This window comes from Leuciscus leuciscus (assembly GCF_965113295.1).
Source record: "Leuciscus leuciscus genome assembly, chromosome: 23".
NCBI lineage: Eukaryota > Metazoa > Chordata > Actinopteri > Cypriniformes > Leuciscidae > Leuciscus > Leuciscus leuciscus.
Genome location: NC_138747.1, coordinates 23,115,451 through 23,187,539, shown reverse-complemented (window position 1 = coordinate 23,187,539; position 72,089 = coordinate 23,115,451). Strand labels below are relative to the sequence as shown.

Below are 72,089 nucleotides of genomic sequence, written 5' to 3'. Positions count from 1 at the left end.
TTGTCATATCCATACCATGCCAAACACTATGAAAGTTGTCATGACATAAAAATTCTTACTCTTCGCATAGCTACTCTCAAAACCAACATAAGTAACTAAAAAAAAACCCAGGCAACTTGAGCTGAAATCCTTTAAAAATACTCCAGTCCAGCCCAATCCAATAAAACTTAAATCCAAATTCAAATTCACTCCAGCTCTCTCTTTTGCTTTTCTAACATTAAAATAGTAGGCTTCTGATTTGCTTGGTCCATGTGAGTAATCAGTTATGGATAAACAAGGTTTCGTGATGAAACTTGTATCCAACTGCATGATGATTTATGACTAACTGTATTGCCGTATATGATTTCTGCAGGAGTGCTGATGTTTGACCAGTCTAAGGGATTTTGGCTCACACACAGTGTTCCTCATTTTCCTCCATTTCCAGAGAGAAATTACAGTTACCCATCTACAGGAAAATACTACGGCCAGACTCTGCTCTGTATTACATACAACTATACACAGTTCCCTCAAATATGTGAGCACATACTATGCTTATTGTATAAGATTAGTTTGATTTAAATATATATATATATTTTAGTGCACACAATTCTGAAATAAGTATTCCTCTCTCTTAACAGCATGGCAGTTAGCATATCTTAATCCACGTATGTATAACTGCTCTGTCCCTGGGGCATTTCGCCAAGATATTGCTGTAATGGCACAAATTTGTGATGGTAAAACACCGGCCTTAAAAAACAGGAGGAGTCTGCAGAAGCTGAAATCAGATGGAGGACAAACTTTTTTCAGTTTTGCCAAATCACACAACTATGTGGATGGTGAGAGCTCTTAAATTCAAAAACTCTTCTGCATATTTAGACCGGTGGCCCAACATAGCAGTTTATTGACATTACATTATTCCAAAGTGCATCACCGTGCTTAAGCAACTATTTACATTGATTATGTAAGCATGTACAAGACTCAAGTTTAAAAAAAAAAAAATTCTGAAGTTTATTTTCTTTCACATACATTTGTATAGATAGTATATTACTACAACGTTGCATGGCATTTTTTTTTACTACTACTAACAATAATGCTATACACACAGAAATATGTTGAGAGATATTTGCATATAAACAAAGCTGCATATAAACAATATAAACCATATACTGTAGGTCTATCTAATACTTTTATATTTTAACTAAACTTAAACTTAACCTAAGAAAATTCTGAAAAGAGGAAACGCAATAAATCCGAGATAAAGTATAATGCAACACTTTTGTTGTAAAATCAATCTTACTGGTCACAAATAATATGTCATAACATTAGTTTACAGCGAACCATAGAAAAAAAAAAAAAATACTGTACTGTAAAATGAATTATGGTGGTTGTTTAACTGTATATTAAATTATAGTGTGCTTACAGCAGTGTAAAGTTAACCACATAAGCATATTTACATTATTTGCAACTAAATCTGATACAAGTTAATGTGCCCCTATTATGATTTTTCGAATATTCCCTTTCATGCACGATAAATAAAGTTATTGTCTCCTAACAGAAAGAATCGACTCTGAACCGCCTTTACGAGTCGTTTTTCTTTTGAATCTGCTTTAAATTTCTACGTCACTAGAAGATCATTTTGCATAATGCCTGTCTATGTTGTACGCTGTCCGCCCGCGAACAACTTGACCAGCCCACAACAAGTCACTTAACTGACGACTGCTTCTCAAATCTAGCAAGGAGTTCAATGCGGGATTCGTAAAATGCTTGCTCTAGAAAGATGGGTCAGTACCCAGTTTATTTGGACCAACTTGCTCCTCAGAATCACAACCTGTGTGAATAATCATTGATGTATATATTTTCTACCTGGTGTTCAAAATACGCAGTTTTGTGTTTTATATTGTGTATGTTTTGGCTAACCAGCTAACTCACGTTATTACTGTCTTACTGTAATATTTCTGCTAAGCAGCTGTAGGCCACTATTACCTAAAACTGTCTCTTAATGCAGATTGTCTGTCGTTCTTACTACTTTGAGTAAAGATAAAGGATGGAGCAAGATTTGTTTTACCAGTGTTTGTTACATCAGTCATTTACGTTAGTGCTGAGCGAACTAGAGCGTGTCTTGATATAGTTCCCGCATATGCACCGCAACATTTTTTAAATATACACATCGGTTTGTTGATGGATATACACTTGTTAATGCTGATGGTTAGGATTTACAGTTGCAACATCTCATAATGTACTTCAAACTGAGTAGCGTATCACTGAGAAACTTCCTGCTCAAGTCTTCCTTGCGATGGAGATTCGGGTTGAATAACTAGTTCTTCCAATGTTTCATCATCAGACTCGCACTCGAATTGATATGGTAAAATCGACGTCATCGTTACTGTATAGTGTGTACAATAGCTGAGCTTTAGCCTCCAGACAGAGCTGACGTTCAGTTATGGTAATGGAGACTGATTCATCCATCAAGTCATTTGAGAATCATTGAAAAATATGGTGATGTGTAATGCATATTATGAGAAAAATTTTTTTTTTTTTACTTTTGATGCATGTAAACCTGTTGTAGGAGACCTCCAAAACAAAATTAGGAGACATTAAAATATCATAATAGGGGCACTTTAAAAAAATGAAATAAGAGGTCTAATAGTGTCACGTATGGTTGTAATGCGCATGACGAAAGAAGTAGAGTACAAACACAGTCTTTATTAAATCCACAACAGAAAACGGAAAACTCAGGAGATCGCAAGAGAAAATGTAAACACAGCACTTTAAGCTTAGGGTATGCTAACACGACGACGATGAATTCAAAACAGATGACAGCGTTGTCAAATCGATCACCGTTCACACGGATCTGCAAATACGACTAAAAACTCTTTATGCATGCCAGGCCAGTAGTTGGCGATTTCACTTTGTAGAAAGAAACCCCACACCTATAGACTGAGCAAGTATATGCATGCGCATGGTGTCACGTTTTTGTTGTTTACATGGAGACAGTAAAGGTGTCGTTTTCAAAACCTTGAACTTTGAAACATGTTTTCAAAAGCTTACGTTTTCAGGCCCTCAAAACTCTATCGTCGTGTAAATGAACGGCCAAAACACATGAAAAATAGTTTTTAGTTGAAAATGGTGTCGTGTAAGCTCACTTAGATACCCAAGATAAAACAGAACAGGTGTGTAGAACTAATTAACAGCCAAAGAAACCAAGTAGGGAACACAGGCAAACCAGAACAGGGAAAACAGAACCAAAACACAGTGAAACTAAAACAAAACAGAACATACATGTTACAAATCGATAGAGACATTTTTAAACTAATACTAATACTCATGAGGTTATGTTTTTCATTCAATAGCCATGAATGAGAACTGAGACTTTCAAGCTTAAACAGAAGCCTTGATTGCTTTCAAAAATATAAAAATGTCTTAATGATTTTGGTCTGTATCTTAACCAAACTGAACCACTTCAGTAGATTTGAAGAATAGCAAGTAGCATGGACTACTTTTATAATACATTTATGAAGCATGAATGCTTCAGTCCCATTGCAAAGGAAAGAAAAACAGACACATTCTTCAAAGTTTCTCCTTTTATGTTTCACTGAAGCAAGGCTTACAAGGTAACATTTAAATACTTAAAACTTTTATTTGTAATGAATTATAAAGGTATTTATATGTTAAAATGGGATTATATATTTTCATAAATAATTGTAACCAGAGTTAAAATGCATCATAATATTTGCAGATTCCTTGTTGCATTCCTTGATTATCAGGTGTTCAGTAAATAGATAATTATTATAATGTATTGTAACTGTGGTTACAATTATTATACATAGACTATACAACTATATAATGAGACTATACAACTATATAATGAGACTATACATGAGACTATACAATGCATTATAATGTGCATTACAAGGCATAATTAATGCATTAAAGTACCTGTATAATGCATCATATTTAAAGGTTTTAAGTAAAGTGTTACCACTTACATTATGAGGGTATATTAATGACAGAATTTTTGGGTGAACTATTATTTTAGCATAAATAAAAGGTTTTAGGATAATAAGACACTAATTCCATGCTAAATGCTAAACACTCTCTACAGATATTTACACAGGATGGGTGGCTCAAGCATTGGGGACAGATCTGCTGGTGGAATCGTGGCTGCACCAGGCACATCAACTCCCCTCTAACTGCTCACTTCCCCGGCATGTGATGAACATTAACAGAGTTTGTCTCCCTGGACCTCAGATGTTCAGAAGCTATGAGGATCATTCTAAGTGGTGTGTGTCCTATGCTTTCAAAGACCAGTGGATATGTATGGGGGACTTGAACAGAGACAGTGGTCAGGCTGGCAGAGGTGGTGGGCTAATATGTTCTCAAAACTCAATAATTTATAAAGCTTTCCGTCAGGCCATGGCCGGGTATAAACACTGCTGAAAAATACCTTCAGTAGACTGAACCAGCTCTGGACTTTGGAGCATGCATTAATATATGACAGGGGGTTTGACTTGAACCCAGATGTAATTATGAAAGTTGCTAAGAAAATATAATGGTAAATTTGATTAATTGGGGATGGTGGTTTTTGAGGTGGTAGTCTCCAAAAAAAGAAAAGAGAAAAAAAAAAAGGAAATATGTGACTATAAGGGTGTACTCACACTAGCCAGTTTGAACCGTGCCCGAGTGCGTTTGACCACCAAAGCGCGGTTCGTTTGACTAGTGTGAGTGCTCCGAACCGTGCCCGGGCGCGGCTCGATTAGCCGGCCCTGGCCCGCTTGGAAGAGGTGGGCCAGAGCACGGTTCAGTTGGACTCGGGCGCGGTTCGCATGCAGTGTGAGCGCTAACCGTTCTGGACTCCATTGTGTTCAGTGAGAGCGCCGCTCTTCCTGTTTATCCCGAAACCGTCGCACCATAATGAAGTAAGCGTGCTCCGGCACGAATGCTGAAACCCTATGTGAGTGCAGGCCAGAGGGAGAGGGGAGGGGGGACAATCGTACTCGGGCCCGGTTCATGGCAACCGTGCCTAGTGTGAGTACACCCTAAATGTTACAATTCCTGTATTGTGTCCCCTTTTGTGTTTAAAGACTCTTATTTTGAAGTGCATTTTCAATTCTTATTATTCCTGGTGTTCACTTCCTGGTGTAAACTAGGGTTTAGTTTGTTTTCATAGCTGCCTGTTACGTTTCCATAGCAATGCATTACCCTTACCTGTCCCTTGTTAACCCCATATTATCCAGTGCTACTCTTGTTCAGTGTCTGGTGTTGTCCTTAGTGGGTGGGTGGATGGACAGATGGATGGATTGATGGATGGATGAGACATTTATATAGCGCTTTCATATGTACTACTGTACACCCAAAGCGTTTTACGATCATGTCAGGGGTCTCTCCTCAACCACCACCAGTGTGCAGCATCCACTTGAATGATGCAATGGCAGCCACAGTACAACGGCGCCAGTGCGCTCACCACACAACAGCTATAGGTGGAGAGGAGAGAGAGTGACAGAGCCATGGATGGGGATTATTAGGAGGTCATGATTGGTGAGGGCCAATGGGGGTAATTTGGCCAGAACACTGGTGTTACACCCCTACTTTTTTACAAGAAGTGCCATCGGATTTTTAATGATCAGAGAGTCAGGCCACTTTACTGGGTTATCAGGACCTACACAGACCACAGGGTGAGCACCCCCTGCTGGCCTCACTAACACCTCTTCCAGCAGCAACCTAGTTTTCCAAGGAGGTCTCCCATCCAGGTACTAACCAGGCTCAACTCTGCTTAGCTTCAGTGGGCAACCAGTCTTGGGCTACAGGGTGATATGGCTGTGGTAGGAGTGTAATGTTTTAATGTTTAATGTTTCCTTGCTCCATGAATAGATTTACTCTAGTTTCACCCATGTCTGCCTGTGCCTGAATTTACTTTTTTATGTTTGTTAATAAATGTATTTTTGTTGCAACTGGATCCAACTCACGTCTTTCTGAAACACCCTGCGTTAGAACACCGGACCACAATTCATCCTTTGCCAGGAGTTTGATTGGCAGGCGATCTGACCAGTTATAACGCCAAATTCGCCATTTTGTCCGACAAAGCAGACAGTAGAGTTAATAGATTAACGTTGGTGGACTTGAACTTGAAAAATGGTGTGTATTGACGCCTTTCTGCGGTTGAAAAAACATTTTAATGTATTATATTTTCCAAATATTTTCAATGACATTTAAATCTAAAGACTGTACAAGCCACTCAAGAACATTCTACGACTGATCCCTGAACCAAGTTTAAGTAGATTTGGATGTATTCTTTGGGATGGCTGTCCTGCAGGAAAGTCCATTGATCATCAAGTTTCAGTCTCTGCACCCAAGGCATCAACCATCTTTGCCAAAATGGCTTGATACTTCAAAGAATTCACAATGTCCTTCATACAGTCACGATTTCCACTTCCTGCAACAGCAAAGCACCCTCATAACAAGACTAGACCACCTCCATGTTTGACCATGGAAATAGTGTTCTTCTGCTCATAAGCTTTGCCTTTTTTGCATTCTTCAAGAACTTCACATGTCTGTCCAAATGAATTTGGGCATATTCAAGTGAGCCTTTTATGTTCTTCTTGGTCAAGAGTGGCATTCGGCAAGATGTCCCGGCAAGAAAAAAAATGTGTTCTTGTGTTGTTGTTGTTTTTTGCCTCTTTATGATGACTCGCTTAAATTAGTCCTAATTTGTAAGTCGCTTTGGATCAAAGCGTCTGCTAAATGACTAAATGTAAATGTAAATGTCCCAACATAAAGGCCATGCTTTTCTTATACTCTGCATTGAAATGTTTAATCCTCCTTTCATCAGGTCATCTTGCATGTCTTTGGCAGTAAATTGAGGGTTTTTCTCAGTTGCTCTAATCAAACATTTTATTCCCCTAAATGATATTGTGCTTTTTTTTCTTTAAAACCCTCAATGGTTTTCTGGTACAATACAATTTCAACTTGTGAATAAGGCTGCCAGCTGTGTCTCTTTGTAGAGAATTACAGACCTATCTCTCTCCTACCATTCATTGCGAAGACACTTGAAAGAGCTGTTTTCAACCAAGTAACATCCTTCTTGTCTCAAAACAACCAGCTGGATGTCAACCAATCTGGCTTCAAGAAAGGGCATTCAACTGAGACTGCATTACTGTCTGTCACAGAAGCCCTACGGATCGCAAAAGCTGCTTCCAAATCTTCAGTCCTCATTCTCCTGGATCTGTCTGCTGCCTTCGACACTGTGAATCATCAGATCCTTCTGTCCACCCTCTCATCACTGGGCATCACAGGAACTTCACTCCACTGGTTTGAGTCCTATCTCACAGGTAGGTCCTTCAAGGTCGCATGGAGAGGCGAGGTATCCAGGGCACATCAGCTGACCACAGGGGTTCCCCAGGGTTCAGTTCTTGGTCCCCTCCTCTTCTCCATCTACACCACATCACTGGGACACATCATACAGGCACACGGTTTTTCCTACCACTGCTATGCTGATGACACACAGCTCTTCCTCTCATTTCAACCAGATGATCCCACAGTAGCTGCACGGGTCTCAAGCTGTCTGGCGGACATCTCCACATGGATGAAGGAACATCACCTGCAGCTCAACCTGGCAAAGACTGAGCTTCTCGTCCTACCTGCCAATCCGTCTCTACAGCACGACTTCACCATCCAGCTAGAATCATCATTAATCACCCCATCAAGGTCGGTCAGAAATCTTGGAGTAACGTTTGATGACCAGCTGACCTTCACAGACCACATTTCAAAGACAGCTCGATCTTGCAGGTTTGCACTGCACAACATCAGGAAGATCAGGCCTTTCCTAACTGAGCATGCAACACAACTTCTCGTCCAGGCCCTGGTCATCTCTAGGCTTGACTACTGCAATGCCCTTCTGGCTGGACTTCCAGCATGTGCAATCAAACCCCTACAGATGATCCAGAATGCTGCAGCTCGTCTTGTCTTCAACGAGCCCAAAAGGGCCCACGTCACTCCTCTGTTCATCTCTCTACACTGGCTACCTCTCGCTGCTCGCATCAAGTTCAAGGCATTGACGCTTGCTTACAGATCCATCACAGGCTCAGCTCCCTCCTACTTTCACTCACTCCTACGAGTCTACATCCCTACCAGACACCTACGATCGGTCAACGAGCGACGTCTCGTGGTTCCATCACAGAAAGACACAAAATCACTTTCCAGAACATTCTCATTCACAGTTCCATGCTGGTGGAACGCTCTCCCCATCCTCATCCGGAATGCAGAATCCCTGACAACATTCAAAAGACAGCTAAAAACCCATCTCTTCTGTGAGCACTTAACCTCATAAAAAATAAATAAAAAAAAAACACAAAAAAAAACGATGTTTTTCCCTTTGAAACATCACTTATCAGGATTATGCTACTCTGAATAATACCTGAACTTCGTATTTTGAGCACTTCTTGTGTTGTTGTTGTTTTTTGCCTCTTTATGATGACTCGCTTAAATTAGTCCTAATTTGTAAGTCGCTTTGGATCAAAGCGTCTGCTAAATGACTAAATGTAAATGTCCCAACATAAAGGCCATGCTTTTCTTATACTCTGCATTGAAATGTTTATTCCTCCTTTCATCAGGTCATCTTGCATGTCTTTGGCAGTAAATTGAGGGTTTTTCTCAGTTGCTCTAATCAAACATTTTATTCCCCTAAATGATATTGTGCTTTTTTTTCTTTAAAACCCTCAATGGTTTTCTGGTACAATACATTTTCAACTTGTGAATAAGGCTGCCAGCTGTGTCTCTAGAAACATTTAGTGTTTTGGAAATCTTCTTGTAGCCATAGACTTTTCTCATGTACTTTTCTTATGAATTTTCTTGTGACTTTTTAATGTAATAAAACAATTTGTTCTCTATAGCTTATGTGAGAGCTCTTCTGACTTGGCCATGTTTGCTACTCATCTTAAACACATGTATGGGCTACATGTACGTATGTGTAACAAAAGCTAATTCAGTTTTGTTATAGAGTTTTTAAAGGCTTAATTGTGTTTTAACATTCAAATAATTATGACATAGCTGTATTACAAAACAAAAACTCAGCATAACATACTATATTGACAACTTTTAATTTGACTCTAAACTGTTATAAATACCATTTTAAAAACTCAGAATCCTTAGAAAAGCCTACATTTGTAAATTACTACAGTCTCCAGGGGGTTGAATAATTTTAATTGCAACTGTATGTAAGTGCAGTGACCAGTCCCAGTTAGTCTAGCACAGTAGACATAGCAAGTTTTTTAAATAAATAAAAAATAGATATACAGAATAGAATAGTAAGTGTTAGTATAAATGGGTCAAGTGTTGGTGAAAAAGTTGGTGACTCGGGTTGAGTTAGGCAAGTTATTCTTCCAGCATGGAACAGTCAGGGTAAAGGTCTGTGAAAGTGATTTTGTGCCTCTTTAGGATGGCACCACAAGGCACCGTTCACTTGCAGAATGCAAGCTTCTGGAGGGCTTTCTGAAGTAGTGAGTTTAGGCAGAGGTTTGACAGTGCATGCTGAAAGGTCTGTCAAGAGAGCATTACAATAGTCGAGTCTAGATAGAACAAGAGCTTAGACAAGGTGTTGTGTAGCCAAGGAAGGGCCTGATCTTCCTACTGTAGTATAAGGCAAATCTACAGGACTCGGCAGTTCTAACAATGTGGTCTGTGAAGTTTGACTGATAATTAATTACAACTCCAAGGTTCCTGGCTGTCCTGGATGGAGTTGTAGTTAACAAACCTAGCTGAATGGAGAATTTGTGATTAAATGTTGGGTTGGCTGAGACCACAAGCAGTTCTGTCTTTGCAAGGTTGAGTTGAAGGTGGAGGTCCTTCATCCAGCAAGAAATGTCTGTCAGGCAGGCTGAGATGCGAGCAGCTACAGTCGGATCATCTGGCTGAAATGAGAGGTAGAGTTGTGTGTCATCAGCATAGCAGTGATAAGAAAAACCATGTTTCTGAATGACAGATCCTGGTGATGACATGTAAATGGGGAAGAGAAGTGGTCCAAGCACTGAGCCCAGAGGCCTCACTCCTCCATTACATCCTGAAGGACCTACCTGAGAGGTAAGACTTGAACCATTGGAGTGTGATTCCTGAGATGCCCTTCATCATTGATAGTAGGATCTGGTGGTTAACTGTCAACAGCAGCAGACAGATCCAGCCAGATGAGAACTGATGATTTGGAAGTTGTTCTTGCCAGTCTCAGAGGCAGCCTGCAGTGGCGTCTCAGTTGAGTGGCTGGCTTTGAAACCTGACTGGTTGTTGTCCAGAAGGCTGTTCTGTGTAAGAAAGGTAGAGACTTGTTTGAAGAATGGAATACTGATCTGTTGTTTTCTACAAGTGCTAGACAGGATCAAGCGGACAGGTAGTATGGTGATTGGAAAGGATGAGTTTGGAGACTTCTGCCGCTGAGATTGAAGAGAAGGAGGGGAGAATGTGTGTGTTTGCTGTTAGGATGTGTGTATCAGTTTGTGGTGTGGACAATTGGCGGCTGATGGTTGTTTTATTAATGAATATGTGCAATGGAGTAACCAGTGTATGATCAGTGGAACAGTAGCATGTTTAAAAAAGGTCCAATTGGTTACCTGATTTGTGAGTAGCACAGAAGACACTCACTTGAGGTCAAATGGGGCAAGCAGAGTGTGGAAGTCAGCAACCTGAGGTTTTTCTATGTGGATGCTAAAGTAGTCTCCAAGTACTACCAGAGGAGTATCATCCTCAGGCAAGGCTGACTCCACGAAGTTACCTAGCTACTTTTATATTCCTATTTTTCCGGTGTTCACTTCCTGTGTTTAGTTTGTTTCCATAGTTACCTTCTTTAGTTTCCATAGCAATTCATTACCCTCACCTGTCTCTTGTTAGCCCCAGGTTATCCTGTGTATTTATACCTCAGTGTTTCCCTTGTTCAGTGCTTGGTGTTGTCCTTGGTGGATGTTATGAATGTGATGTTTTCAGTTCTGTTTTGCCTGCCTAGCTCCATGTTTGGACTTACTCTGTTTTACCTACATCTCCCTGTGCCTGGATTTACTTTTGTTATGTTGGATTATTAACATATATGTGTTGCAATTGTATAGGCCTATTGTAACGTAGTCCACTGAGGCAAGTTGTTGAGAACCCAAGTGCAGTTTAAGATCCAAAAACATGAACCATAAAGTATAAACAAAATCCAAAACATAAAACAAACCATGAACAAATCTTGAACAAGATAAATGTAACTGTAATCAGTTACAGTCACTGAGAAAAACGTGTAATTAAATTACAGTTACTTACAAAAAGGATAACGATTACAAAGGGAGTTACATCTGAATATTTTCTGTAAAAAGCTAAGATATGTTGAATAATATTAATTTGTTGCTTTGCCTGTTTTTGATGTGCACTATGCCTCCTGCCATTTAAAGGCAGTTTAGTAAAGCAATGCTATTCTGATGCTTTTGAATGGCTTTACATCACAACACTCGAAGTTCAAAGCAAAGGGAGGGGAGAATGTGTGTGTTTGCTGTTATTTACTTTTAAAGAAATCGTTTTTTAAGGACTACAACAAACGACTGATAGGGACTACACAAGCTTCCTCCCGGGTTAGTGACATTACTAACCCTAACATTTACATAAACCCTGCTCCCGGGAACACATAACAAAGGGGGTGAGTCCATGTTGAGAGGAGGAAGATTTGTTGTAGTAGAGCACATTTGAGTGTCTGCTCAATCCGTCTTTTCACATTTATTGCAATACAGTACGTAACACAAAAGCAATAGCATGTCACTCTGTAGGCATCTTACAACAGTTCCCACACGAGCGAAACGGGAACTCGCGAGCTCATTTCAAACCCTAAGCGCGCGCATGACATTTCCTCTGCATGCAATACAAGCCCTCGTGCGCTAGGACATGTCTTACAGCACACGCATGATCATTCCCCACGGTCTCATGCTTGAGAGGTAATCGGAGCTGCTAACACATTAGCTGTTGAAGCTCCGCCCTCTGTGCCGGGAGCAGAAGCTCATTTGCATTTAAAGGGAACACAAAAACAACAATTTTAACATGCTATTAAAAATTATCTGTGGGGTATTTTAAGCTAAAACTTCACATACACACTCTGGGGACATAAGAGACTTATTTTACATCTTGTAAAAAGGGGCATTATACCACCCCTACTGTTTTTTCCAAGGCATTGTTAGATGCCAGTGTTTCCTGTCATAGATTTGCAAATATTTGATTTCAAAGACAGTATCATAGCTATTAAACTATTTCTAGTTATGAAATAGTTTTCAGAAATATCTCAAAGTAAAAAGAGGTGCTAAAGTCTAATTTTGTGATGGCTGTGCTTTAAAATGAAATTATTATTATTTGAATTCAAGTGATGAAGGATTTTGAAAGTCTGACAGTAATCAGTGTGGAGTACTACTGCAAGGTTAACCCTGTCTGGTTTAAATGTTTTAAAATGATTAACAGTTGAAAAAATGTGTTAACATTTTTGAAAAGTACATTATTGTATGATAAGATTGTGGCGAGCACGACGAGGTCGAGGGCCGTGGGAGGACGACACGAGGCCGGTGGTGTGATTGATAATGAGCGACACGTGCGTGACGCACCGGTCTCGTATCTCTCACGGAGGAGCGGAAGCATAAAAGGAGGAGCGACGACAGTGGTGATCGAGAGAGGAACAGGCCTGGACTTATGTTGTGTTTTGTTTCTGTTTTATTGTGACAGCAGTCGTCCGTGAGGGGCTGCTGTCTTTTACTTTCGTTTTGTATTTGTTTTATTTTTGTCATTAAAATGTATGTGAATGTTTGCCGGTTCCCGCCTCCTTCTTCCCCCAGCTCCACAGCCTCCAAAGGGGCGCGGCCCCTCCCACAGTCACCAAACACCCTCAGCACAACACAATGCGTCACAAATCACTCCTCCGCCACCAACCCCCCTGTCTCCAATCTTTAAATTTCTATAAATCCACACACACACCCACAGACACCACGAGGAACACCCAAATGTCGCGCCGAAGTCCAGAGCACGAGGCACTCGCCGGCAAGGGGAAACAAACATCCAAAACCCAGACCTGAGGTCTGAGCTTGGTTGTGCACTGGCCATCAAACAACTGGCCGCCCCAAACGCAAACAAAAGAACGGACCAACACAATGTCCAGAGAGATGTACAAAAACGCAAAAATGAGGGCTAAATCGCCGTGGGCCACGCCAATGCGGGCTTGATGCAAGAAAAACGAAGGGCAGGCCTAGTGAAGATGCGAGAAGGTCACAAACACGAGATACCCACGTCTGCTTGGACGAAGGGAGACATCCAAACACCCAAACAGACCAACTCAGCGCCTGCCTGGGCGGCGAGAAAAAACACATTCGGCTCCGCTACATCACCACACACTAAACGATGGTGGCCATCCCGTGCCCCACAGTCCGTGTCACTCTGGGACATCTCGCGATGCGCCTCGAACCCGACCACAGCCCTCACCAGGCGACCCTGAATGACCACTGTCTCCTCTCCCCCCAGCTATAGGGTTTTAAACACAACCTGAGGGCTAGATTCCGTATTGCGCACACAGCTCTTATTCATTCACTATTTATTATTGGAAAACATGAGTCAGGTAATTGCTATAAATGTGGTTTACCATAGACAGTGGAAAATATGCTATTAAATTGTGTATGAAAGAGAACAAATGTGACTAGAAGAATTATGTTTGTTGTTGAATATTGAAAATGTAACACTTAAGACAATACTAAAGAATGCTTCAGCACAGTATAAAGTCTATTAAGCAATTATAAATTATTTGAGTTTTAAATATAATGAAATGTATGGCATTGGCAAGACAAGAGTGGGGAGCAGATAGAGGGGCACTACAAACACTACAAATGATAAGATCTGTGCTATGGATGTATAGCAAATGGGATGGCTGCAAAATCTCAATTAGAGAAATTGGACAGAATTCAAGCGCAAGCATTGGAAATTTTCTCTGGGGCAAATCCAACAAAACCTACAGATAAATGAAATGTCGCTTAATATTAGAAGGCAACAGATAATGGCAGTTGGACAAATCTTAAGAGTCAAGATAAAATACTTCCAACAAAGAAAATACTAGGACTATGTTAGGAGCAAGGAATGAATAAGCAAAAAGTGGTTGTTGAATGAGATATTAAGGAGATGGGGATATAGATGTGTATAAGAGTGATATACCCACAAAACCCTTTATAGATTCTTCCTCAGCCAATAGAAGATTTAACATTACTGAAGATAAGTCAAAAAGAAGGAAGTAGTGAGATGAAAGTAATAAGAACAAAGGAATATTTAGGGCTTAAGTATGGAAATAATATACAGATATATACAGGTGCTTCCAAAAAAAGAGGGAGTAGGCGTGGCAGTCAATGTTCCAAAGTTACTGATAAAGAAAAAAGCTAGAATAAGTGATCAACTGTCAGTATATACAGGTGAAATATTGGCTATTCTGCTAACAGTAGCCTACAACTAATTAAGGAAAGAGAAATACAAAATGCGGTCATATGTTCAGATTCATATTCAGCAATAGTCAGTATTGATAATCAAAAGTCAGAATCGAGGCCATGGTCATGGAAATCCTTCAAAATCTCTTTGAGTTAAAACAAAGTAGAATAAAAGTACAGTTTATGTTGGTTCCAGCCCATGTGGGAATTAAAGGGAATGAAGAAGCAGATAAATTATAAGCAAGATTAATAGAAATAAAATTAGTAATAAAAGAGAAAGTGGTTAAAAAGTGGCAAAAGTACAGTAGTATTGGAGTAATGAGACTAAAGGGAGACATTTATATGCAAAACAAAAGAAAGTGGGAAAAGGTAGGAAGAGTGGGAGACATAGAAGCGAGGACAGTATAATTACAAGATTAAGAATGGGTTAGAGTGAAACTGTAAAACATGATTATTAATTGTAAGAATTGATAAAGAGAGAGAAGTGTTAAGAGAAGAAGCATGAAAGAATGAAGGAAAAGAGTTAACATTAAAGAATATATTAGACTCAGATATAGGAAATAGTACGGTAAATGTGTTGTTTCAGTTTCTGAATAACACAGGTTTAATAAAGAGAATTGTAGGAGAAGTATAAGAGTACCCTTCATATATCATGTAAGATGATGATATAGTGTGGGTAGAAGGGAAACAAGAATATCTTAAGGTTGGAGACCGGTAGGGGCGCGTTATGGAGTAGACGTGCGAACCACGAGGTCCCAACATTTCGCTTAAAAAATACCCACTAGCTTACTCAACTCGGTTTAGAGACAGTGTATCAGATGATTTAAGCAACAGAGAAACTACTTTTGTCCAAAATGCCTCCAAAAGGAACAGCAAAAACAGCTCAGACTACTATCCCGGAGTTGGAGGCTAACAGTCGCACAGCTGCTGCTAGCAAAGGTGCTATTGATGCTAGCACTTTACAAGCCTTCCATGACATCGTAAAAGAAGTTATCAAAGAAGAGGCTGACAGTCTACGGGAAGAAATTAAGCGGTCTGTTGATCCCATAACTACAGTGCTTGATGAATGTAAGGTGAAGATACGCGAACACGAGGACGAACTCAACAACCAGGATGCCCGCTTATTGGAGATGGAGACTCGATATGCAGCGCTCAGCAGCAAGTACGATAAATTACAGGAAAAAGTGGATGATCTGGAGAACAGAGGGAGACGATGTAACCTTCGCTTACTGGGGATCCCGGAGGACCTGGAGCAGCGCAATCCGACCAGATTCATCGCTGGGTTGCTGCATGAGGTTCTGGGTGGTCCCAATGGTCTGGAGAAACCTCCTATCCTGGATAGAGCGCATCGAGCAGCGGGTAGACCCACAGAGGGTGGTCGACCGCGGCCGTTCATCATATGTGTCCACTACTACCATGAAAAGGAGCAAATACAACGCCTTGCCAGAGAGAAGGGTCGTTTGGAGTATCAGGGAAAGCAGATCTTCATCTTTCCGGACTATAGTGCTGATCTAAATAAACGCCGTGCAGCCTTCAACGAGGTGAAGAAGATGCTCCGGGAGAAAGGAGTGCGCTACAGGCTTTTTTACCCAGCCAAGCTTCAGGTGACCTTCAATGGAGTAACCAAGATGTTTGATTCTCCTACAGCTGCGAAAGACTTCTATTCCTCTAAGTTTGGGGACGATGAGTAACTGTGTTGCCAGATATACCGGCCTGTGAGTACACTTGGGAAAGGCATGTGAAAGGTTCGAGTTATGTTTATAAGGCGTTTGTTTATACTTTATATTTGGTCTTTGATAAGCCTCTTTCGTGATTACATATTCTTGTAATGTTCGTTTTACACTGTTAGGAAAAATCTAAACCATAGTAACATCATTTTTTTTTTTTTTTTTTTTAGTTTATCATATAATTAGAACGATTTGTGTAGGCTATTATTCTTATAGGTTTGGGACCTTCGTAAGGAGAATGGATCTCTTAGAGGAAGTAGAGATGCTTCAGGGATTTGGTGTTTGTCGTTTGGGGACAGCACTTTTGGGGAAGGGGGGTTATGTGTATGTTGCGTGTTGTTTTCTTTATGTCCTTGTTATTTTTCTTTTTTATGTACGATTTCAGATTGCAGTTGAGTGTTCTTTATATTTACTTAAACATTTTTTGTTTGTGGTATGTCATATTTTACTTCCAGTAGGTTTTGACGGTGACTCTCCCCTCCGATAATCTTTCTTCTTTAACTAAGAATGGCTCCCATGTCAATTTTATAAGCTGGAATGTGAGGGGGATGAATCACCCAATAAAATGTAATAAGGTACTCTCTCATCTTTCTAATCTTAAGGGAGATGTGGTGTTTATTCAAGAAACACATCTTAAGAATTCCGAACATCAAAGATTAAAAAGGAGTTGGGTTGGCCAAATGTTTCATTCTAGATTTAATGCTAAAGCTAGAGGAACAGCGATTCTTATCAATAAAAATACTCCCCTCATAGTTTCCGATACAATAGCTGATTCTAATGGTCGATACATAATTGTGATTGGCTCATTGTTCAATACCCCACTTATTTTGGCGAATATATATGCCCCAAACTGGGATGATTACATGTTTTTTACTAAGTTGTTAAATTCTTTGCCCCAGGTTGATAGTCACTTCCTGATTCTCGGCGGGGATATGAATACGGTTATGGACCCTGTGCTTGACCGCTCTTCGGCGAAGCATTTTTCAATTTCAAAATCTGCGCAAGCTTTACAGTCTTACTTACAGACGTATGGGCTTGTGGACGTTTGGCGACTTCTCAATCCCTTAGCTAAACAGTACTCCTTTTTTTCAACGGTACATCAAACATATTCACGTATAGATTATTTTTTTGTCGATAAAAAAATTCTCCATAAGGTTAAAACATGTAATTATAGTAGCATAGTTGTATCAGATCACAGTCCACTTATTTTAGAATTCAAGTTTCCGGAACAATCACATGCATATGTCTGGAGACTTAACCCTCTCTTATTGTCTGACGATTCATTTACAGATTACATCTCCAAACAAATTGAGCTATTCCTGGAAACAAATGTCACCTCAGATGTGACTTATAGTCTTATTTGGGAAAGCTTAAAAGCTTTCTTACGAGGTCATATAATATCATACTGCGCCAATGCTAAAAAGCAGAAACAGAAACGTTTAATTGAATTGACAGATCTAATAGCACAATTAGACAATCAGCACTCTTCAAACCCTTCTCCGGATTTGTATAAACAGCGGATGGTATTGCAAACTGAATTTAATATGAATTCGTCCCAACAGGCTGAGCAGATGATTTTCAAGTCAAGAAGGTTATGGTATGAGCATGGAGAAAGGGCATAAAAAATATTAGCACACCAATTACGGAAGTCAGAAGCCACCCAGTTCATATCTGAAATTAGAACCGAGAATGGCCAAATTACCACTAACCCTCAAAAAATAAATGAGAGTTTTCAATCTTTTTATTCTGGGCTCTATCAATCAGAATCCCTGCATTCACCCGAGTTGTTCGATAATTTTTTTGATTAATTGGTTGTCCCAACCTTAAATGTTACATTTAAAGAAAAGTTGGACGCATGCATCTCTGTTGAAGAAGTCAAAATGGCAATAAGTTCAATGCAGGGGGGGGAAGTCACCGGGACCCGATGGCTTTCCGGTTGAATTCTTTAAAATTTTCAAAGATAGCCTTGCTCCTTTATTGCGCAACATGTTCATAGAATCTCTAAATGCAAAATCCCTGCCACCGACGTTACGACAGGCAACGGTGTCGCTGCTACTGAAGCCGAACAAAGATCCGTTAGACTGCTCCTCCTACCGCCCTATATCTTTGTTGAATGTGGACTTTAAAATATTGTCTAAAACTCTGGCTATTCGACTTGAGCAGCAATTACCTTCCTTAATAGCTCCGGATCAAACCGGCTTTATTAAAGGTAGGCTTGGATTGTTCAATTTGCGTCGTTTTTTCAACATACTGAACACACCGTCAGCATCAACTCCAGAAATTGCCTTATCACTTGATGCTGAGAAGGCGTTCGATAGAGTGGAGTGGGACTATTTGTTTTATACTCTTAATAAATTTGGTTTTGGACCTAAATTCATCTCCTGGATCCGCTTACTCTACTCTTCCCCATTGGCTCGTGTTAGGACAAACTCTTGTTATTCTCCCTATTTTCCACTTCACCGCGGAACTAGGCAGGGGTGTCCCTTATCCCCTCTTCTTTTCGCTTTGTCTATTGAGCCCCTAGCAATCAAGTTAAGAGCAGAAAACAGGATCCAAGGCATCCATAGAGCAGGCCAAGAACATAAACTCTCATTGTACGCGGATGACCTCCTGTTATATGTGTCGGATCCTCTTGGGTCTCTTCCTCATGCTTTCACTATCTTTAACAACTTTGGCAGTATATCAGGCTACAAGTTAAATATTCAAAAAAGTGAGTTACTCAAAATTAACTCTAAGGCAAAAAACATTTTGTTTGACAATTTCCACTTTAAGGTTAAATCAGACTATATAACTTACCTGGGAGTCAATGTAACCCGCTCATATAAATTACTCTATGAAAAAAACTTTGTCCCACTTTCTGAAAGAACAAAATCTGATTTAGAGAGATGGAATAACTTGCCATTATCACTGATTGGCCGTGTCAATTCTGTAAAAATGAATATATTACCAAAGTATTTATATTTATTCCAGTGTATTCCACTCTATTTACCAAAAAAGTTTTTTGTTACTTTAGATAAACTTACTTTAAAATTTATTTGGAATGGTAAATCTGCACGCATACGCAAAGAGTTTATGCAAAGGCCTAGATCACTAGGTGGTCTGGCCTTACCAAGTTTTCAACTTTACTATTGGGCAGCTAATATACGTAACATGCTTTACTGGTTTAGTGATTCAAATTTCGAAACTCCCTCTTGGGTGCACATTGAAGCATCTAATTGTGGGAAAACATCTTTACCTGCTCTGCTGAGCTCAGCACTTCCCTTAGAATTGCACACATATAAACACAATCCTCTGCTTTATGACTCCCTTAGAATCTGGGTACAATATAGGAAGAAATTTGGTCTATTTGGAATATCAAGGAAAGCACCTCTGTGCTCAAATCACATGTTTCCACCCTCCTTGAATGATTCGGCTTTTGAGACTTGGAGCAGTAAAGGTTTACAGACTTTAAAAGACCTTTTTATAGATGGAATTTTTGCTTCATTCTCACAGTTGACTGACCAATTTAATATACCTGGTACTCACTTTTACCGTTATCTGCAGATACGCCATTTTATAGCTAGTAGATTCACAACCTTTCCTAACTTGCCAGAGATAACTCCTCTGGATAATATTCTTGATATAAATGCTCATAAGAAGGGAGTGATTAAAGAAATTTATTGTTTACTGTTAGAAATACACACCCCTTCTCTCTCCATTATTAAAGCTCACTGGGAAAAAGATTTGGCGATAAATTTATCAGATGATCTTTGGGACTCTATGCTGAAGAGGGTGCATTCATCCTCTATTTGCGCCAGACATGGACTCCTTCAATTTAAGGTCCTTCATCGTTTGCATATTTCTAAGGAGAAGTTGGCTAAGTTTTATCCAGATAGTGATCCAATGTGTAATCGCTGTAAAGCAGATATTGGTTCACTTTTACATACCTTCTGGACATGTCCTAATCTCAATAAATATTGGACATCTATATTCAACACTTTTTCTGAGGTGTATAGAGTTAATTTCACTCCCTCTGTTTTGACTGCACTTTTTGGGGTAGTACCCTCTAACATTTCTTTAACTAAACATTATTCAAACGCTATAGCTTTTGCCTCTTTGCTTGCGCGGCGTCTCATACTCTTAAGGTGGAAACAGGAACATCCCCCAACACATGACCAATGGATCGCTGACATTATGAGGTTTTTAAACATGGAAAAGATGAGATGTACTCCAACTGGTTCATTGTCTAAATTTAATAAAGCATGGCAGCCATTCTTAAAATATATGGAAACTTTCAAAATGTGCACTATACCATGTCATGAAAAATCAGCCACGTCTTAAATGTGATAGCTTAACTGCTGAAAATCTGATCCTATTTGTTAAACTCATTATTTTATTTTATTTATTATTATTTTATTTTTAGTTATTTATCTTTTGTTTTGTTTGTCTTTTGTTGGTTTTGTTTAATGGTATTTAAACTGCTTAATTGGCTAACCTTAAATGTCTAATTATGTTGTCTTCTATGTTGGGGTTTTTGTTGTTGTTGTTTAAAAAAAAAGGCACAGCAGAGAGAAGTTTCATTGTGCTATGCTGTTGTAAGCTGTCAAAAATCATAAATAAAAAAAAATAAAAAATAAAAAAAATAAAAAAAAGAATATCTTAAGGTTAAATAGGCTAAGTAGTGAGTTATTGGGAGGTAAAGGGAATTGGGGTGGCAACTGGAGAGGAGCTGAACACGCAGCGCTACCTGATGATGGCAGTAATGCACTCTCTATTGCGGTTGCCAATAAAAAAAAGAAGAAGAAGGAGTATTTTTTTCAACAATCATCTGACTATCCGCTAGAAGGCGCTAAACACAACATCACCTCACATGGCAGCAGGAACGTCCAGTTGAACCGGAAGTAGAGTTTCTCACACACGTGAAGAGAAGACACAAGCAACAGAAAATGGATTCTACCGAATTAACAACTTCAGAAAGTGTTTCTAAGAAAAAGGGGAAAACGAAGAACCTAAAGCGAAAGCCGAAACCCGACAAAGCTCCAGTGGAGAAGATGGATCAGGCGGAGGGTGAAGTAACAGACGAGAAACCAGTGTCAGGAGCCTGTTTTCCTCCCACATTCAGCATGTCTGATATCAAAAACAAGCAGCGCAGACATTCGATGTTCCTTAAACTCAAGGAGCAGAAAAGAAGGGTGACATCTCACAGACATATTACTCTTACTGAATTAATTCTTATTGAATTAATCGCACAATTTGGCTGTGTTTCAAGCCCTAGAGAGCTGGCAGGACAGACAGCCATTTGGGCATCAAAAACAAGAAGAGTTTAAGATGGCCAAAAAGACAAACGTGCATTTGGTGCCCTAAAAAGTAAACCAGAACGATTCGTTTTCTTGAAAGAATAATTAAACTTGACCAAAAACACCACTTTTACGTATGTTGCTCACTAGGCCTGAGACACAGCCAGCTCTGGAACATGTTAAGAATTTCCCAAATTTCCTATCTTATATGTTAAAGCTATCATTTGTGTCTTTCAGCTAAAGTTGGAACTGAAAAAGAAAAGGAAGAAAGAGAGAAAAGCTCTTGGTGATAAGGTATGTTTGCAGGGTTTCCGCGGAGTCATAAAAAGTCATAAAACGTCTTAAATTTAATAATCAGAATTTTAGGCCATAAAAAGTCATAAAAACGTCCGGATTTTCCATACAAGGTCATAAATTTCATTTAGCCACGTCTTAAATTGATATGCTCGTTCATTCGTTGGTTCTACCATTGCTTTTTCCCCCTGAAAATGCGCTGGCGGCATAATGTTAAATGCACAGGTTAAATGCGCCAAAAGCGGAACGCTCATTTGAAACGCGCGCCACACGAACCATTTACCCGCTCGGCTCCAAGTCCAAACGGCAGCGCAGCGCGAGCTCAATAGAACTGATGCGTTTACTCTGATCGTCTCGGTCACAAGATCCAGTGAGAAGTGCTTGAATTCAGCGAAGAACACACTGTCTCAGTGATTTAAACCAGTTTAAAGGCAGATTGAACAGCGCTGACCAACAGGAGAAACTCTGCACAACGATACAGTCTGAAGGCTTTTCCGTCTACAATCTCCCATCATTTATCATGGATTTACTGTAACGTTAGCCTAGTAATATTAACTGCACCATGTGGGATATACATATTGAATTTTATTATATTATTAGTGCTGATAATGTATTAAAGGACTAATGGAATATTTACAGTATTTAATAATGTATTTAGGCTACTGTTTTTCATACATTTCCTGAAGATATGTGCCATCAAAGTTAGGCAACACAAACCTGTTTCAAGACTTGGCCCCTATTAGCACATGCAGAAACTAAGTAATTATTTTCCCAATAAAGATATTTATTTTGTTAAGGACAAATGACAAATGTTTGAATGTCCTACCTCAGATTTGTGAAATGTTCACCTGTTTTAGCAAGTGTTTGTCATTATATTTTCTGACAATAAAGAGTAAAGTTAGTTTAAAACCACAATTAAAGCTCTGGTTTCTACAACTTTCACTTAGAAGCAACAGTCTGCCTTTAAACTTGAAAGAAATAAAGATTTGACATTTATCGTGATAATTATCGATATTGACTAATATAAAACAATTATCGTGATAATTGTTTTTGGCCATATTGCCCAGCCCTAACTGAAATCTCCCGGTCTATCACAATGGGAAAGTGTACATTTAACGAGCCATGGCTCAAAGATGGTGTGTTTAGTAGTTGGCTCAAGCCTGTTGCAAATAATCAGTATCAAGCATATTGCACACTGGGTAAGAAGGCGTTGGAGCTGTCTTTAGGCATTTAAATAATACATCTTGTTACTTTCAATGAAAGTCAATTAAAAAAAAAACTTTTGAAAGGAATTTTAATGATTTTTCGTAATTCGTGTAGGTCATAAATTTCAATCATAATGGTCATAAAAAGGTCTTAAAAAGTCTTAAATTTGACTGACCAAACCCTGCAGAAACCCTGTGTTTGATGGACTGCATTTCACAGCATCTGTCATCAGACAAGCTTTCTTAAATCTTGATGTTCTCAGTCATTCATTCAATCATACATTAAATGATCAAGTAAATCTCACTTCCTTGCAAAAACGGTTTCTTTGCACTTGGGGATGGGCAATTAAAGTTGTTACAATGTTGTTACAATGTTCTTATGAACTATAATGAATATTAATGATATAAATTACACTAACATTTTTAAAGAAAGGGTGATTTAAAAAAAAAAAACTTTTGAAACAATTATTTTATAAAAGTTATGTACAAATTATTATTTTTCTATTTTACCTTGGCATTATTTTTCATTGCATGCAGTGAGACTTTTCTATTTATTGTATTCTTGCAAAATTTCTTAAATTGATTTAATTTGTGAGGTCAGTATATAGTCAAATTAAATTGACTTGCGTGAAACCAGTTAATTTAGATGATACCACATAATTTAGGCTATCTGAAGAATGTTATAAAAATAATAAAAAAACTTTCACTATTTCATTATTATTCCTGTGTAGATTTATACCTCTTCTATGAATTAAATGTTTTATGAAATGTGTATTTTAATTTCAAACCATACTTTAAAAGCTAATATTTAAATATTAATATGATACTATAGATAATTTAGTTGTGGTATGGGCAAAACAATTCAATAGTGACTGCAAAACAATAATTTTTAATGGTTAATGCCTACATTGCTCAATACTTTCTGAGATACGCAACTGCCTTCAATTCGAGATGGACATCACTAGAAATAATCAGGAACTGCTCTGTGAGTTTATTCAATGTTCATCAGACTGATTCAAACAGTACCTTTTTGAGTTGTTTTAAATGATTCATTAAAGGAACCAGTTGATTCTTGCTTGGCTTTTCTCATTTCTATCAATATATTATATTTAACAGGTATATTGCTCACATCAAATGCATTAAAATTGCAATTAATATGTGGCAAATGAAACTGTTTTTTGCAAGTCATTGTCAGAATATTCCATTTGTTTTTTTTATGTTTTCTTTATTGGTGTTTTCATGTATTTTCTCATTTCAGGCTCCACCTAAAGAAGTTCCCAAGACAATAGAAAACCAGAGAATATATGATGAAACTACAGTCAACCCAGAGGATGAGGAGGTGATTTATGATCCCTATTCCACCTACTGTCTTCTTCTGTAGACATCATTTACAATTTTGAAAGTAACTTGTGGCATTTTGTTAAATCCAGGTGGCTTTTGATGAAGGAACTGATGAGTTCGCTGCTTACTTCAATCGGCTGACAAATCCCAAAGTTCTCATCACCACTTCAGATAGGCCCAGAGGAGTGAGTTCAACTTTCTGTATACTGTACTGTTTTCTAATTCACTCTTGTTGTAAATAACTATTTAAGAATAGAAATGTAAGTAAGTACATTTAATTTATAAAGCACATTTACACACAGCATAAAACTGACCAAAGTGCTGTACAGTGAATTAGGGGTGTGCGATATGACAATTTTTGATCGTGGACGATTAAAATGTCTCCACGATCTGCTTTTGAAGAAATATCGTAGAATCGTGCATTATATCTATTCTGGCGCCTCTGTCCCAACATACTGAACAACGCGACGTATATTCACATGAAATGTTAACGCAGCGGAACTGGACACTGCAGTTCACAAAAGTTCACAATTTGCATGTGCTTTAATGCCTTGTCGGTTAAACATTTAATTCGCGTGCTGATGCGCTGTTCTAACGTGTGCGTTTCTCAGCGCGTACATGTGAAGCTCACATGCACTAAAAGCCTGTCTACCAGCGCCTGGATACTGGACTAAGTTATCTTTCGAGTCTTATTGTGCTAATACTGTCAAATAACACACAAGGTTTACATAAACAAAGTCGGTTATGTCTAAAGTGAAAGCAAACTTGAGAAAATTGAGAGAAAATCTGCTTGTCAAATGCGTGTATATTAGACGCGTCGCGTGCAGCTCTTAAAGAGACAGTAGCAATAGTAGACATGCTGCCGCTTGTCCTTAAAGGGATAGTTCACCCAAAAATAAAAATAAAAAATCATTTACGCACTCTAATGTTGTTCCAAACCTGTTTTAATTTCCTTCTAATAGTTTCTAATATTTTTCTAATATTAATATTTTGAAAAAACAGTTTAGCTGGTCTCCATTGACTTCCATAGGAGAAAAATATACTATGGTAGTCACTGGGGTATATCAACTGTTTGGTTACCCACATTCTTCCAAATAACTTTTATTTTCAACAGAAGAAAGAAACTTATTCGAGTTTAAAACAACTTGAGAGAGTAAATTATGATAATTTGAATTTATGATAATTTGAATAAAACAACAAAATGCAAAGAGAAAATCACTCACTGCTCTTGGCTGATAACTTTAATAGTAGCTTTAATAAGTATCAATGTATAATTTATACAGTGAAGTCTGTTTTGTTTTATTTTCATATTTGTTCATTTAATTACTTTCTTCAATGCTACTGTTAAATACACATACTGTAGCTGAAAACGTAAAGCACTGTTTAGCCTATTTAATTTGTATATTAAGTTGTGTATGTGTAATGTGTATCTTTGATCTTAATATTTAATAACAAAGAAAATAATGACAAATATATGTATCTTCGCCCCTGTCTGCCATTTTTTAAATTTTTTTATTTTGTTACCTAAGGCTTTGTTTTTAAAATATGGACATTAGATTGGCTGTAATGCTAAGTCACAAAATAGTAACATAAACCAACATAAAAAGAATCGTGATAAAATCGTTAATCGTGATTTTCCTGAAAAAAATTGTGATATGATATTTTTGCCATATCGCCCACCCCTACAGTGAATAACTAAAAAGACAAATAATACAAAAAACAAGACTTCTGTCTTGTCACTATTTAACTGGGGAAAGTTGTTAACCATCCAAATTTGGATGTCTTCGAGACAGACCAGGAGAGATTGTATGGAGTCCCTAGATTTTAGAGGCAAGTACAGCTGTGAGTCATCTGCATAGAGGTGAAAAGAGATGCTTTCTTATGATGTCACCCAGTGGGAGCATATACAGGCTGAAGAGCATAGGAGCCAAGATGGACCCCATATGAGACGGGAGCAGATGATGAGCAGAACTGGCCAATAGACACTGAGAAAGTCCTATGTTTGAGATAGTAGCGGAACCAAAGTAGTGCAGTCTCCCAAATGCCCACCTGCTGATCAAGGCGGGTGAGGAGGATGTTGTGATCAACGGTGTCGAAGGCGGCACTAAGATCCAACAATATCAGGATGGCATTATCACCTGAATCTAGTGTGAGAAGATCATTGGTTACTTTGAGCAGGGCTGTTTCAGTGCTATGAAGGGGTCTGAAACCTGACTGAAAAGGCTCTAGTATGTTGTGAGTGGTCAGAAAGGGAATCGGCTGTGGCAGAACAGCTTTTTCCAGAACTTTAGAATTAAGAGGAAGCTTAGAAAGATTAGAAAACTTTTGGGTTTGTTTGAGTGTTTACTGATCAAATCAGAGAGGTGCTTTGCTCTGGCTTTTTTTTGCTGCTGCCTGGAAGGAAGCTAATGCAGATTTAAAGTTTGAGAGGAGACAGTGAGATGATCCTTTTTGCATTTCCTTTTAGCTTTACGACAGGCCTGCCTGAGAGGGCGCGTGGCCTCATCTAACCAGTAATGAGATTTTAGGGGTGAGTGTGTGTTAAAGGAGCTACATAGTCAAGTATGGAAGAGCAAGATGAGTGGAAAAGGGTAACTAACTAATCCGGGCTAGAAGAGGATGATGCCGCTGTTGCAATAGTAGATGCTACAGTTTTACTCAGAAAACTATCAGAAAACTGAGCTGCAGTAAGAGAGTGTATATGACGAGAATGATGGTCTGAGCTCTGGTAGTTCGCAGGGGACTAAAGAGGGTAATGTAAAATATAATGGGCTTATGATCATAGAAAGTGGCCTCCTCAATCACAATATTATCAACAGTAAAACCTTAAGATAAAAGAAGGTCAAGTGTATGTCCCAGTTTATGAGTAGCTTTATCTATATGTTGCGTAAGGCCGAGGGCATCTATTACACCACAGAATTCGCTAACCATAGGTCTGTCTGGACAGCTGCGTTTGCCTCGGCACCTCCGACGCTTCCTCCGGTAAGAGATGCAGCAAGGTAGCCGAAGGACACACTCCGCGGTGGGGTAGGTAAACGGAGGGTGACATCTGTCGTAAGGAACAGGAGACCCACTTATATGGGTCACCAGTGCGTTTCTAAGATCCAGAAAAGTCTGCTGATCATATGACCATGTAGCAGCAACAGAACAGCGCCAGCATAGCATGAGTGCCAAGTTACACAAACAAACATAGCACAAATCGGACAGGTAGAAGTTGACAGAGCTGACGGCAAGCCGACAAACACACTGGTGCCATCTTGCTCACATCACACACTAAGATGTTAGTAATGTTAGTGAATGTCCTTCAAACGTTTTGTTCTTATGTGTTTGTGTCTGCCTGATTTCAGAGGACAGTGAGGTTTTGTGATCATCTGGCAACAGTAATCCCACATGCACATGTCTACTACAGAAGAGGTCTGGCATTGAAGAGAGTCATTCCACAGTGTGTATCTAGAGGTTTCACTTATCTGATAGTGATCAATGAGGACAGAAAGGTGCCAAGTATCCTTTGTTCAGACTTCTTTATATGACCACTTAGATCTGTGAGATTTGGTTGTATTGTCTGCTTAATGAGGTAATGAGAAACGCTCGCTGAATTCTACACAAAGATTTTCCCTTACTTAAAGTGTCACAGACGGTTTGGTTCTCTGTCACCTTCCTGACGGGCCAACTGCACATTTCAAACTCAGTAGTGTTCGTCTTCGCAAGGAAATGAAGGTGAGTGATTTTCTTTTTTAGGGCCTGTGCACTGATGGAGTGATGACCCTCTTGGAATTGCTCTGTTTATTACTTTTAATTCTAAGAAATTCAATAGTCACACAAGGAATTTTGCTGGTCCATTTTTTATGATGCAACATAATTCCACTAATATGTATAGAGTGTTGCAGGGATGACATATTTATGTAGTTCAACTTGGAAGTTGGCATCACTCTGGTTAGGATTTTTCCATTGACTTTTGGAAAATTGCAGAAAAGAAGCTTTGCGACTAACAAAAGTTAGATTTTTACACATTTTCTTCATCATACCTTCACAAATAAACAACTATTATGAATTTCAAAGCATATCTGCAATTGACAGAAGTAAAAATCTTTTAATCTATTTTTAAAATATACAATTTAGAAATTTTGATGAGAATAGTCTTCATTAACGTGATTTACACACAACCAGGCTGTAAAATGGATTTAGTAAGTAGATGCGTTTTCTTGTTCGGCATGATGGTGTTTAAATGTACCCAGTAAAATACATGATTCTTCAAATAGGCGTCATTTGTAAATTAAGCTTATTATTATGAAAAACGGCTTTTTGAAAAAGCACATTTTAGATATTAAAACAATTAAAGATAATAAAAAAGATATTAAACAGTTAATAGTGTGTGAAAGAGGATATTGTGAAATATTGAACAATAAATGTTCATGGAATTTTACCAAATAAATAGATTTATTTTATTATTATTATAATTAATTATTTGATTTTTTTCAGAATAAAGTGGTACATTTAATTTATTTTATTGAACTCATTATTGAATTTTCATTTGAGTAATTTGGTCCTCCGTATTACTGGTTGTGTTTTATGTCATGGAATAAAATATTGTGAGCTTGTGTGTTAACCACAGACCTTATTTCAAGCATTTTAACCAAAACCTATTCAAAAAACCCATTGACTTTTGGAACATAGGACCAGAAATTCAAAAATGCTAACTCTTTTCTGGGTTACAGGACTGATTCCTGTGACACTATATATTGAACACTTGTTTGGTTAGACTTTATTTCTTAGTTAATATAGTTAAAGTTCAGTAGTATCAAACTGATTAAAAGCCATTAGAAATTTTGCCATAGAGCATCACAAAATGTAAGATTTAATTAATTTTGAAAGGTAATTCAGCATTCTGGGAAATGAGGTGTTCTTCTAATATCCAATATTTTTGTAGCTGCTAATACAATCAGTGAGTATAAAAAAATCCCCAAAATTTGTTTCTGGTAATAGTTAATGTGTTGTGTGTATAAGATTTTATGGGTAATTAATACTAAAATATTAAATGTATTAATAAAAACTGTACATTTCTTAGAATTTCCTTCCGTAAAAAAAAAAAAAAAAAAAAAAAATCAATTACAGTTCTGCATCCTATTTGCTAAATCAAATCAAATTTAGGAAATGAGTTAGTTTTATGCATTTTTATCAGTTCTGAAAGGTGCACAGCACTGTCCTTAACCTTTTCTGTTTTTCCTCACTAGAGAAAAGGTAAGAGCCCAACAGAACACGTCCCAGAAGTCATCCTCAACAACTTTACTACTAGACTCGGTCACTCCATCGGCCGGCTGTTTGCTGCTCTATTTCCTCATGATCCACAGTTTGTGGGCCGTCAGGTCGCCACATTTCACAATCAGAGAGACTTCATCTTTTTCAGGTTTCACAGGTAAATGTTCTCTCATTTGAATAGTTTGAAGGTAAATGAAAATGATGCTGTGTAATCCATAAAGCTTACAGTCATGGCCAAAAGTATTATGTATAAATGTTACAACATAAATGTTGCGTTTTTCAAGTTTGCAGCTTCGTTTGTTGTGGTGTTTGATACACATTGTTTCTAGATTATTGTGCAGAGTGATCAGAGGTATTTTAAATAATTTCAAAAAGCTTCATTGGCCAAAAAAATAAATAAAAATAAATCACAAAAACCCAAATTGTTGGCCCTGGCACAAAATTACCAGCTAACATCATTTCACTAATCACATCATCAGCACCTTGGAAAATGTGAACAAGTATTAGTCATTTAAAAACACTATCATTCTGATTGGAGTATAAGAGCAGACTGATTGCTATAAAAGGGGAGAAGAAATGCTTCCAGTCGTTGTGTTCTTGTTAGCAATGGTTACCTCCAAAGAAAGACGTGCAGCTATCGAGTGCTTCTCAAACTGAAGGCTGCGTCCTAGTAAGGCTGTATATCTCGGCTGCCACGTCATCAAGCTCCAGACGTCTCCATGTAAAGGATTTTTTGAAAGCAGCCTTAATTTTGCGTCCTTCATTCGGCCTGTTTTGAAGTATGTTTCAAGTGTATTTGGGCTGCACGATTAATTGCAATTAACATGAAATTGCGCTTATTACGATTATGAAATCGCAAAGGCTGCAATAAAAAAATTGATGCGCAGCTTGTCAGTGAAGAGCGACTCTGTGATCAGTAGTAAACGCTGCTCCATCTGAAAGCACTGCGAGTTTGAGTCGCTTATAACGTGCATTTGAAAAGGCAAAACGCGTCAAACATCTTTTCAAACATGAGAAGCATTTATGAACCTCGTCCAAAAAAAGTCAAAATTTAATAACATGTTTTTACTCCAAACTCACTTCATAACGACAGTTGAGCTTCGGTGAGATGATGTGGCTTCTTACACAGAATTAGGTAGTCGTGTATTTATTAGTCATGTTTAATCCATCAAAGTGACTCAATCTTTTGTTTATTGAGCTACAGCGATAGTATGATGCCCATTCTGGGGGGCATAGTTGGAGTGTTCGTGCGAGAGCGCCCTCTGGCTTTCAGATGGAGCTGCATTTACCACCAATCAGCCACACCGCACTGACAAGCTGCGCATAAAATAATCGCAGCCTTAGCTAAATCGTGTGCGGTTTCATTTCGATTAATCGTGCAGCCCTAAAGTGTATCCTTCCCCGCAAAGCTTTGTAGACATTATAATTCACATAAAAATAGCAGAAAATAAATCAGCACTGAGCTTGTCCATAATTTTGATGTTATTTTCCAGTCGTTACTGCGGGGGCGGATACATCTATGACGTAGTCATGCATGGTTACTAGACCGTCTTATTCTAGTGTTCAATGCGAAGAAGGATTCTAGCCTGCAATTCCTTCAAAGGACTGGACTAGGAAGGAAACAGCCTCACTAGGAGAGAGGTTCAACTGCAGTGAAGGTGGCTTCAGGATGTCCCAGAGTGCCCAGCAAGCGCCAGGACCATCTTCTTCTTCTGTGGATGCAGCTACAGAATCGTGTCGACACCGGTGCAGAGCTTGCTCAATAGTGGCAGCAGGAGTACGGTGTACATTTTAGGACATCCTCAGACCTCAGCCATATGAAGAAAAGTCATCATGCCTCAGACTAAAAGGCTTCAGTCATTCATTGGACAAAACGGCATCGTGCCTCAGACTGAAAAGCTTCACGTCTCAGGAAAAACAATGTCAGGTCTCGTACAATTAGGCATCAGATGAAACGGCCTCAGACAAAAATGCATCAGACATAAAGGCATTGGACATATATATATATATATATATATATATACACAGTGAGGAAAATAAGGATTTGAACACCCTGCTATTTTGCAAGTTCTCCCACTTAGAAATCATGGAGGGGTCTGAAATTGTCATCGTAGGTGCATGTCCACTGTGAGAGACATAATCTAAAAAAAAAAAAATCCAGAAATCACAATGTATGATTTTTTAACTATTTATTTGTATGATACAGCTGCAAATAAGTATTTGAACACCTGAGAAAATCAATGTTAATATTTGGCACAGTAGCCTTTGTTTGCAATTACAGAGGTCAACGTTTCCTGTAGTTTTTCACCAGGTTTGCACACACTGCAGGAGGGATTTTGGCCCACTCCTCCACACAGATCTTCTCTAGATCAGTCAGGTTTCTGGGCTGTCGCTGAGAAACACGGAGTTTGAGCTCCCTCCAAAGATTCTCTATTGGGTTTAGGTCTGGAGACTGGCTAGGCCACGCCAGAACCTTGATATGCTTCTTACAGAGCCACTCCTTGATTATCCTGGCTGTGTGCTTTGGGTCATTGTCATGTAGGAAGACCCAGCCTCGACCCATCTTCAATGCTCTAACTGAGGGAAGGAGGTTGTTCCCCAAAATCTCGCAATACATGGCCCCGGTCATCCTCTCCTTAATACAGTGCAGTCGCCCTGTCCCATGTGCAGAAAAACACCCCCAAAGCATGATGCTACCACCCCCATGCTTCACAGTAGGGATGGTGTTCTTGGGATGGTACTCATCATTCTTCTTCCTCCAAACACGTTTAGTGGAATTATGACCAAAAAGTTCTATTTTGGTCTCATCTGACCACATGACTTTCTCCCATGACTCCTCTGGATCATCCAAATGGTCATTGGCAAACTTAAGACGGGCCTTGACATGTGCTGGTTTAAGCAGGGGAACCTTCCGTGCCATGCATGATTTCAAACCATGACGTCTTAGTGTATTACCAACAGTAACCTTGGAAACGGTGGTCCCAGCTCTTTTCAGGTCATTGACTAGCTCCTCCCATGTAGTTCTGGGCTGATTTCTCACCTTTCTTAGGATCATTGAGACCCCACGAGGTGAGATCTTGCATGGAGCCCCAGTCCGAGGGAGATTGACAGTCATGTTTAGCTTCTTCCATTTTCTAATGATTGCTCCAACAGTGGACCTTTTTTCACCAAGCTGCTTGGCAATTTCCCCGTAGCCCTTTCCAGCCTTGTGGAGGTGTACAATTTTGTCTCTAGTGTCTTTGGACAGCTCTTTGGTCTTGGCCATGTTAGTAGTTGGATTCTTACTGATTGTATGGGGTGGACAGGTGTCTTTATGCAGCTAACGACCTCAAACAGGTGCATCTAATTTAGGATAATAAATGGAGTGGAGGTGGACATTTTAAAGGCAGACTAAGGCTATGTTCACACTTAGCGTCTTTTTTGACAAGAAAAAGTTGACAACGGCGTTTTTTTAGCAAAAAAAATGCTGGCAGCGTTCGGTTACAAATAGCAGCCGAGCGCGTCTTTTGTTGCTATAACAACAGCTGCAACAGTAGCCTAGTGCTGTGTGATGCAAAAAATGTCGAGAAAGAGAAAGTTGGTTCTTGCGTTGGCTTTTGAAGTTAACGGGGAGGAGAATGTCGGTTCACAATGACGTTTGTGGGTGCACGACAGACAGTTGTTCTTGTTGTTATGGAAACGACAGGTCTCGCTTCTCGCTTGTCATTGGTCAGCTGTCAAAAAGGCGCTTGACGTAGGGCGTTCTTTTCAGAAAAGTTGAACTTTTTTCAACTTAAAAAGACGCTCTGAGCTGCTGAAAAAGACGCCGGCGGTGGCGTCTAAAAAAGCGCTCAGGACTTTTTTGAAAAAACGGTTCACTCCATAGGGTTATAATGTAGAACAGACGCTGGCAGTTTGAAAAAAGACGCTAAGTGTGAACATAGCCTAACAGGTCTTTGAGGGTCAGAATTCTAGCTGATAGACAGGTGTTCAAATACTTATTTGCAGCTGTATCATACAAATAAATAGTAAAAATATCATATATTGTGATTTCTGGATTTTTTTTTTTAGATTATGTCTCTCACAGTGGACATGCACCTACGATGACAATTTCAGACCCCTCCATGATTTCCAAGTGGGAGAACTTGCAAAATAGCAGGGTGTTCAAATACTTATTTTCCTCACTGTATGTATTTATATATATATATATATATATATATATATATATATATATATGTGTGTGTATATATATGTATGTGTATATATGTGGCAAGAATGGATAGCCATCTGGATTTTACCCACAAGCTGATATTCAGCATGTCAATTGCAGAGCTTATGAAGAAGGGTCAACATTGTAAATAATGCATAAATTGAATTTTTTTGCCAATAAAAGTCTTTAAAACTTATGAAATGCTTATCATTGTTTTCCAGTATACCATAGCACGTGAAAAAAAAAAAACCCTACAAATACTTTTGGCCATGGCTGTATATACAAAGTCTAATATTTTCCATTTAGTTCAGTGAAAAATACTCTCAACCTAGGTTTGATAGTGCAAGGATTTTCACGAGGGGAGACAGATTTATGTTGCCTGTTATGATCAAATGTATTTCAAATACAAAGTTGATCTACAGAATAGAGACATATGAATACATTGTAGTAAAAATAGAGACTGACAGAATATATAGACTGCTATTTAGAGTGCTTATATTTTACATTCATTAACAGGTTAAAAATATTTTCTACATGACTGAATAAACTCATGTGTATCGTTCAGGTACATCTTCAAGAATGAAAAAAGAGTGGGCATACAAGAACTAGGACCTCGCTTCACTCTTAAACTTCGCTCCTTACAGAAAGGAACCTTTGATTCAAAGTTCGGGGAATATGAATGGGTTCACAAAGTAAGTTCAAAATCTAACTTACTTTTATCTAAAATCTAACATTTAAGAAGAAGGTTATTTAAATGTGGTGTAATTTGTCCATTATCTCTTTTTTTGGCTGTCATGCAGAATTAACTCTTTCTTACTATGTTTCAGCGCCATGAAATGGACTCCTGCAGAAGAAAATTCCATCTTTGAGGGACATACTAGAAATGCAGGATAACCGTGTTGACATTTCATAAATATCTATCAAAAAAACACCCTTACATTATGAAACGAAATATAAAGTGTTATTGAAACACAAGCTGTGTATTTTCTGTATTATATTGACTTGTATTTTTTGCATTAGAATATTATAACCTGACTGGACAGAAAGATACTTGATATTGTGTCGAGGCATGACAAATTAAGGCCTGTTTAAAACTGTAGTAAATACTTCCTTTACTCAAGTATATATATAAAAAAGGTGGGTTATAAAGACAGGTAATTTGTGGTGTTTGTGAAATTTCAGGTAACTAAGACTGTTATCTTGCTCTGTCTTAATTTTGCAAAACTTCATTTGGCATACACACAATACTTTCAGATATGATCAAATTAACTTGGACAATTTTAAAACTAAGCTGTCATTGTAGACTTCTCAATTTGAAATAAAGAAATGGTTTAGTGAGTTTTCAAGTTTTTGCACTTTAAAAAAAAAAGTAAACTTTTTATAAAGAAAGATTGAATGCAAGTCTTCAGAGACAGTTGTTGAGCGATTTGGTGTTATAGTTATAAAGTTATGTAAATTAACAAAAAATTAAGTCCTACACACTTGCCGGTGTATTTATTCATTCATTCAAGTCGTGTATTTGAACATTTTCTGTTAAATCTATACAAAATCTTAATATATTGTAAATTAAAATAAGTATAATATCATGCATGTACACAAACCAAAAAATAAATCATAATCTACACACACAAAAACACAAAAGTTCAAATCAAACATACAGAACACATAAAGCAATTTTGTAGAAACAAACATAGACCTTGATTCACAGATCTACATAAGAATAACAAATATAAAGATATTAAGGAAAGTGTATGAGTGTGAATTAACAAATCTGAGGCCTAATGTATAAACTGCTAAGAATAGTCTCACAGGTTAGTCATCAATTGTTTATGTTAGTTACAATAAAAAAACCCACGTAGATTGGTCTAATTTGATACCGAAAAGTAAGATTGATTTCCCCTACCTACCTGATAGTTGGTCATACTAGTCTTAAAACACAGTCTTAACATAATGGCTGTTTATGCAACTGGCCCCAGGTCTTACATAATATGATACTGTCATGAACAGTGGGCCAGATATACGTCTTTATTTTTATTTTTCCCCTCCCATTTTTAAGCAATTAGCATTTCAGGGCACTTATACCAATATTTTTCACATCTAGTATCTAGAAAAAAACTTCCCATTTTGGTAAATATACCAATCACACTAATACATTCTGGCAGTCACTTGTCGCCAACTAGTGGCGTAAAAGTGTAACTGCAGACTGGTAGTCTGTCTGAAAAGGCTGCAAACACACAAGCAGAGTGATATAAAAGCGAAATAACGTTCTTTATACTATAATTAATAATAATATATTATAAAACGGTTTAATTTACTATCATTATTATTTCGTTTTTCGGATGAATATAATATGGGCTATAACAGTAGGCTACACGTGTTAATATGTAGCGTTCACACAATGTCCTGTACACTGAAGCTCTGGGGGGTTTATGAGTGTTACGTTCACCCTGGTACCTGGTACTCAAGATACCGTTACTTAGCACTTCACACACCCACTACACGCAGTACATTCTCAATGAAATCATCATGAGATAAATAAATGTGACTATGAGCGAGTTTACTGGCAAGCGGACTGAAATCACAGAGGTATGTTCTATAAATAAAACTAGATTTGACTGTATGATTTATGTAATTTCAGCAACTAATTCCACTTGCATGTATTGGGGTTTTTGTAGTGTGTGATTTTTTATTTTTGTTTTATTTCTAATGAAGCGTGTGGAGCTGCATGTGTTTTTTGTACCCGATGATCAGTTTGATCGGAGGTTGAATAAAGTTTCTGCTGAAGCTGTGGACACTTTCATCTCAGCTGGATTTATCAGGTCAGTTATTTTGTCTAGAGTCTGCGGCTACAGGTGTCACCTTTTACATTTGTGAATTGTATTTAATTTATATATTATAGGCCCTAATAATTATGTGTTATTTATCTTGCCTAAATCAGTCATTAAACAGCAAAAATGTAAAAGGCAACATACCAAATCATTGTTTCAAACAGCAGAAAATTTTAAGAATAATATAAACCATATTTGTGACAACCTACCTGATATTTATGAAAAATACCCTTGTCCTTAGAACACAGTTCAGCTTCGGTTAAAATCTCCCACCATCATTTTGATTCTTGTCTGTAGCCTACTGTCTAGTGTATTTTTATTTGCAGAACCAAATTCACAAATGGTCTAATTAAAGAAAGTGTTGAACTTGTGTTTAAAAGTAATGTAAAAAAAAAAAAATCACTTCTGAATATATAGGCTATATATATATATATATATATATATATATATATATATATATATATATATATATATACATATATATATTAGAATCGGGCATTTATATTTTATATAGCGCTTTCATGTGTACTACTGTACACCCAAAGCGCTTTACAATCATATCAGGGGATCTCTCCTCAACCACCACCAGTGTGCAGCATCCACTTGGATGACAACTAAATATTGTGACAACTAAGTTCTAAACTATAGATTAGAATTATTAAATATTTCCAAATAAATAGATTTTGATCCACAAATAAAGACATAATAATAATTCTAACCCAATGCTGATCTCCCCTGCTCAGTTTATACATATTGTAAGTCTGTCTGATCTCAGTGCTTTTTGTTTCAGAGTGGATTCAGATGTGAGTCTGTCTGATCTCAGATCTGATCTTGGATTATTTCTTGGGCTGGACAGGATCACAGAGCGATATGTTTTTTTAAAATGTGTTGGCAGAAGTTTGGCGCTGGTGAGTAGCTATCATTTCTGTATTTTGTTATTTAGATGAAAATAAGCTCAAATTACTGTAAGCATGTTGGAGTTATTTACAGTACACCACATTAAGCACAAAGTGTAATGATGATGATGATGTTGGTGGTTAAAAGTTTGAGTACAAAGTACATAGGACACAGGACAAAATTTAAATACTTCACTCTCAATACAGGCAATCAACAATTGCAAAATGTGAATATGCTATGTAGACAGATGCATAGTTTTCATTGTGAAGCAGAATAAAGTTCAAATAAACTGTCACAACTCCTGTAATTTGATCTCAGGTTAAATTCAGACAAGAGGGAGAACTGACAGTAAAATCCTTTACTCCACCATTTGTAAGTAGGCCTACTTGTGATATAAAGTTAAATTTTATTTGTGGTAATCATCCGATTTATGCATGATTTCTGTCTTCTTTCCATGACCCCATTAGGCTCCTTTTCCTGAGCTCTACCTTTTACCTGTGGTAGAGAATGACAGTGGCCTTTGCTCGAGCTCTCTGACCCCTGATACTTTAATAAGCAAAAGTGACCATTACAGTCACGATTTGCCAAGACCAACATGTGCACCTGGCATGATAAAAGAGCCTATTAAATTCCCCTCAATCAATAAAGGACCTCAGCAATCTGTCCTAATGCAGGATGCAGAGGAAAACGAGAATGATGAAGATGCAGAATCCACTGACACTCCTCATCTAACAAGATCACAAGATCAGATGGAACCTGTAAACAAACACCTCGGTATGAATACACTAAGAATATAAGTACAGGTGCACTCTTGATAATTAACTACTAAGTTACAAGCCTCATTTTTTAAGGAACAATAAAGGTGATGATACACAGGGCAACTTTTTGAGCAATGTTGCTGGGCAATGTTGTCATCAATGGGCAACCAGATGAGACACAGGGACAGGCCCACGACCAATCTAAATTATCCAGATAGAAATGTATTGCCCAGCATTTTCAATGGGAAAGTGCCCTAGCAACAATCGCTCTGCAAGATTGCCCAGCAACATTGCTCAAAAAGTTGCCATGTGTATCATCACCTTAAGGGTGTTTACATGGCAACGATGTACTAAAAACGGAAGAGTTTTTCCTTTGCATCTTTGAAAAGTTACAAATATTGTCAAAACGGTCCCCGTTCACATGAATCCACAAAAATGACAAAAAATACTGTATTATGCATGCCAGGCCAGTAATGGTAAAGAAACACTATGCGCCTGTAGACTGAACACATAATACACGTGCATGACATCACAGTTTTTTGTAGTTTCCACAGAGATGATAACGGTATATAAAAAAAAAAAAAAAAACTTGCACTTTGAAACCCGCACTTTGTGTTTTCAGGCCCCCAAAACGCCATTGTCATGTAAATGAACTGCAAAAATGCATTAAAAAAAGCACTAGCACTACTAAATATTTTTTGATTGCACCATAAAACTTGAAACGCAACTCTATTTATTACTAAATATTTACAGAAGTCGCATAACAGGAGTTAACTGTTTGAATAAAATAGCAGATTGATTGAATTGCATCAATAATAAAGCTGTTTCACTAAATATGCCTTTAAAGGAGCTACCAAAGATGAGCATAACAGATGTACATTGCAGATTGGATAAATGTCATATAATGTGACTACGCATTACCTTATGGAGACCTTTATTTTACTTTACTTGCTATGTTCTGCCTTAAGAACAAATGGTGCTGCCGAAAAAAGTAGTTTGTTACAAACCAGTTAGTAGTTATTGCAGTAGTTACTCTATGGCCTGAGCTGAACTGGTGTGTCCAGTAAGGGAGAATAATAATCATTTAATAAAAATAATTTTCTTAATGTTCATTCATGTGTAGTGCAAGTTTCCTGACAAAACCAACCTGATCTCACGGGAAAACTAAACTATGTAACGAGGTAGTGATTTTTTATGATTTGAGTCATAAAATTGTTTTATGATTATTATGTTTATGAACCCTACCTGTCACATGGGGCATAAGCAGATTGTACGAAACCGTACAAATGAGATTGTACAAATTCATATGAATTAACCAACAATTAATCAAAACGTAAAAGAGTTAAGAATTGCAATAAGATTGTGACAAAACATTTTATATAATGTACACAATACTTAAATTTTTACTTAAACATTATTGGGTACTTATGTCAGGTTATTCATTTCTGTTCAATGCAGACAGACATCTTGCTAAACAGGGTGGCTTTTTTCAAGTAGAAATGGATACAACTGCACAAAAGAAATTTGTTTTTAAAAGAAACAACAGGAACTCTGGAGCTCCAGAGCCATTTGTGGATTCTCATGGACTGGCAAGGTAACCTGATTCTTTTGGCTTCTGTCATTGTTAAATACGTTTAATAGTTAACTATTTATTGGTAATAAATATTAAAAGGATTAGCTCTATAATCGAATATTTAGTTACCTTTACCCTATGTTATACATTTAGGAAATTGAATAGGTCTCTGACACTGAAATCAAGTGAAGAAAAAACAGATGATGTGGTAAGAGATAATCTTTATTTTTTCTCATATTACATTTGATAAAACCAATAGAGCATCGTTCAAGTCATTCAAGTTTTGTACAGAATGCAGTGTTGTAGTTTCAGAATTTCACCCAGACCACTATTCCTGTAGAGAGTTTAGTAGAGGTCTTCTAGACAAAACAGGAAGTAACATACCCTCATTAAGACACCATGAGGTTTATTGGCTGAGTAAAATTCCTCACGCAGCTGGCGGTTGAACAGTGTGTTCTGGACATTGTTGTAAGAAGCTTTCAGTGTGGATTTTATGTGTTTTCACAGGTTCTTATGAGTAGGCCAACCTCTCCACTCCCAGAGAGTAGTTCTGCAGTGTCTGTCTATTCCATGGAATTTTATACACAACAAACTACCACTAGTAAGACATGAACAGTTACTAACAAATGGTGCCATTCTTGTTCTTGAATACCATATTCAAATTTTTTATGCTTTCAGACAATGAGCTGATAAAGGAAATCAAGCTACTCAAAGAGCAAAGGAAGGGGCTTGAACAAACAAGGCAAGAACTTTTGGAAAAGGGCAGAGAGCTTTTAGCTTTTAACAGACATCGAAGGAACCAAGGTATAATGCCCTCTACAATTACACACTTCTCAACTATCATATGAAATGTTCAAGAACTGTATCTTTAACGTTGTCATTGTCTTTCTGCTTAGCTTCGGTTCACAGACAAATTGCTAATATTCTCCAGATAATTCTCTGACACATTCATCATTCTCTCATCCCTAAATTCATAGTTCTTTCAAAGATGAAAAGGCATCCAGGTCCTAATGCAGCAAAACATCCAATCTGATCTCATGAGAAAATTTTACTTTTATCAGGTGGCGATTTCATATGAATTTGTATTCGGAGATGCGTAACAAAACATACGATTTTTAGAAAAAAAAAGTGTGAAGGTACACCTCTAACCCCATCCCTAAAACTAACTGTCAGTGTGGTACAAATGAGATTCGCCAAGCATAAAATAGTTACAAATTGTCCTGGGATTGTTTTAAAACATCCCCAAACTATCATACTACCATCAATGTTCTTGTCTGTTGCTGTAAAGTTCTTATGAATTGTTTGTATATTTTTAGAGTGCAGACATTTTTTATCTTTTTAATCTTGTGAAACTTGTTTGGCCTCAGCACCTGGAAAAGCATGATGACAACCTTTGATTGTGTCTTTCTTGGTTTCTCCCTTGCTACTCTGCCATGGATTTCAGTCATGTACTCTAACAATAATAATTAAAAGGTCTTCTATGATTCTGAGAGGTTGACCACAGAAGGAGATGAATCAATGATGCGATGGTGGGGGTGCTTTAAATATTGTTGTGAACAATGGACAGCCTTGAGGAAAACTTCTGTTTTCTCAAAATCCTAAAGCCTGATTGCTTCACGTCTGTAAGTACTGTAAGTCTTTATAACTGCAAAGACAAATGGCATTTCAGCCAGCCAGAAATGGGGGGTTGACTGCCTATATTAGTCACACAGAAACGCCGTCTGTCAGAATCTTTCGACGGATGAGCGTCTTGCATGACTTGCTGGGCAGCGTAGTAGCACTTGCGCAATGCTCATTCCCGCTATCTCAGGGAACCAGGGTTACGTGAGTAACCATAACATTCCCTTTCGATACGGTTCATTCGCACTTATGGGGAACTTAATACAATAGTGCCTCGCTACAAAAGCAGAACGGAAGTCGCTCTGCGAGCTGACAGTTTAGAGGCGCTCAAACTGAGGGCCCCTCGATCAGCTGTATAAAGAGAGGCTCAGACCACAGTCTGAGCCTGCTACATAATAAATAAGTATTTCAGACTGATAACACTCATGTTTGAAAGTTGTTCAGGTTGTAAAATCTGATGAAAGTAGACAGTGAGGACCAGCCAGCCGCCGCACAGATATCTGCGATATAGACTCCGCTGGACCACACCCAAGAAGAGACCATACTTCTAGTGGAGTTGGGCCTCACTCCTAAGGGGCAAAACAAGTCTACAGACTTGTAAGTCAGTGATATTGCATCCACAATCCATCTGTTAAGTCTTTGCTTTGAAACCAGCAGCCCTTTAGTGCGGCCCCCAATGCTGACAAATAGCTGCTCTGATTGCCGAAACTGGCCAGAGCGCTCATTATACACTCTGAGGACCCTTAAGGGATAGAGTTTATGAGGTGCCTGTTCGTTTTCTGCAATGGAAGAGCCAACAGCGCTATCACCTGCGTTATGGACGGGGTAGAAAGCACTCTTGGCACATAACTTTTCCTCGGCCTAAGGACCACTTTACTGTCATTAGGACCGAACCCAAGGCAGGAAGGTTCCACAGATAGCGCCTGCAGATCTCCAACTCACTTGACTGATGCTAAAGCCAGTAGGAGGGCAGTCTTAAGCGAGAGTGACCAAAGGTCAGCTGACTCGAGTGGCTCAAAAGGAGGACCTTGAAGCAAGGAGGGCCTGGAAAGCAGTCTTAAGCAAGACTGACCGAAGGTTATAAGGCAAAGTTGAGATGTGTTGTTGCCCAGATAGAAAAACAATATGTGGTGTCGGAGGAAAAGATGCACGAGAGACGAGAGATTGCGTATTTTCCCCGGGTTTAATAAAATGAATTAACGTCACACTCATCCGCATACATGGGGATTGAGTGAGGAAAAGGATACAAATAAACATTCAAATCAGGTCACAAATAGAAAAGGAAATAAAAGAAAGAGTACAAAAGTCAGTAGAGCGGTTATCTCTTCTCCTGCTCACATTTCACATCTATTACAGACACACTCTCTACGCACATGCTCAAAGAAAGAGTACAAAAGTCAGTAGAGCGGTTATCTCTTCTCCTGCTCACATTTCACATCTATTACAGACACACTCTCTACGCACATGCTCAGTTCTCATTGTACCTCGAATTACTGTAAATGCACTAAGTAACCATTACATGGTCAGCTGACTCGAGTAGTTCAAAAGGAGGGCCTCGAAGTGCCCTTAGCACTGTGGAGAGGTCCCACAACAGGACCGAACAAGGGTGGGGAGGTTTCAACCTTTTAGCCCCAATGAGAAACTTAACCCAATCGATAGGTCAGACATCGGGGCATGAATTGCTGCAATAGCTGCCACATACACTTTGGAGTGTGGAGGGGGGAGTGCCTGGCATCCAGCAGTTCCTGCAGAAATGTGAGAACTGACACTGACACTGACACTGACATCTCGCAATTAGTGGGGTCTAATTTCCGAGCTAAGTACCAGCTTGAGAAAATAGACCATTTCTGGGCTTAAGGGCGCCTAAGCTGTCAGCGCTGTTGTTCCGCTGCGAGTTTCCACGGTGAGAATAGGCGAGAAGAGCGGATCTTCGCGCTGAAGGAGAAAGATTCTGACCATCTGCGTTTCTGTGTGACTAATATAGGAAGTGAACCCCGCCCTTTCTGGCAGGCTGAAATGCCATTTGTCTGTGACGTGAACCAACCAGGCTTCAGGATACAGAGAAAAGAGGGGTTTTCCCCACAAGCATCAGATCAAATCTGACACAATGCGAGTGAACCGAATCGAAAGGGAACCACTCTTCCATATCCATCATGAAGGTGGGGGAAATTATATCTTGGTTACATTGTCATGATCATCACTAACAGGCTTTTGAGCAGCAATAGATTTGGGAATTTTGTGGCATTATAATTGCACGTGTCAAAATTATGCAAGGAATATAATCTTTATAACTAAAACTTTGAGTCTGAGAGCTGGACAGTCAATAACACTTTATTTTGATAGTCCACTTTAGACATTCTACTAACTAGAAGTAACTTTGCAACTTCATGTCAACTACCGGTCAGAGTATTAGTTGACTGTCTGCTAACAAATAATTGTATTGGTCCCCGGAACAGACATTCTACATAAGTTAGTTAACATGTAGGTGGTAATTTTCTTATAGTCAACAAAATGTCTAAAGGGAACCATCAAAATAGAGTGTAACCAAAATGTGTTACATATTCAATGATCTTTCTGTCTTCGTAGAAGGTATTTTAGGATTGCAATCTCTCTTAAAGGACAACTCCAGTGAAAAATTAACCTTGGGGTAATTAACACATGGTTACCGAGTCGATCGTTCCCTGGGGTGCGTTTTCATGATAATCGAATGTAAAGAGTTTTTTTTATAAAAACAGATTAGCTCATAACACTAGTATATGGGGCACAGAGTAAGTAAAAACAAATCGCAAGTTAATACCACTAACAAGGCTCAAAATAGCCTCACACTAACACGGTAGCATAATGAGGGTCCCTACATGCAAACCGAAGCATTGAGAGCGTTGTAAGTGTACAGACAGTTTAATAAGAAGATACTTTATAAAGACAGTACATTACGCGTTTACAGGCAGCGGGCATCTTGGAAAACAGACTCGATTAATCGAGCCACGAACGCCCTGCTACGTGAGCTGGTCGATAGGAATTACGTTTGTGAAATCTAATGTAGCAGGGCGTTCGTGGCTCGACTAGTCGATACTGTTTTCCAAGATGGATCCTGCCTGTAAATGCGTAATGTACTGGCTTTATAAAGTATCTTCTTATTAAACTGTCTGTACACTTACAAAGTTCTCCATGCTTCGTTTTGTATGTAGGGACCCTCATTATGCTACCGTGTTAGTGTGAGGCTATTTTGAGCCTTGTTAGTGGTATTAACTAGCGATTTATTTTTACTTACTCTCTGCCCCATATACTAGTGTTATGAGCTAATCTGTTTTTAGAGATAAAACACTTTATATTCGGTTTTCATGAAAACGCACCCCAGGGAACGATCGACTCGGTAACCATGTGTTAATTACCCCAAGGTTCATTTTTCACTGGAGTTGTCCTTTAAATCTGTCAGATTCCATGTTTGTGAAATGGGTGTTAAGTTAGGTTAGGGTGTATAAATTATTCTTTTTTGTTTGCCTCTAAAGCACGTGACAGGTGGAAGAGGCAATATTTTGACACTAAGAAGGCAACAACACTTCTGGAGGATACACTAAAGAGTCTACAACTGGAACTTCACACCTTTTACAGTAAAATGCTACAACAACTCCAAGCCAGAGATGGTGCAAAACGACAAATGCAAGCAAAGAAACAATCAAGCACAAAGTTGAAGGTAGATTAAACATTTTCTTACTCTTATACTGACTAAATCATTCTTCATTTGTAAAACTCCTCAACAGGGAAGAAATTGTCAATTTCTTTCTTATTTTAACCCTCGATGGTGTATCGTCATTTATAAATGATGCAGAGAAAAGAAATTGCATTTAAAATAAAGTAATATTCCACCAATGAAATTACATTTTAGTATTATCATATGACATCCCTTTCAGCCAATAAAATTAAAATATTTGTGCATGTGCATTTTTGGCAACAAGGAAGTGAAGGTGACATGCTGTCAAGGCTCCATTGTGAGTTCATTTTATTGGAAATAGGCCTACATATCCTTTTTTTTTTTTTTTTTTGTTACATCCAAATGTGATTTCTAAAGTGTTGGGAAATTTTTAATGCACATTTTGTAAAAAAGTACTTCTAGGGGATAAATATTTTCTGTGTAGCCGGCACAATTGTTCATTACTGGCAGGCAATAGCCTTTTTGCTTTTGTTTTAGGTTGATGTTAGTAAGTTTTATAGAAGATAGAGAGAAAAAGCTGTACCTTTTCCAGAAAGTATTGATGATAGTGACGGCAGTGCATCAGAAAATATGGTCTTCGTAGTTAGAAAGGAAAGAGTTGAAGATCAAGCAGGATAGAAGCAGTGAGAGTGATGGCAGAGATGAAGAATATACAGCACGTCATAGATTGTGGAAGCCCAAAGGGATTTTGGTACATTATCCTATGCCAGTTTGGAAGATGTGATCCATACTACAGGTCAAAATCGAGTTACGTGTGGGCTACACTGAAAAAGAAGAGTCTTGTTGATTTTCATTTGTGCTATAATCATTGATTTAAAATTCCAAGAAAGAAACAATGTTAAAGATTTTTTTATGTGTTTTGAAACACTAAGACATGGTTTCACTACTTTCCAGGCAGTGAAATTGCATTTAAATTTGTCAAGTTTTTGACATTTTCACATGTGAGTTCCAGATGAAATATAGTAGCACAAGATGAAATGGAATGTTAATAAAGCTATTTAATGTTTTTTTTTTGGAACACTACGACCTTTTCGCTACTTTTCAGAGAGTGAAAATGCATTTAACATTTTACCCGGACAATGGCAGTTATAGATGACAGCATCCTAAAAAAAAAAGGTCAAAGGTCAAATGTAGATTAATTGTGTATATATATATATATATATATATATATATATATATATATATATATATATTAGCAGCTGTGATTTCATAATTAGTCCCATAGAGGGTTAATATTTTGATCAATTAAAGCAAAAACATTGTGGTTTGTATTTACAGAATGATCTGGTAATCCAGATTATGACGGAGTGCAGTGAAATTGATAATCTGAGGAAACAAGTGGATGATGCTAAAATGAAACTGGCTACAGAGATCAAGGTATACTAAAGAGACATGTCCTGGTTAATTCTATTGTTAGTTTCAGCACTTTATTAATTTATTTTTCTTTATTTGTCTAGTTGAGAAAGCAAGCTGCCACAGAACTGCCGGCCCTGAGAGCAGAACTGATGCAAAAGAGAGCTCAGCTTTAAAGAAAAACAGAATACACATATATGTGCTTAACATTAGATTTCTTGGAAATTAGATTTGTTGTGATTCAACCTTCACTGAAATGATGAAATGATGTATAAAAGACTTTTAACATTTGTACATAAAGCACAAAAGATAGTATTTAAGAGATTTGACAGATATTGGTTTGCAATTTGAGTAATGTGTAAATACTATATCTGCTTCCTGGGTTTAGTCTGGCTGTTTAAAAATGAATTATGTAATTTCTGCACCATTCATGACACCAAATGAACTTAATGAGTTTCTCAAAAAATTTTGAGTTTCTCAAACACTTCCTCTGTCCTCTGAGATGGTTAAGCCTAGGATGTAGAGCAATGGTATGAAAGCATCACAGTGTTTATACATTTTGGGGAAAACAACCTTTGAATGACTGACTTATAATTAATTGCATGTTAAAATGGGTTTTAACCAGTGGCGGCTGGTGATAATTATTTTAAAGCCAGTTTTTGTATACATGTATATTTCTGGAATTTTGATGGGGGCGGCGCCCCAGCACCCTCTATTGACAAGCCGCTACTGGTTTTAACATCCAAAAAATTACATACTTCACCTTTAACATTAACTACACAAATCATTATTTTCATACTTTGTAAAAATTACCGCAAAAAAATCAGAGAATTGAGCTGTCAAGAAAAGCAAACATAGTGCTTGATGTTATGCTGATTTAGGATCATTTGCAGTATTACGTTTGGGAAATTATGTTCATGCAAGTGATTACATGTAATAAATGTGTCGATGTCCATTAAAATTCAATTAAATATAAAGTTTTAGTAGGCTTGCTGACAAGGAATGTGTTATTTATTTGGTTTATGATACAACAAATCAAATTAATCATAAATATGACAAATATTTATGGTAAGCACTTCTTCGGTCACTCAGACCTTGTGTGAATATTGACAACAAGAGACAGCAGAATCCTATAAGACCGCAGCAGACTCCTTGTGTACTTTGGGTATTAGGGCGTTCCACATGTCCACAGTCTGTTGCTGGGCGATTGGATCACTGCTGTAGTCCAGGAGATTTCCGTTCCACATTCCGATTCCTTTCAGACCATGTTGAGACACATAGGCAGCTTTTAGAGCAATACTTTCTGGGTCATCATACCACACCTGATGGACCTTGCCTTCTGTGTCCTGTAAATAAAAATCGTATGCATTTTAGGGAAAATATAACATGTCTGTCTAAAATACATTGACTCATATAAACTCAATATCCCTCGCATAAAGATGAATAAACATTGATCACTGAAATTGCATTATGTTTGAAAAGGTGTAATTTATACTGTAGTAAATATTGTGATAAAACATTTAGAATGAATACTGTACCTTGTAATTATAATATGGAGCTCGCTGGTTCTCATCCCACAGTCTTCCTGATATTGAGCTGTTGATCTGTTTCATCATGATGCTGTAGGGAATTTGTTTCCCAGATGCATCACTACATGGAGCCCCTCTGAATGGCACTTTTGGAATTGTACATATTCCATCCTGTTAGAATAACAAAGAGAGTGCCAAACTGAATATTAGTTAAAACAATTATGACTTCTCTGTTCTATTGTCTAATCTACATAACATTATTGTTGTAATAACTTTTCTATAACAATTTATATCTATCTATCTATATATATATATATACACACAGAACAAAATGATAAACGCAACACTTTTGTTTTTGCCCCCATTTTTCATGAGCTGAACTCCAAGATCTAAGACTTTTTCTATGTACACAAAAGGCCTATTTCTCTCAAATATTGTTATCAAATCTGTCTGAATCTGTGTTAGTGAGCACTTCTCCTTTGCCGAGATAATCCATCCACCTCACAGGTGTGGCATATCAAAATGCTGATTAGACAGCATGATTATTGCACAGGTGTGCCTTAGGCTGGCCACAATAAAAGGCCACTCTAAAATGTGCAGTTTTACTGTATTGGGGGGGTCCAAAAACCAGTCAGTATCTGGTGTGACCACCATTTGCCTCACGCAGTGCAACACATCTCCTTCGCATAGAGTAGATCAGGTTGTTGATTGTGGCGTGTGGAATGTTGGTCCATTCCGCTTCAGTGGCTGTGTGAAGTTGCTGGATATTGGCAGGACCTGGAACATGCTGTCATATACGCCGATCCAGAGCATCCCAAACATGCTCAAACATGCTCAATGGGTGACATGTCCTGATCATGTGAGTATGCTGACCATGCAAGAACTGGGATGTTTTCAGCTTCCAGGAATTGTGTACAGATTAGGGCTGGGCGATAAAACGGTATCGGTATTTATCGACGGTACACCATTGTCGGTAACGATATGAAAAATGTTCGATATGGCACTCAATATTTTCATTCAAATGCACGCGCGACCACCACAACGTTGCCCATTATCAAATGGCAAGCGCAATGAAAGCGGAACGAAACTGCGTTATTTTGTGCTTCACGGACTGTTTATCAGTTTGGACCATCAATGTCAGTGAGTGCAGCGCGAGCCGATCTTGATCAAGCGACACTGTTACTACACAGCGCTAAGAGATCCGGTAAAGAAAGCATTTGAATTCGCCACTGAAGTAATAACATCGCTGCAAGATCTAGTGAGAAGCATTCACACTTCTCCGTTATTAACGGATCAAACAGCGCTGACGTGGAAACCAGGAGAAACATTGTGCCATGAATGAACTATATAGGCTTTAAGTCCACGGATCAGCAAAATTCATTGTATAGGCTATGGCTTTACTGTAGTAACACTCACTGTAACCATGGAAGTTTGACAGGAATAGTAAAATGCTTTCAAGTATGTCACACATCTTTTTCCAGCACTTCAAAACTCAAATATTATCATATTTAAATGTTATTTGTAATGTGATGACCAAAACATTATTTGCTCATTCTTCAAATACATTACCCCCATTTATAAAACTAAAAGTTTCAAGATGTAGGGAAAACTCTTTTTAAACTTATTTAAAATAATTTCTCTTTTAATAATTATATATTTTTTAAATCAAGGAAATTTCTTTGGCATTTCTTTCTTTTTGTTGTATCGAAAAATTTACCTCACCGTGACACCACTGTGTCATATCGATCCGTGAATTTTGTGAACCGTTACACCCCTACTTATTACAGATGTTGATCTACCTCAAAGTTTCAAGACTTACCTTGATTCTTCTACGTTTACACTTTTACATTGCACACATTTTGTAACATTTTATTTAAGTTCAAGAGTTTCTTTAACGCTTACTTTTTTATCTTAATATAAGACATAAAGAAGATATTTTTGTTTACATTTAATTTTTGTCTGCTAAAACTAATATCATTTGTTGTTTGCCTTAATAATGTGGATAAAATTTTTTAAAAAACAGTGGTTTAAATTCAAACTTTTGTACTTGTCTTAAAAAAAAAAAGGTTTTAAAAAAAGTCAATAATTATCGATACCGAACGATATGAAACATTATATCGTGATCATTTTTTTTGCTATATCGCACAGCCCTAGTACAGATCCTTGCAACATGGGGCCGTGCATTATTATGCTGCAACATGAGGTGATGGTCGTGGATGAATGGCACAACAATGGGCCTCAGGATCCCATCACGGTATTTCTGTGCATTCAAAATGCCATCAATAAAATGCACCTGTGTTCGTTGTCCATAACATACGCCTGCCCATACCATAACCCCACCGCCACCATGGGCCACTCGATCCACAACGTTGACATCAGCAAACCGCTCACCCACACGACGCCTTACACGCTGTCTGCCATCTGCCCTGTACAGTGAAAACCGGGATTCATCCGTGAAGAGAACACCTCTCCAAAGGGCCATCGAATGTGAGCATTTGCCCACTCAAGTAGGTTACGACGACGAACTGCAGTCAGGTCGAGACCCTGATGAGGACAACGAGCATGCAGATGAGCTTCCCTGAGAAGGTTTCTGACAGTTTGTGCAGAAATTATTTGGTTATGCAAACCAATTGTTGCAGCAGCTGTCCGGGTGGCTGGTGTCAGACGATCTTGGAGGTGAAGATGCTGGATGTGGAGGTCCTGGGCTGGTGTGGTTACATTTGGTCTGCGGCTGTGAGGCCGGTTGGATGTACTGGCAAATTCTCTGAAACGCCTTTGGAGACGGCTTATGGTAGAAAAATGAACATTCAATTCATGGGCAACAGCTCTGGTGGGCATTCCTGCAGTTATCATGCCAATTGCACGCTCCCTCAACTTGCGACATCTGTGGCATTGTGCTGTGTGATAAAACTGCACATTAAAGAGTGGCCTTTTATTGTGGTCAGCCTAAGGCACACCTGTGCAATAATCATGCTGTCTAATCAGCATCTTGATATGGCACACCTGTGAGGTGGATGGATTATCTCAGCAAAGGAGAAGTGCTCACTAACACAGATTTAGACAGATTTGTGAACAATATTTGAAATATGCCTTTTGTGTACTGTACATAGAAAAAGTCTCAGGTCTTTGAGTTCAGCTCATGAAAAATTGGGGCAAAAACAAGTGTGTTGCGTTTATAATTTTGTTCAGTGTGTGTGTGTATATATATATATATATATATATATATATATATATATATATATATATATATATAAAAAACGTTTAAAAATGTTTGTGTTATTACCCCTCTGCATGGATGTATATTTGTGTTTAGTCAAGGTCAGTTTAGGATCAGTCAATTCCTTATTTTTGCCCACTTTAAGTCCATTGTTTTTGTGCAAAACATTTTGAATATGGTCCACTGAAAAAACACAATTAAACTATTGTATTATGATGAATTATGATTTATTATTTGAATAGGCTGCAATATTGGCCATCAAAAATAGGCCAATATGACCAGAAAGTGTGTTAACAGATGCGTTCACAGATTTTATGTCAAGTCACCTTTAATTTTACAGTCCTTTATACAACACGCATTGTTTTAAAGCAGCTTTACAGTGATCAACAGGAAAATAATGATTCAAACAGAGTTCAATTCAGCTGTAAAGCAGCTCTAAAAAGAAAAAAAAAAGTCTCATTGTTCAGCTGAAGTCGTTCAGTGTTGATTCAATTCTATTATAAAGATCATCATTTATTAAATTAGTCCAATTTGGCTATAAAGGAGCTCTGCAGAAAACAGTGATGACATCGTCCAGCTCAGTTCAGTTCTAATCCAAATAGTCAGTGTAGTCAGATCAATAATATTGTTGAATATTAAGTGTCCACTATCTAAGCAAGCCAGAGGCAACAGTGGCAAGGAACCCAAGCTCTATCGAAGACAGAATGGAGAAAAAAAAAAACCTTCAAAAGTATAGAGATTCATGTGGGAAAAATCTATAAAGACAATGAGCACAGCTGCTCATTAATCTAACTAAATTTCAAAATAGTCAAAATAGTTTACATTTGATTTTCCAAAGTGTGCACGCACAATCGGATCACAATCGAATAGGACGTCGGATCAGAGAACAGCAGCACTTGAGCGTACAGCAATCCCGTTCTCCGTCTTCATTAGTTATAAGTATTAATTCATTATTATATTATTAGTAACAGAAAGACAAACACTATAATACTTTCTCATTTACCATCAGCAAATGCGCATTTATATTATTTAAATACATTTTTGAATATCTAATAAACATTTAATTTCACAAATCTTGCAGACTTAGTCTAACCCAGCTGTCAGATATTCTGAAGTGCACATTTGTAGCCTGCAAGAACGTGTTCGTTGCGTGATGGTTGGTCCATGTTAATTAAATACGGACAGGAGAGTTCAGTTTCACTGGAGACGCACGGTTACCCTCAATTACCCACTATGTCATACAATCATGTCATTTTCACTGTGTGTGCTGTATGTCAAATTAGTGTTACCTTTATATAAATATATATATATATATATATATATATATATAAAGATTCCCAGTGCACACAAACCCAGTGCCCTGTTGGTTACAGTGTTTACTTCCTTTTTAATCATATTTTTTCATACAATTTCTTTATTTGGACATACATTAATATTTATACATAGGCATCAGCCACCCTGCTCTCTAAGATATCGGCATTGGCATAAAAAATAAAAAATATTGGTCAACTATTCACAATTACAATACTTCCGAATATACTTATATGTCTCAACAGAAGTCCTAATCAGTCCTGCGAAATGGCACAATTGTCATATGATCTAGGTTGTAAAAAACTTACAACCTAAACCTCACCATAAAAAAACTATAAAAGTCATACACTTTGTACAACCTAAGTTTCGTACAATTTCATACAATTTTGACATCAGTGTTGAAAGAAATCACAATCGCTGCAGGTACAGAAGATGATATGGTGCCAAAACAAGGAAGGTTGTTTACGAGTATTTAGAAGTGAATGCTGCATTCAATGAGAAGTGATAAGCAAATCACAGTGGCTACTCAAAAAGGAATTATAACAGACCTCTCTGGTCAATTCAAGCACAACAAGCTGAGCAGTGTTTATAAATTTTTTTTAAAAAACTCTGTAAGTATAGTTATATTTCACCCTTTTCCCAAAGCAAGTTCTTTGCCAACTTTGTTGAGAAAGCTTACTTTTTCAGATTGGTGTTTACCTACCAATTGATTTGACATGTTTATTAGTTTATCGCATTGCCTATATCGAAAAGCCCTAGTACGGCATGTCATTTTCAATAAAGTACTGAAAATAATGAAAATAAATTGCTTACCATTGAAAAATGTAGGCAGCTGTAGTCATAACCATACCATGGAACACCCATCACAAGTTTCTTTGACTCTATGTTCATGCTGATGTATTGATCATAGGCTGAAATACATATGTCTTAACTTCAGGTGTGCATTTTGAAATGGGAACATAAAACATCATTTATAATGTTATGGTCAAACCAACATTTTGGTTACTATTATAACCTCCATTCCCGGATGGAGGGAACTAGACATTTGCATGAGATCAAATTTTCAAAAACCAAATGGACTAATTTTATTTATTTTTTTAAATCACTTACCTGTCAATGTCTGATTGAAGGGACTATTGGCCATGGCTATACAATCACCCCAGATCTGGCTTTGCTCATCATAGGACATAACAAACAAGAGATCACATGAATCGGCAATGGCAAGGTAATCATAGCAACGCTTATCGATGCATTTGGGTGACCAAGCCACATCAAATGATACCTATGATTCAAGATGAGAAGACAGTATGTCAGGGGCTTTGAAAGTGCCTATATGACATCATTGTCAGATGTACTGTTTTACCTGAGAGCCTGGGATCTCTGTGTGGAAACTTTCAGTGGTTTCCTTGACGAGAGCTGTCAAAGCATAGTATTCAGGGGAACCGGTCTGCACTGCCTGCTCAACGTCTAGGTTTATTCCATCCATAAACTGATTCTTTGCCAACTTGACCTTTGCCTGGATCCAAGCTGTCCTATTTACTGGATCCACAATATCTGTGAGTGGTACATCTCCTGTGAAGAACATTTCATCAATCATGTCAATTTGATCAGTGATCAAGTCACTTTTACTATGGCTCATTCTTTGGGTTAGTGATTTGAAGAAACCCCCAACCTTAAAGGTATAGCGGAGGATGTTTTACTTCCTGGTGGGTAGTCTAAACTATTGGTCCTCCTAATTGTCAATCATTCTGGTGAATCAATCAAACTTTTCAAAAAGTGGAGAGGGCGGGTCTTATCTAAAATTTGGAAAGATCCTCCGCTATACCTTTAAGTATTGAACTTTGGCACATATATTCCCCTAGTACCCTTTCTGCTAAAGGAAAGAATGATACCCAAAATAATGTGGCTTCTTGAGAATAGGTGTGTTATTATTTCTAAGGGTTTGATTTTGGCATAAAACAACAAAACACGTAAAAAAAAATAATCCCATAGACTTATCCCATAGAGGAAGGACCCAGGCCATATCTAAAGACTAGAATATTACAGATAATAGTGGGTGGCTGTTTTGAATTGGGGCAATAAGCAATCAAACGGAATAGCCTATTACACTATAACAACTACATAGAAAATCCCTGGCAATAACGCACAATACTCCAGCAACATGGTAGTGTGTTTTGCAAGGGTAAGCGCAACACATGTTGTTAAAAAAATTCAAAAACATTGCATGATTTGAAATGTACACCTTAAAACTTTGACCTGTAAATTAAAATGTTAAATGTTGCCAGTAATTTACTTTTAATTGTACAGTTCTTTACTGTAATCTACTTTACTTTACAGTATGTTGCTAAATTAAAACTCCATGCTAATTTCATTTGCAAAAATCAACTGCCTTCAATTGGACAACTGCCATTCATTTTAAAAATTAATATTTATAATGCACTAATAATGGGAGCATATTACTACTGTGAACTTATTTCATATACAATTTTTTTTTTTTATAAAGTGATTTTCACTGGATCAGCAACAACACAGTCACTGCCTTTTAAATAAAGAAACATGCAGCATAATATCAGGTTCTTGATCTTGTCCTGGACTGAAGCAGACTCTACTCTTCAGCACAATGGTAACCCACAAAACTCAATTTTACGGTAAACTACTGGCATATATAATGTTTTTTAACTTACATTTTATTACTGTTAAATACATTTCATGGGTGCGTCTTTTTATCGTACACTACAAAAAGAAAAAGTAACATTGACGTAGTGTTGTAGTGAGATAATTAAGTGAATATGTAAGTGATTGTTGAGCGTTTATGGAGCTTATAATATGACAAAATGATTTGAATTTGAATTGTGTAAATTTGAATTATTTGCAAGTGTAATCTAACAAAATTGAATTTTAGGTGGTAGTTTAAATAGTTCTGAATTTGATTTTTTTTTAAACGAATATTGAACGTTTGAAATTTAACAAATTGAAATGTTTTTATGGCTGAATTGTATAGACATGTATTTTCAAACAGCTAGTTTTTTTGTTCTGAATTCGTATAGTGCAAATATTCAGTTTAAAAAAATACAGATTCAAATTTTCAAGATGAAGAAATTCGGAACTTCAAATTCAGTTTTCTAAAATTCAAGTTCAAAAATTCAGATCTTACAGAAAGTAGGTCACAGGTCATCCACAGGGAAGAGTAAAGGATCTCAGATAAGTCGAACAGAGCATTTTGGCTGCACTGCAGTAGTTTTCTGCCGCAAACGCGGTGGTGGTTCAAGAGAATCCGTGTTTATTTAATATTAAGAGTAGAAAAATGAGAAAACAGCTTGAGTATTAGATTTCTTCTAATATTCTAGTAATAATAGTCCGCTGCAGCAGTTGCACGGAGCTTACAAAACGCGTGTATTGCAACTATAGGCTACATTTAATTTTCTCATCAAACAACTAGACTAACGAATGGCTCGGCACAACAGAAGAGCTTAGACAGGGCTTTCTCTCTGTGTAGACCAGCAGTTGGTCTGAATTTGCTATAACCTATAGCCTATTTTCTCGACTGTATAGGCTAAGTCACGTTTTATCATGAAACACGCTGTGATTAATTCCAAAGTGACTCAGGCATATATAATGCATTTAACGTTAAATAATCTAAATGTTGACTTTCAAAAGTAGGCGCGCCAAGAAGGCTATTCTCTGTATTTTGGTTCATTTTTGGTGAGCGCCAGAAAGATCTAAAGAGACCGAGACGCGCTAAAGCAGCGCATCATGTTGTTTTATTTATTTTTCAATGGCATGATATTTTGTAGTCATTTTGAATGTACACAAATAAAAATATACATTTTACTGTTTCGGATGATGTCATATTATCTGTATGACTAAATAACAGAGTATTAAGTTATTTCCCAGCAGTGGAACAAATCCAAGTGATGGCGCTCGTGCATCGCGCTCTCACACAACATAGTAGGATATCAGTTCTGGCGTTGCTTCATATCGCAGACTGTTCATTATCAAAATGAAACACAGTCAACCAAACATATAAAAATTTATTCTGCATAATTTAATTGGTCTGTTGTACAATATAAAGGGCAAGCTGTGCCACACACAGTCCTACTCCAAACATTTCCCTTGCTGTGAAGACGCTGATTTAGCCTATAGGCCTACGTGTATTTTGGGACTCGACTGAAGTATGAAGCCTTCTTTATATTAATAGTTAGCATCCACATGTTACATTGCAATGAAAACTTTTGACTGAATGAGAGATGCGCGACCGTTTCGATTTAAATAAATTTGTTTAGGCTTGGCGTTTATAAAGGGCACAATATAGGCTATTTTTATAGTCTGTAGCCAATATATTATTTTATTATAGCCTAGCCTACATACTTATTTTTCATTCTTGTTGTTTTCTGCATTCATTTGTCATAATGGAAAGTAAAATAGGCAACACATAGCCTACATGTTAATAGTGTTTATCATGTAAATGTTGTATTTTATTTACAGGTCTTTTACACTATTGCTGAATAGGCTAATATAAAAATAAAATAAAAAAATATTATGACGCCTTTCTCTCTCAACATGATCCAGTGTGACTTGCACTCATGTGCATGCGACTTATTTTCTGGCAAATACGGTCAGTTAAAAAATGTTGCTGTATTATTACAAAATGCATAGAGTGGAGACCATTTGGGCAAAAAAACAAACAAACAAAAAAAACATATTGTGTTCATTACCCCCACCCACATTTGGGCTTAATCACTGTTATTATTAGGAAATGTATTTAGGTGTAGACAAAATCAGTTACGTTTATTTATATATATGAACGTACCTCGCATTTCCCGGACACTAGCCGTTAGTCTACTTCTTTGGCCTATTTTTTTTAGCTGGCCAGTTCTCAAAATCTGTGTGGAAAAGCTGCGGAGCGAGGAGAGAACGCACAATGGCTTTGCTTTGGAAGTTTTTTTTTTTTGGAAGTTTAGTTGCCAGAGAAAATAACACACCGTTTTGTTTAACATCAATTGATACTCAATATTAATTAAATAGCCTAAATAAATATAATGTCAGAGAATGCACAAAGCGCATCCTTTTGAGATGTAAATTATAATACATTTTAATAAAACACACAAGGCCTACATCATAAAACTCAGAAGATTATGTATTATTATATTATAATACAAATAAAAAGGCGTCATACTTCAGTCGAGTCCCAAAATACACGGCTAAATCAGCGTCTTTACAGCAAGGGAAATGTTTGGAATAACAAGTAGGACTGTGTGCGGCACAGCTTGCCCTTCATATTGTACAACAGACCAATTAAATTATGCAGAATAACTTTTTATATGTTTGGTTGACTGTGTTTCATTTTGATAATGAACAGTCTGCGATATGAAGCAACGCCAGAACTGATATCCTACTATGTTGTGTGAGAGCGCGATGCACGAGCGCCATCACTTGGATTTGTTCCACTGCTGGGAAATAACTTAATACTCTGTTATTTAGTCATACAGATAATATGACATCATCCGAAACAGTAAAATGTATATTTTTATTTGTGTACATTCAAAATGACTACAAAATATCATGCCATTGAAAAATAAATAAAACAACATGATGCGCTGCTTTAGCGCGTCTCGGTCTCTTTAGATCTTTCTGGCGCTCACCAAAAATGAACCAAAATACAGAGAATAGCCTTCTTGGCGCGCCTACTTTTGAAAGTCAACATTTAGATTATTTAACGTTAAATGCATTATATATGCCTGAGTCACTTTGGAATTAATCACAGCGTGTTTCATGATAAAACGTGACTTAGCCTATACAGTCGAGAAAATAGGCTATAGGTTATAGCAAATTCAGACCAACTGCTGGTCTACACAGAGAGAAAGCCCTGTCTAAGCTCTTCTGTTGTGCCGAGCCATTCGTTAGTCTAGTTGTTTGATGAGAAAATTAAATGTAGCCTATAGTTGCAATACACTCGTTTTGTAAGCTCCGTGCAACTGCTGCAGCGTACTATTATTACTAGAATATTAGAAGAAATCTAATACTCAAGCTGTTTTCTCATTTTTCTACTCTTAATATTAAATAAAAAAACGACTGAACGAAAGATACACGGATTCTCTTGAACCACCACCGCGTTTGCGGCAGAAAACTACTGCAGTGCAGCCAAAATGCTCTGTTCGACTTATCTGAGATCCTTTACTCTTCCCTGTGGATGACCTGTGACCTACTTTCTGTAAGATCTGAATTTTTGAACTTGAATTTTTGAACTTGAATTTTTGAACTTGAATTTTAGAAAACTGAATTTGAAGTTCCGAATTTCTTCATCTTGAAAATTTGAATCTGTATTTTTTTAAACTGAATATTTGCACTATACGAATTCAGAACAAAAAAAACTAGCTGTTTGAAAATACATGTCTATACAATTCAGCCATAAAAACATTTCAATTTGTTAAATTTCAAACGTTCAATATTCGTTTAAAAAAAATCAAATTCAGAACTATTTAAACTACCACCTAAAATTCAGTTTTGTTAGATTACACTTGCAAATAATTCAAATTTACACAATTCAAATTCAAATCATTTTGTCATATTATAAGCTCCATAAGCGTTAGTGATGAACACCTGCTGTTAATAAGTAGAATCACTGAAGTAGAGGAACAACAAAAACAGAAAAAAAGAGAAGAGACGAGCAGAAACACAAGAACTACAACTGACTTCCAGCCATTACCTATTATACTTATTAATAACCAGTTTGACTTAATTTCTGTCATATGTCTACAGAAGCTCTTATTGAGAATTAACAGAGGTTTAGAATGTTGATGTTTAATTGAAAAGGTTTGTTTTGATGTGACCTTTATGGGTAACAGTGTTTGCTTTAGTTAGGCTCTTGACCCTTGACTTTTTAAACATCAGGTTTCTTTTTTTCTTTTTTTGGTTGCTTAAACTGTTTTTGCAAAGCACATTTTTTATGGCAAAACAAAATTATGATGATCATTAAATGCTGATATTTATGTATTGATGATGACATAACCATCATATGGTTATTATTATATTGATTCACGATCTCATCCAGAGATCTCCTCCCTTATCAAAAGGATTACATTATTAACTCACGTAAATTTTATATTACCACCACTGTGAAACTACAGCATAAGTTCCAACAGCAATCGGTTATAATTAAAAAAAATAATTTTCTAAAACACATCATAAAAAATAAAAAATAGCTACAGTATAATTTAGACACACAAATATCAAAATCAGCACATGAATCTCAACAATGGTGGCAATAAAAAAGAACATTCAGCTGCATCATTTATTCATGCTGCAGTGCATGTTCGGAGTTTTGTTCTATGCTGGCAACCAGCAAGCATTGCGACATGAAACTTGATTGTCACCATTGTTGAGATTCCTATGCTGATTTTTGATGTCTGTGTGAGTTGATTTTTGATTTCATTGTTCTTCAAAATAACCTATTACTGAAACATTGCTGGATCTCATGCTGTAGAGTCACAGAGATACTATAATCAATAAATATAAAATTAAAATACACATAAAATCAAAGATTAGACACAGGAGGAGATCGGTGAATCAGAAAGTCCAAGACGATTATGGCATCGTCACAACAGCCAAAAACACCTGATCAACTTCCTCTTGGCTTTTGAAAAAAAATTTGCTTAATAAACTCACTGTACAGCAGCCAGAGAAAAAACAAATGAGCCCAACTAAAGCAAACACTGATCACCATAATAATAATAATAATCAAACTTTATTATTTTCAATAAAACATCAACAACTAAATCCCTGTTAATTCTCAACAGGAACTTAGCCTAATGTTAAACTGGTTTGTAAACTGGAAGTCAGTTGTAGTTCTTGTGTTTCTCTTTTTTCTCCTCTTGTTTCTATTTCCTTAAGTGATTCTGCTTATCAGGTGTTTCATCAGTGTCTGAATTCACTCACTTCTTTTCATTCACTCTGTCAAGTGGACTATATTAGTAAACTATTGTAGGGAATGGTGAATGAGGGTATAGGGTGTGGTTTGGAACAGCCTCTGAGTGTCGACTTTGAGTGCTGTTAATTCCAAGTATATTCCTGTAGGCTATTTTCTCGAAAATGACAAAGATTACCCAGAATGCATTATTTTCTACAGTATTTTACTGTTTTAATTGAAAATGGTATGTAACTGTCAGAATTTGGCCATTTTTTTACAGCAAGGTTTTACAGTGTAGGCTACAAAATGCTTATAAAAGCTTTGCTATTATGTCCAGTCAAACCCTACCTTTCAGGACCAATCGAGCTCCTTTAGAGTGAGCATAACACATGAGTTCAGCATCATATTGCCCAAAAGCTGCAACTGTTGTAACTTTCGTCCAGTCATAAAACTTCCAAGCCTTTTTCCCAACATCAAATACAAAAACCTGGAAAAGATGCATGAACTGTTTATGTTAGACAGCTTTCTAGAATAAAGATAAGAGGTTTTTTTATATTTTTTTTTTTTTTTTTTTAAAGAGATTATTGTCTTTATCACAATACATTATTATAATCAGTGTATTTTACTCAGACAAAAAAAATAAAAAAAATAACCTTAAATAAATGTAAAGGGGTCCTATTATGCCCTTTCACAAAGTTTTGATTTTGTTTTTGGGATGTACTAGGATATGTTTTCATGATTGATTGGTCAAAAAATTCATTATTTTTTACATCTTTTACATTATTACAGCTCCTCTCTCCCCCAGTCTGGCTCGAACATGCGCCCCCTTCCGAAATACAAAATGTGCTGGCCCAGTGTGTTGTGATTGGCAGTGCTTAGCACGTGTTCGGGGAATGTCCCGCCCCTTCATAATTGCGAGTTCTTATCTAGTGTAAATATTGAGGATGGCCTCAATTTCAAACCAATTCGAGTCTGATTCAGACCCTGACAATGTTAGAGGATCATGCAGAATGGATTTCATGCACAGACTTTGCAAGCACGGATTTCACAGGACATATCAGAGTGGTAGTTTTCTTTTATATTATTATTATTATAGATATAAATGTTATATCCCCCAAATGACAATGTTATATCCCCAAATGACATTTGTTGGAAACTAAGGCAATAAGGGACATTCTACCAGAAACATACATTTCCACAAAAAAAAAAATCTTGGGGGAAAAAATTTCTTATTCTTAAATCTGAACGTTGTGTCATATGGAGGATATGTTAAACTATGAGAAACACATATCATGCCATCTCAGCATGTTTTTATGATTGAATAAAATAATTTTTTATACGCATTTCACCCCTAAAATGTCAGGCCCTGTCACAGACAAATTTGTATATGTTAGAATTGTTTCCTAATTAATTAATTTGATACAAATAGCATTTTCTTATTGATCATATGTCCCTTATTGTATCTAACATGGTTTTGTAATTCCTTATTCCTAATTCCTTAATATAAGTAACTTTTCGGTCAACTGTAGTCAGCAAAATCACTTAATACCCACCAGGCACTCATATAGTTGTAAAATAACTACCTTTACATAGGAGATTTTTACAAAACATAGAAGTGGATATATACCCCCACCTTCATCTACACAGTTAAATAGATTAATTCATCAATATTTCCTCAAATAGTACACTTTTATGTCATAATTTCCTGCGAGACAGGACTGACCGTGCTGTGACAGGACTGACTTTATGGATTTTGATGACGCAGAAAAAGTTATGTTTTGTGTTCTTTATTTAAGTTTTGATAAGCATTCCTAATTTAAAATTATTATTATAATGTTAATGTAATATTGGACTATGGTAAAGTTCAGCCAAGAACATACACAATATTGCCAAAAGTATTGGGACGGACAGCCCTCCAAATAATTGAATTCAGGTATTCCAATCACTTCCATGGCCACAGTTGTATAAAATCAAGCACCTGGGCTCCACTCCAGACTGCTTCTACAAACATTTGTGAAGGAATGGGTCGCTTTCAGGAGCTCAGTGAATTCCAGCGTGGTACCGTGATAGGTTGCCACCTGTGCAATAAGTTCATTCGTGAAATTTCCTCACTACTAAATATTCCATGGTCAACTGCTAGTGGTATTATTACAAAGTGGAAGCAATTGGGTACAACAGCAACTCCGCCACAAAGTGGTAGGCCACGTAAAATCAGAGAGCGGGGACAGTGCATGCTGAGGCGACAGTGCGCAGAAGTCGCCAACTTTCTGCAGAGTCAGCTACAGACCTCCAAACTTCGTGTGGCCTTCAGATTAGCTCAAGAACAGTGCTTAAGAGCTTTATGGAATGGGTTTCCATAGCCGAACAGCTGCATCCAAGTGTAATGCAAAGCATGGGATGCAGTGGTGTAAAGCATGCCGCTACTGGACTCTAGAGCAGTGGAGACGTATTCTCTGGAGCGACGAATCACGCTTCTCTGTCTGGCGATCCGATGGGCGAGTCTGGGTTTGACAGTTGCCAGGAGAACGGTACTTGCCTGACTGCATTGTGCCAAGTGTAAAGCTTTGTGAAGGGGGGATTATGGTGTGGGGTTGTTTTTAAGGGGTTGGGCTTGGCCCCTTAGTTCCAGTGAAAGGAACTCCTAATGCTTCAGCATACCAAGACATTTTGGATTTCATTCTCCCAACTTTGTGGGAACAGTTTGGGGATGTTCCTGTTTCAACATGACTGCACACCAGTGCACAAAGCAAGGTCTGTAAAGACATGGATGAGCGAGTTTGGTGTGGAGGAACTTGACTGGCACAGAGTCCTGACCTCAATCCGATAGAACACCTTTGGGATGAGTTAGAGCAGAGACTGCGAGCCAGGCCTTCTCATCCAACATCAGTGTCTGACCTCACAAATGAGCTTCAAGAGGAATAGTCAAAAATTCCCATAAACACACAACTAAACCTTGCGGAAAGCCTTCCTAGAAGAGTTGGAGATGTTATAGCTGCAAAGGCTAGGCCAACTCCATATTAAACCCTACGGATTAAGAATGGGATGTAATTAAAGTTAATGTGCATGTAAAGGCAGACGTCCCAAAACTTTTGTCAGTATAGAGTATAATAAGGACCTAATTCATTAGAATACATTTACAGTGTAATGTCTATTTTCAAATAACGTTTTACTATGGCATGCGTTAAATACATAGCCTATCATGTGCAATAAAGGTAATAAAAAAGAACAATAACATTCATTTGTAAGGCCGTGTCACAGGACTGTCAGGCCCTGTCACAAAGGGATGTGACAGGGCCTGACGGTCTGCCATTTTAAACTGCCATTACTCAGCCTGCTAGCATAAAAACTGTTAACATGCAAGCAAGGAATTTCAGTAACCTTTTTAGACATGTTTTGGATTTAAAACATTTTCATTATTTTCAGGGATGTTTTACCGTGACAGGGCCTGACCCTTTAGCTCGTCTTCCTAAAAAAACTCATACAAAAACACGCTTAAAATCATAAAATTCAATGACAGAATTCAGCCTTGATCAATGTCAGCTTCACCTGGGTCAAATTATGTCACTTCCTCTGAGTCATACCCTTAAAGGCGTATTTCACACATTTTATTTAGTTTTATGTAAAGATGACAGGACTGACCGAAAACATTGGGACAGTTGTAAAATAATATTTATTTGTAGAATTTCATGTTTTTGATCAATTGATGTGAATGATAACAGCTTAAACTTGTTATTGGTGGAGTTTTTTTTTTTCTAAATAACAAAGCATAACAAAGCACAAAGTTTTTAACATAACAAAACTATGAAAGCTGTAGCTCCAATTTGGCTGAGGACAAGGACATGGACAGGATTTGTAATTTCAAAAGTGTTTTTAATAAAGAAAGAAATATCTGAGAACCGAGATATCCTCAACATATACACAACTCACAGTAATCAACCATCAGCCAGTTTTAGAATTTTTGGATGATATACTTTTTATTCAATGTAACAATTCAAGGACAGATAATGTACGTTTCTGAGTTTTGGAAATGTTGTGGAAAAAACTGTGTCTCTTTGACATAGCGACAACCCTTCTTCTTCTCTAAACTAAAGTTGAAAAGGTGGAAAAGCATAATAGAACCCCTTTAATAGTGTTTAATTTATTCTCTTCAAATCAGTTATTTATCAAGTTCTAAGTAAAACAGCATGCAGCAGCAGTAGTAATCGGTGATGATGAATTATAGTGAGTGAATGAGCTCAAACAAATATGGACAAGTTAAGATATAAAGCAGTTAAGTTTCTTTCTTGGAACTGCCACAGAGAAGCTCTACTAACAGTGATCCTCAACAAAGAACAGATTTAGACACTGAATGTCACAAAATGAATGTAGCCTACTAATGAGCATAATATGTTTGCAAATGCCACTTGGTTTGATATTTTGTGTCCGTATGTAACGCCATCAGCTGATCGCTGGATGGGTCCAGTGAACTGTCACTCACCTCAAACGCCGGCTGGGATCGAATGGGTTGACAGAGTTCCTCTCGTGCACATGGACAAAAGTTGGACAACGCCTGTGCGGACAAAGTCAGCACGAGGAGAAACACAGCGATCTGCATTGTATGCTAAAATATATGTTAAAACACAGAAATAAAAAACATCACTTCTGTCTACAAATCTAAACAGACCGAAACAATACTAACACGTGACACTAAAAAGGAAATGAAAGCGGTATGAGATTGAGAAATACATAAGAAACTGTGTCACAAAGGGGGTGGGGTAAACTGTCTCAAACGGATTTAATTGCTGATTCGATATTTCGTTTGCACACGTGGGCGGCGCTGAAACGCCCCTTTCATCTGATTGGTCAAAACGCTCCGCCTTCAGTAAGCTACGAGCTTTTCTTTCTGTCAGGCAGAATAGAGTCAGTACGAGTGCGGCGAGGGTGGAGTCGGTGTGGGGGAAAACACTGCGAACATCGTGTGTATTTGAATGACAAAAATGTGGTATTGCGAGTCATTGACGCCTGCCGACCGGCAACGGTACATTGTAAAATTAACTGCAATAGGTTATGATAGCCCTTATTTAATTAAAAACTGTGTCAATGATCCAACCAAATGGCCGGAGGTGTCGTTTCCAGACATATTTTGTGATCTGGTTGAATCTCCAAGACATTGCGGCAGCTGTAGCGGTAACATTAACCTATAACTCAATCAACTTATGTTACATACTATAACTCCATAAAACCTTGTCACTTACTAATTGTACGTATGCTTCACTCCAAACTATTAATCCTTTTGTAAAACGGTGATCAGTAGTATGAAGTTGCTGAGGGACTGTGCTGACAGTTATCCCTAAAGTCCTCTAGTAACTCACAGACTTGCAGTCTACTCCATAGGTTCACGGCTCGCGTCATGAGCCTTCAGCTGATCAGAATCAGAATCAGAAAGAGCTTTATTGCCAAGTATGCTTGCGCATACGAGGAATTTGTCTTGGTGACAGTAGCTTCCAGTACACATACAATATAATGTGACAAGACAAGTGACAAGTAACATAGGTATAAATAAAAAATAGAAAAAATAAAAATAAAAGATTATAAATTATAAATATATATAAAGTTATAAGGTGCTATAATGAAATGTCTGAGGGAAGTATTGCACATGTTTGTTCCACAGTAGGGGAACATTTAAGTGTTCATGAGGTAGATGGCCTGGGGAAAGAAACTTTTCCTGTGTCTGGTTGTTTTTGTGCTCGGTGCTCTGTAGCGTCGACCAGACGGTAACAGTTCAAACAGAAAGTGTGCTGGGTGTGACGGGTCCAGAGTGATTTTGCGAGCCCTTTTACTCACTCTGGATGAGTGCAGTACTTTGAGTGTGGGAAGGGTAGTGCCAGTGATTCGCTCAGCAGTCCGAACTATCCGCTGTAGTCTACGGAGGTCGGTTTTGGTAGCAGAGCCGAACCAGACGGTGATGGAAGTGCAGAGGATGGACTGGATGACAGCTGAGTAGAACTGTACGAGCAGCTCCTGTGGCAGGTTGAATTTCCTCAGCTGACGCAGGAAGTACAGTCTCTGTTGGGCTTTCTTCACAATAGAGTCTATGTGAGTGTCCCACTTCAGATCCTGAGAGATGGTGGTGCCCAGGAACCTGAATGACTCTACTGCAGTCACAGTGCTGTCCATGATGGTGAGTGAAGGGAGTGCAGGGGGGTTTCTCCTGAAGTCCACGATCATCTCCACTGTTTTGAGCGTGTTCAGCTCCAGGTTGTTATAACTGCACCAAAGAGCCAGCTGCTCCACCTCCTGTCTGTACGCAGACTCGTCACCGTTCCGGATGAGTCCGATAACAGTAGTGTCGTCCGCAAACTTCAGGAGCTTGACAGAGGTGTCTTTAGAGGTGCAGTCATTTGTGTGCAGGGAGAAGAGCAGTGGTGAGAGAACACATCCCTGTGGAGCACCGGTGCTGATGGTGCGGCTGTCGGACGTGATTTTGCCCATTCTGACTAGCTGTTGTCTGTCTGTCAGAAAGCTGGTGATCCATTGACAGATGGAGCTAGGGACAGAGAGCTGGGTCAGTTTGGTCTGGAGCAGTGATGGGACGATGGTGTTGAAGGCAGAACTAAAGTCCACGAACAGAATCCTTGCATAGGTCCCTGGTTTGTCCAGATGTTGTAGGGTGTAATGCAGTCCCATATTGACCACATCATCCACAGACCGGTTTGCTCTGTAGGCAAACTGCAGGGGGTCCAGCAAGGGTCCAGTGATGTCCTTCAGATATGCTAACACCAGTCTTTCGAATGACTTCATGGCCACAGATGTTAAGGCAACAGGTCTGTAGTCATTGAGTCCTGTGATCTTTGGTTTCTTCGGGATTGGGATGATGGTGGAGCGTTTAAAGCAGAAAGGGACTTTGCACTGCTCCAGTGATCTGTTGAAGATCAGTGAGAAGATAGAGGCCAGCTGGTCAGCGCAGGTTTTCAGACAGGCTGGTGAAACACCGTCTGGGCCTGGTGCTTTCCTTCTCTTCTGTTTCCTGAAGATCTGACGCACATTATCCTCACTGATCTGAAGTGCAGGGGGGGAGGGGAGGGGGATGGCTGGAGGTGTTGATGGCTGTGTAGAGAGATGGTCAGGGCGGGTATGGGGTGTCTGATCGGGGGTCTCAAATCTACAGTAAAAGACATTCAGCTCGTTCGCAAGATGCTTGTTGCTGTCGATGCTGGGGGATGGTGTCTTGTAGTTGGTAATGTCTTTCAGGCCTTTCCACACTGATGCAGGGTCGTTGGAGGAAAACTGGTTTTCCAGCTTTTTGGCATAGCTCTTCTTAGCCACTTCAATCTCCTTTGTCAATGTGTTCCTGGCCTGATTATACAAGATCCTATCCCCACTCCTGTAGGCATCTTCTTTGACCTGACGAAGCTGTCTGAGTTTTGGTGTGAACCATGGTTTATCATTGTTGAATGATAAGTAAGTCCTGGTAGGGATGCATAAATCCTCACAGAAACTGATGTATGATGTTACAGTCTCTGTGAGCTCGTCCAGATCGCTGGCAGCAGCTTCAAAAACACTCCAGTCAGTGCATTCAAAACAGGCTTGTAAGACCAGGGGCCCGTTCTTCGTACGTAGCTAACTCAGTTAGCTGGATTTGATTGTTGACGATTTGGCATGATCTTGGATTGTTTGGTTCTTCGACGCTCATCCTGGACTTGCTGTCATAGCAACAGGTGCGCAAACTTGAACCTGCTCGGGAGCAGGCTTATTTCATGTAAACAGGATTAGATCCCGGCTTCATAAGCGGAGCTGATACGGGAAGTCCAGCGCAGCGCGATAGTGCACTTTCTGAGATTGAAATTTTTTTCTCGTGACTCGTGAGATTGTCGTTTACATTATTAATTTGTTGGAAACGCACATTATTTCACATTGAGTCGGGCTTTAACTACAGCACAAACTGTTTGCATTGCCCTATGATTATTTGCGAGTGGCTCTTTCCTTTACACTATTGGAGCAGAGAACTTGATGGAAAGTGCTGTCTGTCGTGTCATTCGGATTTTACCTGGCGCTTTTAGGTTTAAAAAACAGTTTTAGGTTTAAGACCCAATGTTGTAAAGCAGTTTTTTTAAAGCAGTTTTTTTTTTTTTTTTTTTTTTTGGCTATCATTTTTTATGAAGATCATGCAATCATGACCATGCCGATTACAGTATGTCACTCAGGCTTCACTAACGTGATTGGTACCATAGACTATAGGCTTCCATAGACTGCCATCAAGGCCTCAATGAAGGGGATTATGTGAACAGAAAGGGGGTTCACAATGTAAATGTGCAGCCCAGTTACTATTGGGATTCTTAATATTCCAGATTAATAATATTATATCAAATAAAAAAAGTCAGTTGACTAAAATCTTCCATATCACAAATGTGAAAGCAAAATGGCCAGGATCTGTGCATGACTTAAGAATTTTCAGAGATTCACATTTATGGACATTATTTGAAAGTGGTAAGGAAAGTTCCACAATTAAATATCAAGCTCACTGTATTACATACACTTATGCTGATCCTAACAGAACTGCATTTCTTCATAGGTGATTATGACATGTTCCTGCCAGCAGACAGGTGTTTTATGACCCCATTCCCTGACCCAAACCAGTTACAATGCAGCTCTAGCCAGGACAAGGGCACACAATGAAATGAACTTTGGCTAACTAAAGGGAAGATTTCAGTGTCTGATAAGTCTGAGGTTTGCACACCTGACAGGGCCTGTGACATTGCTGCATGTGCCATATTACACAACATTGCCCAAAAAAAAAAAAAAAAAAAACTTTTCATTATAATATAATGAAAAGTTTAATAAAAGACCAATATACTTAGTTCCTTGAGTTTTATTTCAATTGTTCTTTGTAAAGAAAAGCCAGTGTTCAAGTGCCTGCAACAAGAGATATTAGACACATGCCTCATGCAACAAATAAAAAGGAAAAGTTGGCTATACACTGCCCACCTGTAGGCCTATGTCTCCTCTGTCTGTGCAGACTCTTCTGTAGGCCTTTCTGTAGATGTGGAATCCTGCAACTTATATTGCTGCCATAAAGCATACAAGTATAAATTAAGTAAAGTTATTTATGCACTTGCAGGTAGGCTAGTTCCTCCATATGACAGTTATCTGAGAGGGTTTATTCACTGTCCAGTGAAATGGAAACAAATGGACATTACAAAGTCTTATACTTTCTTTCCTTTGGAAAGTTATAAAAAAAATGTCCACTTACTGCACATATTTCAGCCACCGCTTTCTTGGGAACAGATACAAGTGTTGGTGTATTATGTAAAAGTGCACAAAAGAGGAAAACACAATGTCATTATATGAACTACACTCTGGAAAAATATTTTTACATTAATATAAGTTTATTAGTTTTGTCAAAGCAATTCATCATTACTCAAGATTTAACAGTTGAAATGACTATACAGCCTTAATTTAATGCAGCAAAAATTATTTTACAGTGTAGGCTACTAAGATCTTTTCTTCTTTTTTTTTTTTTTTTGCTCAGCCTTTTTCTTGGTTGCTTTTATAAACAGCCAACCATTTATTTAACAGTGTCTTTTATAAAAGAGACTATAATATAACAAAAAAATTACCATTATGTAGAATATTTTTGTACTTCACTTTTGTTTGTTCCCATGTTCTAGTGTGGTGACTCTGACATTACAATGAACAAAGTAATTATGCAATTATTCAAATACAAAAATATAGGCTATTAAGTGATAAAAACATCTAACATGGCCACTTCTAACGGATTTAAATTGTCTGCTACTTTTTGCCAGCCCTCTCTCCTGGCTTTTGCAGACTTTGAGGTGTTCCCTGGCGTTTTGCATTAAAACATTAAAATTCCGAATAAACTTCGACTATTAGTTCTTGCTCTGCTGCGGAGAAAAACTGTGCGCGCTCTTTGGCCACGCTGAGCAGCCAATAGCAGCGTTGCTGATCAATGTTTCTACTATCGATACATATCCCCTTTTAACCCAGCGCATGAACGCGCAATTATCTCAGATAACTCAATCCAGCGATACTAATCCTATCCGGCAAGTGTGTTCGAAGAACCGAGTTAGCCAGATCATGATTAGCACGATGATATTATCTTGGATGTGTCATTTGATCTCGGATGTAATAAGCAACGTACGAAGAACGAGCCCCTGCTCTGTGTCGTTGGTCCATCTCTATACAGATGTTTCAGAGACATTTTCATTCAATAGGCCTACTTTATGTACTGCTTCATACAGCGTCTGTTTGAACAAGAATAAAGTTCAACATAATTGCTACTATTAATTAAGTGGAGTCTATACGTTTTTTAATCAGTTTTAATTTGATAAACATGACACAATCTAACATACGACATGAAAAGAGTGTTTACTGTTATAAAAAACTGATTTGTGAGCTTTAGAGTAACTAAAGGTGTTCGAATAAACACGAAACACACGTGATCGTTGTCATGCGGTGAATCCGGCCAATCGTGGGACAGCTGTGTCGTCATCAGCCCTCCTGCAGCCCAGTGCAGCCGCTCTTGAGAAGCTGCGCTGGCTGAGTTCTCCGGCTACTCTCAAATCGCTCTCGCGGTACTTTGATGGCATATGTCACAGTCACGTGGCGTCGGCGCTGTATCAAGTCGGACAAAATTTCTAACCGGCATGCACTACTTCAAGTCAGCCGCCGATCGGTCTGCGCAGAGCCGTATGAAGTCGAACAAGCCTCTAATGTTTTCCCCCACGGGCTAAATTCACATCACGTGACGGGGCGTTCCCGGGGGCAGAAGACCACGCCCACCAAGGGGGAAAACAGAGCAACTGTCTCCATTGACTTTGCCTCCTTGTCATTTCTTGCTTCTAAGAAAAGACAGAATAATGCCTAAAAGCTGCTATGTGACAAGGTGTACAGCAAACAAGCTAAGAAACCCAGAAATAAGTTTTCATAAGCTGTCGACCCCAAAAAACGAGCGTTTGAGGACATAAAAGTGGATACAGGCTGGAACGAATGGGTAAATTGTGGGATCCTGACACTCAGTATGCACTAAAAATACACCACGTGTGCAGTAAGTTAAACATTTGGTCACTGGTGAGCCAAATATCCAAATGTCAGTTTTATATATTATATTTCTGTAAGATAAACTATCCTGTGTGTTGCCGTCTTGCCGATTACGGTCTCCTCCAGCGGACGTACGTTAGTTCTCAGAGTAATGAGACACGTGACGCTCTGTCTCAACTGCCTGTATCCACTTTTATGTCCTAAACACTCGTTTTTTGGGGTCGAGAGCTAATAAAAACTTATTTCTGGGTTTTTTAGCTTCTTTGCTGTACACCTTGTCACACAGCAGTTTTTAGGCATTTTTCTGTCTTTTGTTAGAAGCAAGAAATGACAAGGAGGCAGCCTCTCGCAATGCAAAGTCAATGGAGACAGTTGGTTTGTTTTCGGTCCGTGTACCTTCGGATAATTAGTTTTTTCGTTTTTGTTTAAAAAACGGAAAAACGAAGAAACCGTTAGTTTATCGCATATTCAAACCTTCTCGTGGACATACAAAACAAGTTTCAGTATGGTCCATGTACGTTTTGATAGTTTGTTTTCCGAGTTGAAATGAAATAAGCAAAAACGAGAAAACGAGCCTTTATTCGTTTTTTGTTTTTTCAAAAAAACGAAAAATATGAGATTTCGGCTTGATTTTTCG

The 72,089-nt window shown here is 38.0% G+C and overlaps 4 protein-coding genes across 4 annotated transcripts in view; 3 read left to right on the top strand and 1 right to left on the bottom strand.

The window, feature by feature from the left end:
• The window catches only part of dnase2b (deoxyribonuclease II beta), a 10,202-nt gene extending 4,270 nt beyond the window's left edge, over window positions 1–5,932 (top strand). The window contains exons 4-7 of the mRNA XM_082156786.1: window positions 353–514; window positions 618–815; window positions 4,082–4,612; window positions 5,010–5,932. Of these exons, the coding sequence (XP_082012912.1) occupies window positions 353–514; window positions 618–815; window positions 4,082–4,416 (695 nt within the window). The 3' untranslated portion in view covers window positions 4,417–4,612; window positions 5,010–5,932. The remainder of the gene's footprint in view (window positions 1–352; window positions 515–617; window positions 816–4,081; window positions 4,613–5,009) is intronic.
• A 15,038-nt stretch (window positions 5,933–20,970) lies between these two features.
• Window positions 20,971–35,050, top strand: rpf1 (ribosome production factor 1 homolog). Its single transcript, XM_082156785.1, has 9 exons — window positions 20,971–21,321; window positions 21,664–21,720; window positions 24,184–24,264; window positions 24,356–24,451; window positions 27,614–27,767; window positions 27,901–27,983; window positions 29,498–29,679; window positions 34,277–34,403; window positions 34,539–35,050. The coding sequence occupies exons 1-9, from the start codon at window positions 21,076–21,078 to the stop codon at window positions 34,578–34,580; spliced, it is 1,068 nt and encodes a 355-aa protein (XP_082012911.1). The 5' UTR covers window positions 20,971–21,075; the 3' UTR covers window positions 34,581–35,050.
• Window positions 35,051–35,194: 144 nt separating this feature from the next.
• spata1 (spermatogenesis associated 1) lies at window positions 35,195–47,298 on the top strand. Its single transcript, XM_082156771.1, has 12 exons — window positions 35,195–36,297; window positions 36,424–36,530; window positions 37,330–37,447; window positions 37,755–37,808; window positions 37,904–38,210; window positions 39,653–39,788; window positions 39,921–39,975; window positions 40,275–40,368; window positions 40,446–40,571; window positions 44,897–45,081; window positions 46,378–46,476; window positions 46,557–47,298. Exons 1-12 carry the CDS (start codon window positions 36,259–36,261, stop codon window positions 46,626–46,628), a joined length of 1,392 nt encoding a protein of 463 aa, XP_082012897.1. The 5' UTR covers window positions 35,195–36,258; the 3' UTR covers window positions 46,629–47,298.
• Window positions 47,299–47,445: 147 nt separating this feature from the next.
• ctbs (chitobiase, di-N-acetyl) lies at window positions 47,446–65,173 on the bottom strand. Its single transcript, XM_082156781.1, has 7 exons — window positions 64,893–65,173; window positions 60,764–60,902; window positions 53,873–54,081; window positions 53,620–53,791; window positions 53,323–53,420; window positions 47,991–48,152; window positions 47,446–47,798 (listed from the first exon to the last, which is right to left on the bottom strand). Exons 1-7 carry the CDS (start codon window positions 65,007–65,009, stop codon window positions 47,583–47,585), a joined length of 1,113 nt encoding a protein of 370 aa, XP_082012907.1. The 5' UTR covers window positions 65,010–65,173; the 3' UTR covers window positions 47,446–47,582.
• Window positions 65,174–72,089: the final 6,916 nt, after the last annotated feature.

Bases quoted from the DNA above. Each gene is read 5' to 3' on its own strand.
- rpf1 (XM_082156785.1), top strand. From the start codon at position 21,076: ATGGATTCTACCGAATTAACAACTTCAGAAAGTGTTTCTAAGAAAAAG. The intron at 27,984-29,497 runs GTGAGTGATTTT...TTTCCTCACTAG, and splicing joins GTCTTCGCAAGGAAATGAAG to AGAAAAGGTAAGAGCCCAAC. The intron at 34,404-34,538 runs GTAAGTTCAAAA...ACTATGTTTCAG, and splicing joins AATATGAATGGGTTCACAAA to CGCCATGAAATGGACTCCTG.
- spata1 (XM_082156771.1), top strand. From the start codon at position 36,259: ATGAGCGAGTTTACTGGCAAGCGGACTGAAATCACAGAG. The intron at 37,809-37,903 runs GTAAGTAGGCCT...TGACCCCATTAG, and splicing joins AATCCTTTACTCCACCATTT to GCTCCTTTTCCTGAGCTCTA. The intron at 39,789-39,920 runs GTAACCTGATTC...TTATACATTTAG, and splicing joins GATTCTCATGGACTGGCAAG to GAAATTGAATAGGTCTCTGA.
- ctbs (XM_082156781.1), bottom strand. From the start codon at position 65,009: ATGCAGATCGCTGTGTTTCTCCTCGTGCTGACTTTGTCCGCACAGGCG. The intron at 60,903-64,892 runs GTGAGTGACAGT...CATCTTTTCCAG, and splicing joins GATCCCAGCCGGCGTTTGAG to GTTTTTGTATTTGATGTTGG. The intron at 48,153-53,322 runs GTAAGCAATTTA...TTATTCTAACAG, and splicing joins GCTGCCTACATTTTTCAATG to GATGGAATATGTACAATTCC.